The sequence below is a fragment of the Panthera onca genome, chromosome A3, assembly GCF_046562875.1.
Source record: "Panthera onca isolate mPanOnc1 chromosome A3, mPanOnc1 haplotype 2, whole genome shotgun sequence".
NCBI classification, from domain to species: Eukaryota; Metazoa; Chordata; class Mammalia; order Carnivora; family Felidae; genus Panthera; species Panthera onca.
This window is the reverse complement of record NC_138341.1, coordinates 71,683,110-71,755,198: the sequence shown is the minus strand read 5'-3', so window position 1 is coordinate 71,755,198 and position 72,089 is coordinate 71,683,110. Positions and strand designations below refer to the sequence as shown.

Here is a 72,089-nt window from a genome sequence, read left to right as displayed (position 1 = left end):
TTCTTTTTTGGACTTCCTCTCTGTCATCATGCTACATGACAGTATATATATTGTTTTTCTTTCCCACAACAGTGGACGCTCCAAGAAGGCAGAGACTTTGTTCTGTTCGCTGCTGTATCTTTGACACCTGGTGTAGTACATGGCACATGGTGGGTTGTCAACTAACTGTGGAAGGAAGCAAGCGAGCAAGCAAGCAGGAAGAGAGGAAATAAGTTAGGGATCACAAGCAGGATATAACTTTGTACCCAACTCAAAGCAATGAATCAAATTCCTCACAAAATCACGCGCGTACACACACGCGCACACACACACAATCAAGAAACCAAAAACAGCAACAAAAACCATGACTATGTAATCTTAAGAAAAAAAAAAAACAATCCAAGGAAGAAACTTTCTCAAAGCACATGATTATTGCTTATTATTATGTATACATTCATAACACCACATCTGGGTTAAAGTAAAAAAATATGAGATTTATAGTTATTTAATTTCATAAACCTAAGAAATTGTTGTCTGGGAATTGTTAATTTAATTGTCTTTTGAAATTGATTGTAATTCTACTCTAAGGTTGCATATATATGATGCTAGATGTTTACTTGGAAACCATAATACTTAATCACTATCCAGAGGTTTTCAAAGAAATGCCCCAAATGGTAGACAGTGTGTCTGAAAGATCCAGTTTGGGAAATTTCAGAATTTTTATTAAGCTAAAACTTCTATCCAATGCATAAAAACAAGTAAGAATGAATAGTATTCTGTTTTCATTTTTCCACCTGATCTTGCTTCTTTCTAGCTGGCACCACCCTAAATCAACCTTCTCATGTTCCATTTGTAATATTGTGATAAATATTCTCTCAACCATTCACACTATCATCTCTAATCAACTCTTCAAACTAGCTCCAAATGGAAGATACACTGTCTTTCTAAATCCTCAGACTTTCCATTGTGTACAGCATAAATTACAAATTATTTAAAATTATTTAAACCAACTTTAAAGGCTCTAAAAATTGGATATTACCATGCCTATAAAATGTTATCTCTCAGAATCTCCCCAAAGAAGAAGCAGATGTATTCATTGTTCCATATAACCTGAACTTAACTCTTAGGTTAGGTTAAAGTATGCTGCCCCCTAAACCTCAATATCTTATCATGGAGCAGCTGTGTCTATATTCCACCATATCTTTCTTCTGAAACCAAGGTTTCTAGAACTGTCCTAAACATTTCAGGGTGGGTCTGCATAGGTCACAGGGTCAAGCCTGCTGACAATAAGAAGTGGAAGTATCCCAGTGAGAGGCAGTGAATAATTTGAACAAGAATACAGTCTAGCATAAAGAGAAAGTCATTGTTACTTTTCTAAAGAGATAAAACAAATTACTCAAAAGACACATAAAATTCTCAGGTGTATTGTTCCTGAGACACAGCCCTTTTAAGACAAGAAACAAATTCCCATCTTCTTGGCGATTTCTATAGTTCCCTGACTTTTCTTCCTACCTACCCTGTAACACCTAACACTGTGTTTTCCACATAGCATGTACTGAAAACCTGTGTCTAAACTGGAGTGACTTTACCTATTAGCTTGTGGTAAGATACTGTGTTTGAAAAGTATATTCTTGGTGAGTTAATTTTTTCCTTCCTTCCTTCCTTCCTTCCTTCCTTCCTTCCTTCCCTTCCCTTCCCTTCCCTTCCTTCTTCCTTTCCTTTCCTTTCCACCGTATCATTTTTCCCCAAAATGAAAATTACCTTTAGAAGTCAATAAGAAAAAAAAAAGACACACATCATAAATGAAAACAAATGGCCACGGAGTTCACTGAAAATAAACACAGAATGCTAATAAACATGAAAATATGCTCAACTACTATTTTAAACAAATTCAAAACAAATTGGGAAAGTTTCTACCTTTAAAGTTATCAAAAATATAAAAATTTTATAAGGCCAGTATTAGGCAGGACACAGGTATGTGTGCACTATTGAAGGCAATATAAATTGCTGTAACCATTTTAGAAGTATCTTGGCAATATCTATCAAATATTTTAACAGATATATATTTAACTCAGGGCTCCATAGCTAGTAAGGTGACTGTGCAATGTGGTTGGCAAGTGATCCCAAAACAAATAAACATAATGTTTATGTTAGCACAGTTTATAGATATAAAAAACCAGGACTACCTAAATGTCCATAATGGGTAAAAATTAGAAACAACCTAAATGACCATCAATAGGGATATACCATACAATAACAAAGTGTGCATTTAAAAAATACCCATTACCTCCCTATGCACATGTATTTAAAGATTTCTAGGATACAATGAAGTGAAAAAACAATCCATACACAAACATAGACATATATAATGGAATATACATAAAATTATTTACTGGCTTTATATATATGAGAAGTTGTGACACCAGGGGTTACCTTTGGAGACAGGTGATGGTACAACATTTTTACATGTTATTTGTATATTTCTGTTGCTTAAACTTTTGATTTAAAATTTTTTTACTGTTTATTATTGAGAGACAGAGAAAGAGCATTAGCATGGGAGGGGCAGAGAGAAGGGGAGACAGAATCTGAAGCAGGCTTCAGGCTCTGAGCTGTCAGCACAGAACCCGATGCGGGGCTCGAACTCACAAACCACAAGATCATGATCTGTGCCGAACTCAGACGCTTAACTGACTGAGCCACCCAGGTGCTCCTGTTTAAACTTTTAAAGAACTAGTTTGATTTAAAAATATGTCACCAGACAGAAGGGAGGTGGATGAGGGGATAGGGATTAAGCACTGCACTTGTGATGAGCACTGGGTGTTGTATGTAAGTGATGAATCACAAAATTCTACACCTGAAATTAATATTACCCTTAACTAATGGGAATTTAAATAAAAACTTGGAAAAAATAAAAATAAATAAGTAAATATCAACAGATATTATTGGTGTGTAGAATTTATAGGCCATTATCACATCTTTTTTTACTGTTGTTAAGTCTTTAAAAAGTTAGTGTTATAAATATAGAAATAGATTTATTGTTTTGTTTGTTTGTAAATATATCCTTATAAAAATAAACCAGGCAACAGAGAAAAAAAAACAATGAAAAAGAAAATAAAACTAGCATAGAATCCCACTACCAGGATTACAGTCTTTTGAAAGTATAGAACATACAGAAGAAGAGTATCAATTACAGGTTAATCATGCAAGGTAGTAGTGACAGGAACTGATGACCAGTGTATCCCTGACTATACAATATATGCACCTGTACTTCTGGCTTACCTGATCCATGTGTGTGTGTGTGTATGTGTGTGTGTGTGTATGTATGTGTATATATATATATATATATATATACACATACATACAGTGTTGGGAGGTGATGGGAGAAAGTTTGCTCAATATTATCAGGTAGCCTTGCTTAAAATACCTAAATCTGAGGTTCAGATTTTATGTACTCTTGCCAATGGCTTATAAGAAAATCATAAAAGATTATACTTATGGATAGTACTCAGGGATGACAGTAAGTGTGGGCAGCCACCTCTTGAACTAACTGAAAATAAGCTAGGAAAGTCTGTTCTGCCCCAATGTTTCACCTAAGAACATTCAATCCAGCTGTTATCTGTCATTAGGACTATAAAATAGATTTGTTTATCATTTCTTTTCCAAAGAATCACTGAAGATCTATGAAAAGAAATGGTAAGCTAAGGGGAGGTTAATATAGGCATGTAAGATTTTTTGGTGCGCTTTTGGTGATGGTATTTCTGTTTCCATCCATTATTACAGAAAGCATTTGATTTCTTTCTGACAAATGAATTCACTTTATTGTAATTATGACTAATCCTTATTGCATATACCTTTTCATTTTCTCACTTTTATTGACGTTCCTTTGTCTGAAGTAGGAGAACTATGCAAATTTTAGGTTAAGCCCTGCAGTGTGCTGACAGTGAACTCATTGAGCCTAATGCTTTGCCAAATAAAAATGATGGAGAGAAATATACTGCATTCGGATTGGTGGGAGTACAGCCAGGCCCACCCACTGGGTAAATGTGACCACCACCTGAAATCCAGAGAATTCTGATGAATAAAGATAATTATGAGTAATTCTGCACACCTTGCCTAGTTTGGAGCATATGGCAGTGGTCGTGCATTGCCAAGAAAATACTGTTTCTGCCTGCATAAATTCTGATGTTTCACTCAGAAGCTTTACCTACATGTGACACAGAAACATAAGAAGGAGTTAGATGCACAAACCTGACAGAATCTCCTATAAGAGTTGTTATTCTAAATAAACTCATCAGGAGTTGCATGGAATTAAAATGTATTCTGATGCTGGAACTACAAAAGTAGTTCAAATATGTACACTATTTCTAAAGACTATGCTTTTGCGTACACAAATGTGAAACACTGATGACCAGCAGGAATCAATTGCTTGACTTTCTTCCATTAAATTATTGGAGAATTTTTTCGAAAGTTTATGTTTTTCTGACTAATTATTACTCATTTTTTCCCCTCAGTATAGGTTTCTTCCTGCTGTTAGGAAATACTCATTTTGGGGAGATAAATTAACTCTTTCATTTTACCTATACAGAACAATGAAGTAAATAAAATATACACTCACTTGCTCCCCTGTATTCTCTGCTCAAATCCTCCCTATGTGCACCTAATGCCCTCAAACTACTCCATACTCTACTAGCTTCAACTAGCAATAGTGCATTCTGGCAGTGCCTCATGAGCCCCAACTTTTCCAATCACTTGTGCCTTATCAAAACATTACTGTTTTCTGTCTCAATTCCTTAAGATTCCCCTTCATTAAAGAAATAGAGGGCTCATTTTATCCAGTAATGATAAAATTGTGAAAGATTTAACCTCTTATTCCTCTCTGTTAGGCTGTTACTGTTCCAGTAATGCTATATAACAAATTACTCCCTGAACTCATTGGCTTATAATAGTGAGCATTCATTTTTCTTACAAATCTGAGGATCAGCTGAGGTGTTTTGCTTCAGGGTAGACTGGACTTGGCTCTGCATTCTGGGAGGGTTTAGATCTGCTTCACCTAACTTACTCTGGGACTATAGCTTTCAGGGACATGCACTTCTCATGACAATCAGAGGACCACAAGATATGAAGTCAAAATTGTGCAAATACATTTAAGGCCTCTGCACACATCATGTCCACAAGTATTTCTTTAGCAAAAGAAGTTGTATTGCCAGTATGGCAGGGGTACTGAAATATGCTCCATGCATTAGAGGGCACTGCTAGGTCCCGGGGGAAAATAGTGAATTGACAATCTACATAGCTTCCAAGGAAACATATTTTCTCTTTACTGGGAATTTACTTGAGATAATACTGTACCTTAAGTGAAAGTAGAGCTTGTATTGATGCAACATGATATTATTGTAATTTAAGAGACAGTTGAAGAAATGTAATATCCTATGAATCACATCCAGTAGATGTTCTTCTATCGACTATATAATGGAATAAAATCTAACACGGTGCTAGGCAGTTTTAAGGGCTTTATCTCATTTAATTACTAAAATAACCTCATATATTAACAACTCTTCTAATTCCATTTGACAAGCTAGAGAACTGAGGCACAGAGGTTTACCAGTTTGCCTAAGGTCACATAATAGTAAGGTTTGTACTCTAGCTCTGGACACTATGCTTCTAACTGAGAGACGAAATCTGCAAATAGACAATGAGGCCATATATAAAAATAGAACTCTGACCCACAACTTGTAGCAAGCTGTCCAGGAAGCCAACCTATTATCTACAATAACCAGACTAGGAAGCTAGCTTGCTATAAAGGACATCTATAGGAAGTCACAGTACTATCTTGAGTAGCAATCCAGGAAGCCAAATAATAACCTCTGCAACAATTGACCCCAAAAGGCTATGATTTGACAGCTTTCCAAATATTTATTCCAACTGCAAGCTGAGAACCATCCAGAGAAGGCCAAGCATGTACATAACCAATCACATAGAATGCCCTGTTTCTAGTTAGTACACTCACAGCATCTCCAATTGCAACAACCTCCAATCAAGGCATACATGAAGCCTTCCTATTTTATCACCATAAAACTTTGCCATCTCTCTGCCTGCCTTTGAGTCTCTGCCAAAACATAAGTGATGGTGGCTGACTCCCTTGCTATGGCAAACTCTGAATTAACAACTTTGGCTTTTCTCATTTGTTTAGTTTTTATTTATTTCCACATAGCCAGAACAATATCCATTATAGCTAATGTAATTGAATTTGTGCATATCTAACATAGATTCTAAGACTGTAGCTAAAACTGCTGAAAAGCCAATAATCAACTCATTTCATCACTTCCTTTTCGTAATATGGCCCCACTAGTATTTGATATTTAGAGGATTTCATAGATCTATAGAAAGTCCAAGTTAATGATAATCACAATAATAGTAGTAACAAAGTATAAGTCAATGGTAAGAACAATAGTAATAATAAAAATAAATGTGTTATTAAGTACTTATAAACACCACACACATTATTAAAAACAGTATTTAGATTAGTTTGTTGCATGCTCAAATTAATCATATGAGCTGATTACTGACATATTTCATTTTACCAGGAAACAGAGAGAAGAAACTTGCCAAATATCCATGTTGTTTACATATTATACAAACATCATTTAATTTTGCCAGCTTACCTCCAAACTTTAATTGCATTTATATTTAGTTCAATACATGGCACACAGTGGGAATTCAACTTAATAGAGAATAGATTAATTAGATAATAACCAAGATTCAGTAAAACCTACACTAACCCTAAAGACCTATTCACCAAATTTTTTGGAACTTCCTTAGATTTTCCTCAGCAGCTTTTTTTTCTACGTGAAAAAATACATATGTATAAAATAACTACATTTCCCATTTAGATAAGAGTATCTTAAGAGCATACTATCATTTTTGCTTTTTCTCAAGGTTTTAAGTGTGTGCATGCTGTGAACACTCAGACAATGCTGGAGAGAAGCAGACACTGTGCTACCCACTTACCTATGTGCCTGGTGAATCTACTGTCAACTGTTGATAGCAGTAACTGGCCCCTAACATCACCACATCCAAAGGTCTATAATTTCCCTATTAAGCAGCCATCAGATACTAGCTGAGTACTATGTATGTGAAAAATTATGGTTAGGCAGTGACTTCCTGACAACCAGGTCTCATGAGAATACTCTCAGCAAAGAAATGTTGGAAATAACCTGTTTTTCAATTCTTTAGCGGGACAGTTAAGGGGGGTGTAAACTTGATGTACATATGAGTAGAAGGCCTAATCCATTTCCTTCAAAACATTTGAGATCCTTATAAAATGACAATGAAATACAATACAATGAATTACAACTTAAAATACATTTCACTGATAAATACCAAAGCATGACATAAAGAATGTATTCAAGTAAAAAATGTTTAAAGATAAAAAATATATATCTGCAAAAATTAAGATATTGGCAATTATGAAAAATGACTATGGTTTTAACTAAAGGCAAGGAAGAAGAGAACATTCCAGTTGTGGGGACTAGTGTGGCCAAAGACAGTAGTAGGAAAAAGAGACACGTGTAGACATGCATGAGTAGATCAGTCCACTAGGAAAAAAAGTGTTTATGTAAGGAAATAGTGGCCCTCATTTCTGTTATGCCTTTAATGTCCATGAAGAATGTCTGACCTTTAGTGGAACATTGAAGACTAACAGGAAATAACACAAGTGCTTATTTTGCAACCAGAAGTTCCCAATGGCAATTCTACAATTTACATTTTTAGAGAATGAGTTATCATGACTATATGCCATTTTTCTTCATATGTGGTATCTGTTCATGTGACAACACGACATTTTATAAATAACACATTGTACCATCCTGTACTCTTCCAAAGGAAATATGCCTGCTGTCCACCCCACTTCTTCCTTGATATCTCACTGTTTTACCCCTCAATAAATTATGCACTATTCCAAGGAATTATACTCACAGTTTTTTGTCTTTTCCTTAAAAAGGCCATGAAAAAGTGAAATCTGTCTAGTAGACCATTGAACTCCCAGGCCTCTATTCTGAAGTCTCATGGGTGAGCTCACAGTCCATATTATCATAGAACCTGGGAGGATTTTTTTCACTTATTTGTTAACACACTGAAATTATCCCTTTATTAGCCTCTTCCCATCCCCACCTTTTTTTTCTACTTGGGTTATGATATGTCTCACAGCAAGCATCACCCTATTATTATCTCCAGTTTTGTTGTCTGGATTTATTTTCAGTCCCTGGCAGGGTATATGAATATCCATGAGATGTTTCCATAGACCTGGCAGTGGACTACTCAAGTGCTTCCCTCTGGGAACAAACACTGGAGACGAAGGCTAGGAGTGTCCTCCTCCATTCATACAGCCTGTATGGCAGAATGGCCTGAGAGATAATTTGGGGGCCAGTTTATCATGGCCTGTAAAGAGTTTTACCCAGTAATTGTTTTTATCTGCCTTTTTTCACAAGACCTTGTGTTAGGTACTAGACAAAGATACTGTACTTGCCATCAAAACCTTAAAGTCTAACATAAAATCAGATCCTAATTGTATCAGAGTGTGATAGATTTTCTAAGAAAAGTACAGAGAAGGGGGCAATGGGAGTTCAAAGAAGAGGATTACTTCTTACTGGTGAAGGGTCAATCATGCTTTCTGGAAAAAAAATGCAGTAATTTATTTCTGTCCTAATAGTTAGGCAGGGAGCACATGACAATAAACCTCTACATCTAGGCACTTAGAGCTATAGAGAATTGGTCAGTATCATCATTCAAACTTTATTTTCTCCTTCCTAGGAGCCGTTCTGTTTAAGTTCACTGCACCTGATCCCAAGGAGCTCAAGCAATGTAAAATAGCCTGCTTGATTAAGTTAATTTCAAGGTTTCATTTCTGATATATTGCCTACAACCATTTTATTCATTGTGATAACTGCATAAAAATAACCTAAAAAAATAGTTGAGTAAGTAATAGTGCCAAAAGTTCCTTTCCACTACAACATTCTAGTTCTCTCATTTCATCATAAATCTTAAATTTGCCTTAAGACACTAACAGCACTTTAGTGAGCATGAAATGTGATTATAATTGTGAAAGTAACTGGAAAAGAAAACATCGGCTTGCTAGATACGTTATTCTAAAAAAGAAATGCATAGGGATGAGGGAATCTCCAATATGGAAATGAAAAGATTCTGAGGATATGAAATTCATTATCTAGTTGCTGAACTTTTTTTCTTTTGTTACTTCTGTGTTGCATTAAACTGTATGCCTCTATTATGAGATAGCCTGTACTTTTCCATTTCAAATTTTTTAATACATGCAAAGTAATTAACCTTATAATAGCTCTAATATTAGATGTCCAAACTGCCCTTTTTCTTATTAGTCATTTTAATTTGTTCAACATGTACTGGGAAACTGACAATAAGGAGTCCAAATTATTATTTAAATAGACTACCATCTGCGCAGAAGAGAGAACTGTCTTGATATGCAATAAAACACTGTAATTTTTTAAATGTATGTGTATTGCTGAGTGGTAGAATACCTGTAGTTCACCCATTATGATCATTTTTTTTAAAGTTTATTTATCTATTTTGAGAAAAGAGAGAGTGCGAGCAGTGGGGGCAGAGAGAGAGAGGGAGAGAGAGAAACCCAAACAGGCTCCATGCTGTTAGTGCAGAGCCCCACACAAGGCTCAAACCCATGAATTGTGAGATCATGACCTGGGCCAAAATCAAGAGTTGAGGTTTAACCAGTTGAGCCACCCAGGCGCCCCATCATGATCATGTTAAACAAAAGTGTACTATCATTATTTTTTACATTATAAAAAATATCACCCAATACACAAAATTTATTTTTTTCTTTTCTTCTAGCACTACAGAGATATAATTGACATATAACATTGTGTAAGTTAAGGTTTCCAATAGTTGATTTACTTATTTATTGCAAAATAATTACCACCATGGTATTAGCTAACACCTGCATCATGTGACATAATTACCATTTCTTTTTTTTGCAGTGAGAACATTTAAAATCCACTTAGCAACTTTCAAGTATATAATACAGTATTACTAACTGTAATCACCATGCTGTACATTAGATCCCCAGAACTTACTCAACTGTAAATGTATACTTTTTTTTTAATGTTTATTTACTTTTGAGACAGAGACAGAATGCGAGTGGGTTAGGGGCAGAGAGAGAGGTAGACACAGATCTGAAGCAGGTGAGGCACACGGGCACTTGTATCCCAATGTTTATAGCAGCACTTTCAACAATAGCCAAATAATGGAAAGAGCCTAATGTCCATCAAATGACGAATGGATAAAGAAATTGTGGTTTATATACACAATGGAATACTATGTGGCAATGAGAAAGAATGAAATATGGCCTTTCGTAGCAACGTGGATGGAACTGGACAGTGTTAATGCTAAGTGAAATAAGTCATAGAGAGAAAGACAGATACCATATGTTTTCACTCTTATGTGGATCCTGAGAAACTTAACAGAAGACCATGGGGAGGGGAAGGAAAAAAAAAAAAGGTTAGAGAGGGAGGGAGCCAAAACATAAGAGACTCTTAAAAACTGAGAACAAACTGCGGGTTGATGGGGGGGTGGGAGGGACGCGAGCGTGGGTGAGGGGTACTGAGGAGGGCACCTGTGGGAATGAACACTGGGTGTTGTATGGAAACCAATTTGACAATAAATTTCATATTTAAAAAAACCCAAACAGATCTGAAGCAGGATCCAGGCTCCAAGCTGTCCGCACAGAGCCCAATGCGGGGCTTGAACTCACGAGCTGTGAGATCATGACCTGAGCTGAAGTTGGCTGCTCAACTGACTGAGCCACCCAGGTGCCCCTTAATTTTTTTTTTTTTTTTTTTGAAATGCATACTCTTTGACCTATGTGTCCTTTTTCCCCCTCATCTGACAGCTCCTGGTGACTACTTGTCTCTGTTCCTCTGAGTTTTGCTTTTTTAGATTCCACATATAAGTGACATTATGCATATTTGCCTTTCTCTGTGTGACTTATTTCACTTAACATAATAACTTTAGGATCCATCCATATTGTCACAGCAGGATGTCCTTTCTCATAGCTCAATAATATTCCATTTACATATGGGAGTTCAGTTATCCCTTGAAGAATCTGTTTTCATTTCCTTTGAATATATACCCAGAAGTGGGATTGATGGATCATACAGTAATTCTGTTTTTAATATCTTGAGGAACCACCATACCATTTTCCATAGTGGCTGTACCAACTTACATTCCCACCAACAGTACTATATAAATATGCTCTTTCCTCCTCAAACCTCTAGTTATTAATTTTAGCATCCATTGATGATTGTTGCCTGAATCATCAGTTTTTACTATTTGAATCATCAGTATTTACTATGATGGTGGCCAAGTGGTGCATTTCTTCTCTATTTATCAATTGGCATTTTATTTAAAAAAGAGTTTTTTCATTTATCTATGTATAATTTTTTTAAAGAATCAGTTCTTTTTAAATATTTATTTTGAGGGAGGGAGAGAGAGAGAGAGAGAGAGAGAGAGAGAGAGAGAAAGCGTGAGCAAGCACACAAACAGGGGAGAGACAGAGAAAGAGGGAGAGATAGAGAGTCCCAAGCAGGCTCTGGGCTGTCAGCACAGATCCTGATGTGGAACTCGAACACATGAGCTGTGAGATCATGACCTCAGCCAAAATCAAGAGTTGCATGCTTAACTGACTGAGCCACCCAGGTGCCCCTATAAAATTTTTTCAGTTTGGATTCATGGACTCGTTTTAGTTAGGTAAGTTCTATTTTGTGTGATCACAGAAATGTACCATTCAGATCTTTAACAAGAATCTGTTCTGAGGATGTGGGTGTCTGACAGCTTCCAGTTGCTGCCCCTGAAGACCTGCCCACTGTATGTTCTGCCAAAGCCTTCCTTCCATAGGGCTGCTCCTGGTCAGTGCTGGGCATAGGTACTATAGTTGGGGCATTTATGCCCAATACTAAATTCTCGTAAGTATGCAGTCTTCTTCTGGGCTGGACATGAGCCTGGACAAGACTTTCTCAGAGCTGCACTGCAGTATGAGACTTTCCATCCACCTCCCTTCCATCTCCCCTTCACAGGAGTCAGTTTTTCACTGCATGTGGGGTTCTCCCTGCCTACTTCTGCTCTGTCTCTTCTTTAACCTTCCTAGGTACTTCCCCTAATAAACTATTGCACTTTTAATTCTGTATTACTGTTTCTCAGAAGACATATTCTTTTACTGTCATTATTTATTCTGGTGTTTGAATAATCCCAGATTTGGCCAGTAGGAGATATTTCAAGCTGGCTTCTACATTCTCTTTTCTTTATCTTTTTATTTAGAAAGAATTTCAGATTCACACAGAAGCTCAAAATATAATATAGAGAGTTCGTGCGCTAGAGCCTTCACTCAGCTTCCTTCAAGGATAACATATTCCATAACCATAATACAATTATCAAAATCATAATAGTGGTAATGGCATACTAAATATACTGCACCCCTTCTTCAGATTTTACTTGTTTTCCCACGCATTTATGTGTATGTGTGCGAGGGTGAAGGATTCTATGAAATATAGATTTGTTTAATCACTACCGCAATATGGATCCAGAACTGTCTGATCAGCTTAAAGAAACTCCCCTGGGCTATTCTTTTGCAGTTCTAGTATCCTTCCAACAACCCTGACCTCTGGAAACCATTGATATTTTCTCCATCACTGTAATGTTGCCATTTTGAAAATGTTACATAAATTGAATTACATAGTATGTAACCTTTTGAAATTTGATTTTTCTTTCATTCCTTTAATGCCAATGAGATCCATCTAAGTGGTTGCATATATCAACCGTTCTTTCCTCTTAATTGTTGAGTAGTATTCCATGGGATGGATATGCCACATTTTGTTTATCCATTCACCCATTGGAGGGCATTCATGCTGTTTCTGCTTTGGGACTATTTCAAATAAAGCTTCTAAGAACATTTACTTGCAGGTTTTTGGAATGTGATCTTACGTTTTCAGTGCTGAGTAAATACCAAGGAATTATATGGTAATATGACAAGCATATGTTTAACTTTATAAGGAAGTATAAATATATATTTCACCATCTTTCAATTTTTTTAGCCCTTTTCTCATTTATTTGGAAGAGCACTTCATATATTCTGTATTCCAGTCATTTGATAATTAGGTTTTGCAAATAGCTTCTTCTAACTGGTTACCTTTTTTTTTTTTTTAACTTGTTAAATGGTGTATTTGGGTGGGCTAAAATAATTAATCTACTTACACTCACCACTTTTTAATTATGTTTTATCTTTTCTGTGTCTTGGTGAAGAAATTCTTCTCACAAAGGTATTTCCTTAAGTTATATTCTAACATTCACATTTAGGTTATACAATCACTTTAAACTGATTCTTGTTATTATATGAACAAATTCTATTTTACCTGTATGTCTTATATTATTCTACAACAATTTTCAAAATCCTTTCTCCAATTAACTGTGATACCACTTATTTCATAGGTCAATTTTTCATATATGTGAGACTTATGTTTTTGGGCTTTCTATTCTATTTGTTTATTAATCTACTCTTCTATCAATGACCCCCCTCTTCATTAAAATGGGTTTATAATAAGATTTATTAAAAAACAAGTCCTCCTACTCTGTTCTTCTTCAGGAATGTCTTGTTATTCTTGAATTTTTTTCAGATTAATTCTAGAATCAGCTTGTTCAATTTCATTAAAATCCCTGTCAGGATTTCTTTGGATTTTTATTGAACATATAGATTACTTTAATGAGAATTGCTATTTCTATGATATTGAAACTATTTTTTTTTTTTATTTTTTTTTAAAATTTTTTTTTCAACGTTTTTTATTTATTTTTGGGACAGAGAGAGACAGAGCATGAACGGGGGAGGGTCAGAGAGAGAGGGAGACACAGAATCGGAAACAGGCTCCAGGCTCCGAGCCATCAGCCCAGAGCCTGACGCGGGGCTCGAACTCACGGACCGCGAGATCGTGACCTGGCTGAAGTCGGAGGCTTAACCGACTGCGCCACCCAGGCGCCCCTATGATATTGAAACTATTAATGGACATGATATTTCTTTTTTATGTAGGTCATCTTTAATGTCTTTCAATAAAGTTTTATGATTTTCTCCATAAAAATCATGAGCATCTTTATTTATACTTATTGTTATAATTCTTTTATATTTGGTGCTGCTAACAATGATAGATATGCTTCTAATGTTTAGATTATTATGATTTGCTGTAGGGTTTGTAAATACACTTTACTAGGAAAAGAAAATTTCTCTTGGTAGCTTCTTTAATTTTTTCTTTTCTACTCATGAATTGGTGTTAAATTCTATAGAATGCTTTTTTTTTTAGCAAATATTGAGATGATCATGTGTATTTTCTTTTAATCTGTTTATATGGTAAATTACATTAAAAGATCCTTAAAGCTAAATTCAACTCTTCATTCCCAGGATAAAACAAACATAGTTTTAAAATGTATTCCTGGATATAGGAGCTAATATTTTGTTTAGGAGTTTTGCTTCAATATTCATGAGTGATATTGGCCTAAATTTTCCTTTTTAGTAAGTTCTTTTCTGTTTTGGTTTCAATGTCATATTAGCCTCATATAAAATTAAATTCTCCTTCTTTCTATTCTCAGCCTGAGTCAGCCTCAGTGTGACTACACTTTACACAGGTTTATTCTTCAGTATTGGCCCCTGTCCTTCCTTTTTCTAAAGCAATTGCTTTAGAAAGGTACAACTGTAAATTCTTTCCCTACCCCTTTGAGCTGTAAATTCTCTGCAACCCAAAAATGTCTTTTTCAAGAACCAGAGAGCTATCTCTTTGAAAAAAAATAAATAATAAACTTATATCGATACTTCTTTAGTCATCAATTTTCAACATTTATAGTTAATCTATGCAAACTCCCCAGTACCATTTACTCATATCACTTTTCTGGTCTTCTCAAAAAATTGTATCAATTTTGGAGAGGTAAAATTTATGAAACTCTTGTTAATATGGCCAAACATCAAGTTATCTCCATATTCTGCTACTTCTCTCTCTCTCTCTTTTTTTCTTTTGGATCATATCTCTAGAGTCTTCCAACCTTGTGTTCCTTCTTGTCTGGTTGCTTTTTAGGTCTGATGCACAAGTGGTATCCTGGGTGGGTCTTCTCTTTCCCTTCATCTGGAGAATTCCGCTCCCCAATCCTCTGCATCAGGGACCCTGGTTCTTAGGACCTGTACTTTCTCTTCCTTGACTTGCAATAGCTCTGCCAAAGGCATAGTCACAACTTCAATTAGGAAAATTTTATTTTATCTTCCATAATTTCTCTAAGGAAATGTTCTTGAAACAAAGAGGAAACTAATTCCAATATTGCCTATTGATCTATGAAATAAGCTTAGGGGGAATTTCATTTGCATATCTTACTTAGGGGCTCTGCCACTATATATCAGCTCATTAGCCATCCATTGCTTCCCTCTGCCCAGGACATGTGTATTACAGACTGGGTTTAAATTGATCATTTCCTTCTTCAACTCACTCCAGTTCTAATATTAATCACAATTAGAACCATCATATTGTGAAATTATAAAAACAAAGTGAAGGGAGTCAATATTTAGTGAATATCCACTATGACCCACTCTACTAGGTACTTTACATCCACTATAAATGATTATATTATCAAACAATCCTACTAAGTAGGTATTATTTTAGGGGCACCTGGGTCACTCACTCAGTTGAACATCTGACTCTTGATTTTGCCTTAGGTTATGATCCAGGGTCATGGAATCAAGCCTCTCATTGGACTCCATACTGAGCGTGGAGCCTGCTTAAGATTCTTTCTCTTTCCCTCTCATCACCCCTCCCTTTACCCCTCCCCCACATACATGTGCATGCTCACTCTCTCTCTCTCTAAAAGTAGGATTACTCTAATTCTCTAATTTTTCTAACTAGAAACTATGGGCATAAGGAACAGGGTCTTACAGATAGCAAGTTGTGGTCCAAATATTACAATATGTTTCTATTACTTTAAAGCCCATGTTTTATCCTTTTCATAGCCTTGCATCAAGGTCAGCTTGAAGTAAAAGACTTTAATTTCCTGAGTAACCTCTTGAGGTCTGACTAATTTTACAATCTGCTCATGACTTCTTATGGGAGAACTCTGTACCCTATGAATGAAATGAACCTTAATTTCCTTGCCTGAGCAAATGGAAAAGTTATAATTCAGTTTGTAAAGACTACAAGAGAACTCAAGAAAAATCTCTGACAAATACACCCCCTCCACACACACACACCAACTTATCCCACAAAGTGATTTATTATAGTGGATTTGAATGGGATCTTCTTTCTGTTCTAAGGGCAGAAACAAAGCCACATGGTAGATTCTGGCTGTTGTAGATTAGACATGGTAGGTTAGACTTATGTTCTCTTCTTGTCTTATGTTACATCATGAAAAATATCAATAATCAGTCTTCAAGTTATTATAAAAATTTCAGTGAGTTAGGTAGGAGCCAAAAAAGAAAAATCCTAAAAGTATTAGTGCTGTCTATAAGTATTGTTAGATTAATATATACTAATGCTTATTTTCCCAAGGCTTTCATTGATAAGTAAATATATTAAAATATACATATATGTTTATTAGCAAGAATAATTATTTTTAAAGCATAAATGATTGTATTAGTGAACTTACTCCTCAGTTTCTGGAAAGGCCAAGAAACACATTACTAAATAAGCATTCTCTTTTCATTCAAATCTCTCCCCTAATGCCCTATACTTCTTTGGCAATGAAATTGCTGGTCCTTCAACAAGTTCAATAAGACAATTAACTGGGCCCACTTCTCCTACTAAATAATAATTTTATTTAAGTTTTTTAATGTTTCTTTTTGAGAGACAGAGAGAGACACAGTGTGAGCAGGGGAGGGGAATAGAGAGAGAGGGAGACACAAAATCCCAAGCAGGCTACAGGCTCCAAGCTGTTGGCACAGAGCCCCATGCAGGGCACGAACCCAGGAACCACAAGACCATGACCTGAGCCAAAGGTGGAGGCTTAACCAACTGAGCCACCCAGGCACCCCTAACTAATAATTTTCTCAGAGATGAGTGAATTAAAAATGAGAAACTAAGTTGACTACCCACATTTGGTTTTAGTTTTTGGTGGAGAAATAAGAAATATCTAAATGGCCTTTTGACCTACCTCCTCTTTATTTAGGTAACAAAATCAAATCGTCTAGGTTGTGACGCATCACCTAAAAAATGCACATCAAGTTCACGTTGTTTAACTATGAAGGAAAGGAAAACACACACACACACACAAATGCACAGATGTGCAGACACACACACACACCGAGGATTTAAGTCAACTGAAACTTGTAAAGTCAAAAATATATTTTAACAGAATTTTTCATAAGATGGAGATTATATTTACAGGAAGTACAGATGTTTACTCAATTTAGTAAGAACAATCATTCTATAGTTTTGCTACTATTGTCTTAAAATTTCATAATTTTTAAACATTCTATTAGTGTCCCTGTATTTGATAATCTAATCTCAATTTTTCTAAGAATAAAATGTTCTTTTTACTCAAAAGTGGAAGTAAATAGAGATATATATACCTCACATTCAATTTATCTTTATTAAAAGATATTAATTTTTAAGATATGACTATGACTTTGGCCACTAAGAAATGTTACATTTATGTCCTGCTTTAAATCTTCAATCAATCTCTCCCATCTGTCAAATTTTTATAGCTACTAAAAGATAAAGGCTCTGTTGCTAGGGTAATTATTCTATTACCTAGGTGACAGTGTTCCAATGATGTCATTGTTAGTGATCTAACTCATAAAACATTTTTTAGTTTTAGTATAGTTACACAAGGGGGAACATTACCAATGATACAAAATCAAGAGGGTCAGAAGAATGCTGCTCTTCTTAATAAACAGGGTGCTCACAAATGAAAATTAGAAGGTGAACGCTCAAATGAATTTCTCCAATTATCTCTGCTTTTAGTTGGGTCAATGCCCTCATCAGCATTTTACAAAGCTGAATGAAAAAGGAGAGTTTGTGTGTAGAGAAAGATAAAAAGAAAGCAAGGTGTTCTAGGGGAAGAATTGTGGAAATGGCATCCATTGAAAAAATGTATTTCCTTAACTCTTTTTAGTTGAATCTCAGGCTTGATCATTGGCAAGGGGAAAAAATGCTGTGTGCTTTCATTTTAGTGCCATAATCTACTCCTTAACCAGAGACCTGTGTACAAAGAAATGCAGAGAAAGATATAAAGGAGGAATTGGAAACAGGAAATTAGGTGGAGAAGATAGTAAAAAAGATCAGAAACTGAGTTGTCGGTCACTATTCAGATTATGACAAAAGAGGAATTAGGGGGGAAAAAGGTAGCAAGAAGGGTGGATAAGAGTTTGAAAAGTTTGTCCAACTTCAGTTGGACTTGTTAAGAGGTGACTTCCCTGTGCTGATGCTATCTCCTTCTTATTTAAAAGACTTTCAGATGTTGGCAAAGACATAAAGCATGCCACTCTCCAATATTACCTAACAGATGACAGGGAAAGTATCCTTTGAGTTCAGAGGATTCTATAGGCATCCATGCTCTAATGACTCCAGGTGAATTATTACCCATCAAAGAAAAATGAAACCAACATCTCCTTTATAAAGGTAGTAAAGCCAATTCTTGAAAATCCTTTTTTCTCTTTTCCTCTTATCATGTCTTCTACATATTTGTCTACCCTATTCTCTCATACTGTAAGACTTGAATTAAGCTTGAAGAGAATGAAGAAATCCTAGTAGTCTATTTTATAGGTAAGGCAAAGGTTCAGAGAGTTTCATTGACTGATGCAATGATAGAAACTCAGAGTTGGAAGAAAAGTGTATAGTATTTAGTGGACTCATACCAATTCAATTCCTGAATGCTTGCCAACATCCTCTAGACTCTTGTTTTGACACCTCAATGTAGAAGAATTCACTACAGCTGGAGGCAGTCCATTCCATTTTGGCCAAGTTGACATAATTCATTGAGGGCAAAATATTACATAAGCCTGTGAAAACTTCATCTGTTAGTCTCCCCTACTGCTAAAATTTTTTAGCAGGAGCATAAAGAGAGCAAAACTATTTCCAAACCTCATGTGGCAGAACTCCAGACATCATGGTATTTGGGCTGGTGTTGGGAGGATGGGTTTGGGGGAGAGCAAATGCTCCTGCAGACCCCACAAATCACACAACTATGGGTTACTGCCCTCCTTATTTATGTGTAAGGCCAGTTTAGGGTTTTCATTTCCCTTGGGATGTACACTCTGTGTACATATGCATTTTCTGGCAACAGTATGAATCAGGCAGAATAACCTAATGATAAACCACAAGCTCAACCAGGGAAGCAACAGCTGCTGAGACATCACCTCACTTTGTGAAAATTGGTAATGGACCTATTAATTGTGGTATTTTAGGCAACTCCCAGAACAAACATAAAGCCATTCCACAATTAATAATTTGTCTTTATTCAATTAACAGTTTCATGTGTCTTGTTCTTAGTATGTATTACAACTTGACATTGCACCTAGGAGAGAGTTTTTACAAGAAAATGTGGTATGTGAATAATATTACCCCGTTGGTTTTAGATTCTAACAGGTTTCTTTCTCTCCCCTAAGGGATGGGGAAGGAAATACCAAAGGCTGGAATGTAAATGTCTAAAACCCAAAATAACTTGTCAGATTAAACCACCAACATCATAAATCAAGCTCATTAACAGCAACTGATAAAGCTTATCTGCCTCACATCACCAGGGAGGCACTTGCTAGCAGGGCCTTTGCAGAGAGAATTTTCAGTAGATATCATCATTAGAGCTCAGTGAAATAGCCATCTACAGGAACAGCTTGCAGCACTAGCTTCCATATCATAATTACAGAAATGATTACAGTAGCAAATATTAAAAACTGTGCAGTTATGCATAATTTCTACAACATGCAATCTAATTTACCAGCAGTAAAAACAGTAATAAAAGCATTGCCCGGTGATGGGACAAAGCAATTTTCAGTCAAGATGCCTAAAAATAACATACGTTTTCTTGGAGCTGGATTCATTGTTAACATGGTATGCTTAGCATCCTGCTTGAGGGTGCTTAATCAAGACCAGGGCAGTAACCATGTTAACTAATGCATGATACTAATAGACTTTTCATACAAAATAGTAAGAATTCTGGCTTCCATGGATAGCTACAGTTTTGGTAAAGGCTATCCATAGAGGATAATAAAGTCTCAGAAGGAAGGGGCCCCTTCCTTTATCCACTTACATCAACATTCCTTATTCCTTTGAACCCCCATTTCCCTCCCTGGAGCTTCATGCTTCTTTTAGCATTCACCTGTCTCTCTTCTTATCCTACTTATTTGTATCCATATCAATACCCTTGTTAATTTAAGCTCTTAGATGGAAGAGACCATAACTGATTCATATTCTTAATCTTTTCCTCCCCAGGGAATCCATCCCTGTGCTAAGCACAAAGTAAATGATACACAAGTTTGTCAAATTAAATTGATGGACTTGAGGTGTCAAGTTGTACAATATAAATCCAACATCACTCAGAAACGTCACAGTAAAGAAAATATAATCTGCTATATCTGAGCCCTGGCAGGATTAAGTTTGCTCATTTAAAGCAATAATTTTCAACCCTGGCTGTAAGGCTTTAAGAAAAACCTAGTTGCTAGGTACTACTCCAGAACATTTTAAAATCAGAATTTCCAACAGTAGGATCTGGGCATAGGGATTTTTAAATATGCCCAAGAAGGAGCCAGGGTTGAGTCTCGCTGATTTAAAAGGTATGAGTAAACACACACTGAATGTAAACATGGAAAATATTTGATTCACTAAATGTAAAGAACTAGTTTCCTTTGCTGTGTGTCTTTGGGCATATGCTTCATACTCAGGGCTACATTTGGTTCCTCTATAAAATGAATGGAGTTAATGATACATAAAGTAATCCCTGAATTACTTTTCATAACCAAACTGCATAAGTAGAAAACAATGCCAACACCAGCACCACCAGGTCAGTGAGTCAGTTATGAGTCAACTCCCAATAGTGGAGAATGGAAGTTCATATACTTTAAAAATTCTCTAAGTCATAACTTCTCTTTGGACAAGGATGATAGGAGGATGACCTTTCTGGTTTGTTCTTAGAATACAAGATAAGCAATGGAAAACTGTTTTCAAAAAGCAGGGTCATCAAGATCTTGATTGTTAAATATCATTCTCCAACACAAGGAACCAGAACTCCTTGGAGAAATGACTAATTGTAGGGCAGGGGAAGAGATTATACAAGCTGAGCTTGGAACATCCTGTAGGGTCATACAGTAATGAAAGTGTTAAAAAAGCAAAATGATTTGGGCATGCTAAAGGGAACAGGAGCCCACTGAAAGAATTCCGAACGGCCAAACATGAAACAATTTGATGAACAAAATAAGACGGTATTAGATTAAAACCTGAAGTATAAGATAGATATCCATGAGTCCATATGGATATAAATGTTTGAATAAATAAATAAATGGGGGCAGAGAAACAAATCCTCCTTAGAGAAGAATTCCAAATAGTGTACACAGATATCTCCTACTCCAGGAGGTGAGGCATGTTCCTTACGTTGGATGTGAGCTATACTTAGCAACTTCTTCCAAAGAACAGAGTATGGAAAGGAAGAATAATCACTTTACAGTGGAAAATCATGGCAGATACTACCTTAAAAGTGATTATGGTTAACATCATCAGTGAGAGGTCATGTTGCTATCACAAATTCCCTGATAGGATACCACAATTCCACTTCACTTCTATGGTCTTTATTTCTCCCAAACCCATAACCCCAAAGTGATCATGAGAAAAACAGACAAACCCAAGCTGAAGAACATTGTATAGAATACCTGAACAATACTCCTCAAATGCTCAAGATCATGCAAACTGAGAATGACTGAGCAACTGTCAGAGTAGGGAAGGCATGATGATTAAATACAGTGGTATCTTGAATTGTACCCAAGAACAGAAAACAGACATTTGTGGAAAAACTAGTGAGTTTAGTTTAGTAAAGTCTGTAGTCAAGTTAATAGCAACATGCCAATGTTAATTTCTTACTTTTTACAAATATAAAATATAAAAATGAACATTAGGGAAACTGGATGATGGATACATGGGAACTCTCTGTGCTATCTTTGTATACCTAAAAATATTCTTAACTTTATTACAAATTGTACATAGAAAGCACATATAGGCATGAAAAGAAATATAATTATAAAAATTTCTTATCTTTTGATTAAACATATTTAAAATGTTCTCAGACATAAAAAACTTTGCTACTGTTTCCCTGTTTGGTCAATAATGAAAAATACATTTAATATATTATGTATTCAACTTTAGTAATTTGCATTTCTCATTAAATCAGTCTGGACTTAAAATCTCCAGACAGAATTAGCAAAATGTACATTGTACTTGACATGGTATCAGAATGCCTTCCTGCACTACTTACCAGGAAGCTTTAACGGAAAGCACATTTCCTCATGTGAAAAATAAACCATGTCAGGTACATCTAATCAAGGGCCCAGAGGAGTATCAACTTTTTTTTTCTTTAATTTTTTTAATGTTTATTTATTTTTGAGAGAAAGAGACAGAGTGAGAGTGGGGGAGGGACAGAGAGAGAGAGGGAGATACAGAATCTGAAGCAGGCTCCAGGCTCTGAGCTGTCAGCACAGAGCCTGATGCGGGCCTCGAACTCACAAACTGTAAGATCATGACCTGAGTTGAAGTTGAGTACTTACCCGAATGAGCCATTCAGGCTCCCCAAGGAGTGTCAGTTCTGAATGAACTCGCTGTATGGCTGCAATGTGATGTGAACACTTCATAATGACTCACACAGTGTATTTTTCTTGGGGCCTAAATTTTATTCAAGAGCAGAACAGCACTCATGCTTACTAGTGAATGTTTAGCATCCTTTTGCTGTTTAATTTACAAAGTTAAAATTTCTCCAAGCGATAAGGAAATCTGTTAGCCAAAGATGTGATGTTTAAATAAATACAAATTAGAAATTCCAGTTGCTGATTTTTGCTGGTTTTACTTACTAAATGTTTTTGGGATGTGGCCTTTCCACTCATTTTATTCGTTTAGTCTCAAGTCTTTTAATGGGTCTCTGTTTCTCTGCAGTATTCTGCTTCTTCCCCATCTCCAGTACATCCATTTCATTCTACCCAGAGTGGTCCATTCTAAGTTGCAAATATGACTTTACCACTTCCCTCAGTAAAACCCTCTCATAGTTACCTGATTATTATATGTTAAGTTCAAACTTCTCATCATGGCACACCAACTGTCCAGCGCATGGCCACAACTAAGCTTCTAGAAGCTGTGCAAAGGAAGGTGTATACTTTCCCATTAGAAGAAGTTATGCTCTAATATTACTGAAGTAGTTATTTTCTATGCACACCCTACAGCTATATGCTTTAGTGGCTTCCCTCTTGTGGTTCCTTTTTTCCCCTTCTTTAAATGGTAAATCTCTCATTATATTTCAGTAGTCATTGGAGGTGTCCTCTCCTCTATGAGGTTTTCCTTAATAATAATTTTCCAATTGTCTTCATTCCCCTGAAAACAAGCACTGTCTCAGTGTTCTGTTTCTATGTCACTTGATATACCACTATCCTAACAGCCACCCAACCCCCTTTGCCCTGCACTGTACAAGTGTCTTGCTTTCCACTAGCTGTAAGCATCCTTCTTACTCATCTTTGTGTCCTGGGGAAAAGCAAAGGGCTTGTATACAGAGGACACTAAAAATGTTACTGAGCAGCTATAAACAGAAATTCCTGCTCATTTAAATTAAAATAAATATCCCTCAAGGGACTAATTATGGAGTCACAGTATATCTGTAGGGCTAGATTTCTGCATTACCTCTCTTCACACACCCCCTCTCTGTAATCAACAAGGGTTCCAACCTGTATTACCTGCCAGCTTTTCCACTTAGTGTCAATCTCACATTTGTATTTCTACCCGGCTGAGAGGTGTCTTTAAAAAGATCCATTTTTATAATTCTTTTTCTGCTTCTTTCACCATGCTCTTGTAAATGAGATCTTCATTTGTCTATATGCTAGGTTCTATCTTGTGAGCTCAGCATACAAAATCAAGTAAGATAAATTCCTGACCTCAGGGAGCTTATAGTTTGATAATGAATTACATGGAGGGAGTTAAGCACCAGATGCCACTGGAGAAGAGGGACAGAAATCCTAAATCAAGGAAGGTTTTTTCAAGAAGATGGTGCTTAAGCCAGGATTTGAAGGATAAATGGAAGGTACTAGCTGAGGAAGGAGGTGAATGGCATCACAGGAGAAAAGAAAAACAGCTGGGAAGGGGCTCCAAGGGAAGGGGTGGTGGCCAGAGGTAGCTCAATATGTTTGCAGATCTTTTTTTATTTTTATTTTTATTTTTTACGTTTATTTTTGAGACAGAGAGAGACAGAGCATGAACGGGGGAGGGGCAGACAGAGAGGGAGACACAGAATCGGAAGCAGGCTCCAGGCTCTGAGCCATCAGCCCAGAGCCCGACGCGGGGCTCAAACTCACGGTCTGTGAGTTCATGACCTGAGCTGAAGCCGGACACTTAACTGACCGAGCCACCCAGGCGCCCCTGTTTGCAGATCTTAAACCAGTTGATATACATGGGATGAGGATGCATATGAGATGGTGCAAGGAGATTAGTGCAGAGGTAAACTCTGAAAGCCCTGTGACTAAGATTAGGTATTTGAATTTGAAGCTTGCAGAAACCAGAGAAAACTAAAGAACTGCAATCACATTTATGTATTATAAAGGTCTCTGCAGATCCTGAGTTGGGCGGGGGGAGGTGGAGAGGAGAGGAGTAGGCATAGAGAAGACAAGTTATATGGCAGCTACAGTTATTTAGTAAAGACACTAAAAGCATGAGTAAAAAAAAATGGTAAAGGGTGTAGAAAGTAGGGAAAAGGTGAAATTTAGAGCATGTGGTCACTAGGGGGTGAGCAAATGGGAGGTGTCCAAGATGACTCTCAGGTTTCAGATGTGGACAATGGGGTCAATTGGTGTTCTTATTTCCAAAGACAGGGAACAAAGGAGGAGGAACAGGTCTGAGGAAAAAGATAACATCAGGCTTTAAACATGTTTGTATTAAGTGTACATTTATCTTGATGAGCACTGAGTGATATATAGAACTGTTGAATCACTATATTATAAACCTGAAACTAACACTGTATGTTAACTACACTGGAAGTTAAAAAAAATGTTTGGATTAAGATCCATCTGGGCATTCAAGCAGAAAAAGCAGTTGGATACTTTCTAGGTTTAGTCAAGTGGTCCAATTAAAAATAACTCATTGAGAAGCTATGCATTTAGGTAAGACCACCCCCTACCCAACAGTGGAGAGGAAAAAACAAAAAAGGGAAGGAGAGCTAAGGATGTAGACCTGATGAACACCAAGATTTAAGGAAAGAGAACAGAGTGTGGTGAGAAGGCAAAAACAGAGAAAACCAGGACATAGTAAATTAGGATCCAAAATGTAAATATAAATAGCAGTTTTGAAAATGGAAGATGTGTAGCCAACAGTGTCAGAGATCACAGAAAAGTTAAATGAGTAAAGGCTAAAACTATTCTCCAGTGACATAATATTTTAACCATTTATTGGTTTGTATAAAAAAATAGTAAGCATTATTCAAATTTTGAGATTGGCTTTTATCTGATATGTATAATGGTGTTTATGACTAAAAAGGAATTAATGTCATTACTTTTCTCAACTCACTATAATCTAGACACCTAGCCATACCTTAGAGTTCCCAGTGTTGGTATGTGAGAAATCACTTAATTCCAAATCCCAGTTCCTATGTATTATGTATCAAAAAAAATGCCTTCCTAGAGAGACTGACAGAGGGGTTTATTACAGTTCAAATCATTCTAACCTTAAGATATCCCCCTCTTTTTTTATAACCACATTTCAGTCAGGAAATCTGTATTTTAGACCTAAAGATGTTACTAACTAATTGTGTGCACTAGGGAAATCACTTATACTCTGCACATTTTTATTCATAGGTAAATTTATAAGATTGGGGTCTTCAGTTATGGATAGATTGAGATAAATCATGGTCTGGGAGAGCTAACACATGCTTCTATACTGAACTTTCACTGGGTACATATATCCTTTCTTAGAGTTGCCTTTATACTTTTGGTATGAGTGGGCCTTTTGCCAACACAGTTTACAATGTCTGACTCCTAAATGCTGGTTTCATCTTTGCTTCACTCCTCCTACTCTATGTGTTAGTCAGAGTTCCTTCTTCCTCTGTACTTCCAAAACATATTTCATAAACCTCTATTATAGCATTTAACACATTTTACCCTAATTACAAGATGATGTGGTCCTTGGGACACAGAGTTTAATTATATTTAATGAACATCCCAAACATACAGACTGTGTCTGACACCAACTATTATTTGATAAATGTATAAGAATTCTTCAAGCAAAGGAACCAGATAGATCATGGTGTCTTCAGCTGGAAGAGAAGTGGCTAGCTTAGTTCATCCTGAACTCTGAATGAAACTGAAAGTCTACATATGTGTCACAGTGTACAGAATGGCAAGATCTCATGTGGCTCAGGACTCTACAAATGGCTTCCAGAGAAGCTTCATTGGGAAGTTCTATTTAATTAAATGGTGAGGCAGGATCACCAACAATGAAATCCTAGAGGACAGCCAGTCTATCCACTTTGAAGCAATACTTACTGAAGCATAACTCTTCTGGGTAGGGCAGATGGGGAGATGGATGATAACAGAATACCTAAACAACTGCTGGCTGACAGGCTCAAAGGCAGCAGGAAGGATGCTTTATTAAGTGCCTGCCACAGCACAATTACAAACAGGGCAGAACGACTGTGCATACAAAGAGCAATGACAGCAAGCTGGCTTACCTAGGGAAGGTCTGAAAGGCACTAAGAAAAAGCCCAAAATGAGATCTACCAGGCTAAACAAAGGCAGCCTTGACATGCACATGCTATTTTGAGATCATTCTTTTCTTGATCATTGCTACAAGACCCTAGGTGGTAGATGGATACCTCCTTGTATCAATGCATTGTGCATTGTTGTGTGTATTTCAGGCTGCTAATAAATGTTTATGCATGATGATATACTTATCTGTTTTATAACCCCCATATAAATAGATAATAAACTTTACAGTGTTATTTTCATATGAACAATGGCATACTGAATAGATATGCCATGTGAAATGTAAACTGTGAAACAGATTTAAGAAATATATTACAACCTTCCAATTCTTGATTATTTCATCAATTAGAATTTTATTTACCAATAAACTGAAATAATATGAACTCACTTCTCATAAATATTCTCATATATGTCAGGTATATTTTGGCTATAATTGGAAATCTAGTTACAAGGACTTAGTTCTTTAGATAATTATTTGTAATTAAATATCGCTCCCACTATAAAATGAATTCTGGTTAATCAAAATATTAGTCAATCTTCCTTTTATTTATTTTTTTAGCGTTCATTCATTCTTGAAAGACAGGGAGACAGAGCATGAGTGGGGGAGGGACAGAGAGAGAGACACACAGAGAATCCGAAGCAGGCTCCAGCCTCTTAGCCCTTAGGACAGAGCCTGACGCGGGGCTAGACCCACAAACCGTGAGATCATGACCTCAGCCAAAGTCAGACACCCAACCAACTGAGCCACCAAGGCATCCCTCAATCTTCCTTTTAGAGATAATTTATAATGATGATAATGGAAACATCTTTAAAATACTAATTATAATTATAACAATAAGATCAATACAGAAATAAACACAGTCAAATCACTTAATAGATCTTGAGCATCTGCCATAGCCAAAAGACTGCACAAATGCAGGAAAAATGTAAAAATATCAATACATGACCTCAATGTTTAGTAGGGAAGAAAAAGCTGGAGTTACAAATAACAGTGATACAAGGTAGAATGAGGTACACGTGATAAGAGCTATGACAGTTTGCTAAGTTAATAGTGTATCAAGTTACAGTGACTATGTGAAGTAGTATAATTAGGAATTAGGTAACCATTCCTAGTTAAGCATTTGTTTCCAAAGCAATACACAAGACTGTGGGATGAGACTTGAAAATATGAGACTTATTCTCATCCTTCAGAGACAAATTTATCTTGCAAGTCCCATTTTAATAAATAGAATCCCCAGGAAGTAGTCTTGATGCTCTAAAATTCTGGAAAATAGTAGACAGATGCTCTGCTTAGAATCTAAGCAATATTTATTGAATATTACTTAACCCAGGAATTATACTAATTTCCAGAGTATTAACTCTGAATCTCACCCCATATAAAGTAGTTTAGCAGAAAAAAAATGAATAAAATGCCATTTAACACAGGAAGTAACAAATTTGTAAAACTTGATACCCTGACTAGCTATGAAATGAAAATATTAATAAATATAAAAAGGGACTTGACCTAATATACTAGAGCAGAATACTGTACCAGCATATGGCAAAAGAATGAGATTTCGCTCAGGGATCACTGCTTATCATTATCTCCCCTTTCTTTGTATCTCAAACCACACTTTGTGAAGGAAAATACCACCCAGTGCTAATACACCTGCTCTTTGATTCTAAGGATCCAGGGAAGTTCAGCATTAAAAATCAAATAGGCAACATTTCCTTTTTGTTATTTTCAAAGAAAGGGTGACAATTCTACCTCTTCCTAAGAGCTACTCAGCTGCAGATAAAGACCGTTTCAGACCAGGGGATAATAATTACCACTTCTAATCTTTTGACAGCCCAGCCTGCAGCTAAAATGACTGGCAGAACTCACTTTTTGGCTGCAAGGTAGGAGGTTCTCATACCAGTCTATACTCAAGCTGTTCTACATGACAACCCAAGGTCTGGAAGCAACCTGGAAACTATATTCAATAAGGCAGATGTTTTTCTATCTGATCTGAAACACTCAAAATCTTCAAAATACTATGAAATTAACAAAGTTTTCCCCCATCTTCCCATGTCAGGATCATTTTGTAGACTTGCTGTAAATACTGGTTCCTAGGTTCCATCTGATTTCTACTAAATCAGGCATTCTAAAGGGGGAGACCAGGAAGCTGAAATTAATCTGCTTCATATGTATAAATTTGGGACTCACGCATCTAAGTTGGGGGATGTGCCATGGAAAGATCAAAAACATCCAGAAAATAATTGGAAAATTCAAATAGTGTTGTCAAGAATGTCAAAAATCATATTCCAATAGCAAGCAGTTATCATTTCTTGAGTATTACTATATGTACAACATTGTTCATATAGAAATGACCCTCTAATTACATTGCAGATAAACTAAATTGGAAAGGGCTCCTTAAGAGACTCATGCTTGTGAAATAGAAACACTGCCACAATGAAGGAACATAATAGATGGTTTCCACACATAAATATGGTTAATTACTGCATCAGAGCCTTGGAGCCTGTGAGGATGAAAAGAAAATCTAACAATAATCCAGGATTTCACACAAGCTGCCTTCTGACACAACCAGAGCTCACCTGCCAGGCCCCATCTCTGTCTCCTCAAGATATTACTTTTATATCTATTCTGAAATCATCACCTTCTACAAGTGGCATCTGACTATTGCCTGCTGGGATTTTGTGGCCGATTCATAAAGAGTATATGGAGAACTGTATTGTAAAACTTATAGGGTTTATAAGCTACTTTTGAAAAGTAAGAAATTCAGACTATTTCAAACTATCCAGGAATAAATTTCCCTTACGATACTCTGAGAAACAGGGAATGGAAACAAGTGAACATCTCATCACATCTCAGCAAAGCTCCACAAGGTAAATGCTTTCTGTACAACACCATTGTGAGAAGACCCTGTGCACATGAACTTGTCCTTAAATTTAGGATCTGAAAAGGGGTAAATGATATACTTAGGTAGGACTAGCTATAAAAATGAGACAGAATAGGGGCGCGTGGGTGGCTCAGTCGGTTAAGCATCCGACTTCAGCTCAGGTCATGATCTCATGGTCCATGAGTTCGAGCCCCGTGTCGGGCTCTGTGCTGACATCTCAGAGCCTGCAGCCTGTTTCAGATTCTGTGTCTCCCTCTTTCTCTCTCCTTCCCCACTCATGCTCTGTCTCTCTCTTCTCAAAAATAAATAAACGTTAAAAAAAGAATTAAAAAAATGAGACAGAATACATTCACCCTGAAATTTCAAATAAACACTGCATACATATATTTTTGTTCTTCATAAGGAATAAAGAGAAAAAGGAAAACAGCAACATGGAAAATGTAAAATATTTTATAATAAAAAATGAAGGAAGTTGTATAGGATAAGCATACTGGAGAACATGATCTACAAGAAACCAAAGACAATTTTATATATGCTTTGCATTCTTAATGAAATTTAGGAAAAAATTCAGTCTAGTAAATAATACACAAAATCTTACATTAAGATGTTTTCAGAATTAAGAAAATAATGCAGGAAAGCCAAAAGCACCAAAGGAGACTTAAAACTCTGTATTGTGTATATTACAAAGAAATTTCTTTATTAGAGAAACTTAAATCAATAAGGAAAAATTTAATCTTTCAATAGTGAAAGAAAACTTGAGAAATGTACTGTTGTGGGTCACCTCAGTCTTTGAGAGATCAATTATGCCAAAGATAAATAAGAAAAAGATAAGTACAAGGTATAATGAGAAGCTTTACCTTGCTGCATTATCATGATATGCTGTAGACTAGGAGTCAGAAAAATAAGTCCAAATCGGGTTTGACACCTATTTTTATAAATAAGGTTTTATTAAAACAGAGGTTCACTTATTCATTTAACTGTTATCTATGGCTGCATGTATAATACACTAGCAGAGCTGAGTAGTTGTGATACAGACCATATGGACCACAAAGCCTAAAATATTTACTATCTAGGGGCACCTGGGTGGCTCAGTCGGTTAAGCGCGGACTTCAGCTCAGGTTATGACCTCACGGCTCATGAGTTGGAGCCCTGCTTCAGGCTCCGTGCTGACAGCTCAGATCCTGGAGCCCGCTTCAGATTCTCTCTCTCTGTCTCTCTGTCTCTGTCTCTCTCTCCCTTCCTCCCTCCCTCTTCGGCTCATGCTCTGTTTTGCTCTCTCAGAAATAAACATTAAAAAGAATTAAAATATTTACTATTTCTTCACAGAAAATGCTTGCTGACCCCTCCCCTATACCACTGGATAAATAGAAATGTTAGTGAAGTAGCAGATCCTGAGTTTTCCTAACTTTTAGATGTCACTCTGTCATATACGTGTCTTACAAAAGCATTGAAGGTGTTTATTACCCACTGCCACCAAATCTAATCAGCATATCACCAATATGGTGGTGAGAAAAATGTCCTTCTGGATATTAACAAAGATCCTGTTGAAATTGACCATCACATAGAGTGGGAGAGTTGGCATAGTTCTGAGGTAAAAAAATAAATAAATAAAGATAAATTGCTGTTTATGCCAGTTAAAAGACTGTTTCAGGTAGGTTTTTTTTCTAATTGGTATAGAGGATATGTGCATTTGACAGATGAAAAAGGCAGCTTCAATTGGTGACACTTTTAAATTAAGTTTATGATAACCTATTGTGACTCTTCTATACTAGTCAAATGGGCATATTCAATGAAGCTGTTTGAGGAATCACTGCCATCTGCATCGTATTTGATGAAAATTCTTCCTGGGATATAAATAGTTCTGATGTAAAAAGAGATTATTGTGATGGATTACTTCCAGAGGATGATGTCAGCAAGATGGTGATGAAGAAAGCCCCAGACCCTCCTTCCATCCACAGAAATACAGACTTAACAATACATGGACTAATTCCCTGGAGAAATGGAGAAAACATGTTAAGAAGCTCCTGTAACCCAGGTGAGCATGAAACCGGAGACATCAAAGCATGGTGATCTGCAAGAAAATTCCCAGTACCTGGTTCTACCCTGAAGATGGAAAGAGAAGACTAAAACATGTACCCAATATTTTGACCTGTGTGGAGGCAGGGAGGGGGCTACCCAAAGTACTGGCTTCTGTATTGCCTGAATCTAAGCACTGACAGGACAGAAAGTCATGTTGGGGGCTACTAAGAATAAAGTTGATGGTTTGGATTAGCACTCATTTACTAGCCATAATCTTAGCGTAGAATGAAAAGAAGAAAACTCCTGCTTCTTCCTGGGAAATGAAGGGCTTGAAACATGAGTCCAACATTCTATCTTTACAAGGAGCTTGCCAAGAGACTGGTTTCTGTCATGACTGTTTCAGAGCACTAAGGGGACCCTACATACTCTAGATGCCTGGGAGCCACTGAGAAAGAAATCTGGGAGAATTGATGCTGCTCAAATGTTCCTAAATCAACAAACTTGAAAACACCAACAAGGCATATTCTAAAAAGGTAATTGACAAGGTAATCCCATTACAATAGCATCAAAAATAATAAAATACCTAGGAGTGAACTTATGAAGGAGATGAGAGACTTATACACTGAAAACTATAAAATGTTGCTCAAATTGAAGAAGACACAAATAAATAGAAATACATCCTGTGTTCATGGATTCGAAGACTAAATATTGCTAAAAATATCCATAGTACTCAGACTGATATATAGGTTCAATGTAAGCTCTATCAAATCCCAATGGCATTTTTGAAGAAATAGAAAAAATGATCCTAAAGTTCATATAGAAACACAAAACACCTTGAATATCCAAAACAATACTGGAAAAGAAAAAAAGCTGGAAGCCTCATGCTTCTTGACTGAAAAACATATTACAGAGTTGCAATAATCAAAACCATATTGTACTGATATAAAATGGACACATAAACTGATGGAAAAGAATAGTGATCCCCAAAACAACCCCACTCATATATAGTCAAATGCTGTTTAACAGGACAGAACACTGGGGAAATAATAGTATCTTCAATAAATGGTGCTGGAAAAATTAAGTATCTACATGCAAGAGCACAAAATTGGGGCCTAACCTTACAACATACATAAAATTCAACTCAATATAAATTAAAGAGTTAACATAAGACCTGAAACTATAAAACTACTACGAGAAAACATAGAAAAAAAGCTTCATAATATTGGTTTGGCAAGATTTCTTCAATAGGACACCAAAAGCACAGGTAACAAAAATAAAAATAGACAAATGGGACTACATCGAACCAAAAAAGCTTTTGTACAGCAAAGGAAATAATCAAAAGAGTGAATGGCAACCTGTGGAATGGGAGAAAATATCCACAATACATATATCTGATAATGGGTTAATATTCAAAATATCTAAGGAACTCCCACAAGTCAATAGCAAAATAATAGTTTTCTTTACTTAAAAATAGGCAAAGGACTTGAATAGACATTTCTCTAAAGAAAACAAACAAAAAAGAACAACAGCTATATAAAAAGATGCTGAATATCACTAATCATCAGGGAAGTGCAAATCGAAACTACAAAGAGATATTATCTCAATGAGATATTATTAAAAAAAAACAGAAAATAACAAACATTAGTAAGGATGTGGAGAAATCAGAACTCTTGAGTACTGTTGGTAGGAATTTATAATGGTGTAGCCACTATGGAAAATAGTCTGGAAATTCCTCCAATAATTCAAAACAGAGAGGTACTATATGATCCAGCAATTGCATTTGTTGGCATTTGTCCAAACAAACTGAAATCAAGATCTTGAAGAGATATTTGCACTCCCATATTAATTGCAGCATTATTCACAATAGCAAAGGGGTGGAAACACCTAAATGTCCATCAAAATAAAAGAATAAACAGATTACACACACACACACACACACACACACACACACACACACACACAAATGGGTTATTATTGTGTCTTGTAAAAGAAGGAAATCCTGTCATAAGCTACAACATGGGGAAACCATGAGGACATTATACTAAGTGAAGTCAGTCACAGGAGGACATACTATGCATAATTGTACTTATACAAATATCTAAAATAATCAAACTCATAGGAGCAGAAAGTAGAATGGTGGTTGCCAGGGACTGGAGGTGGAGGGGAAACAGAATTGCTCTTCAGTGGATATAAAGTGTTAGTCATGCAAAATGAAAAAGTTCTAGGGGGTAGGGGGACTGGGTGTCTTAGTTGCTTAAGCATCTGACTCTTGATCTTGGCTCAGGTCTTGATCTCAAGCCCCGTGAGTGTGGAGCCTACTTAAAAAAAATGTTCTGGAGTTTTGCTTTATAACAATGTGCATACAGTTAGCAATGCTATAATGTGCACTTAAAATTTTGTTGAGAAGAGAATTCATGTTACGTGTTTTTTACCACAATTTTTTTTTAAGTGGATCTCACAGTTCCCAGTTCTGCTGAATATTGTCACTGGTTACCTATGGGGAGCTGCATGGTGTGATATGAGGGGGGAATCAAGACTATAGTGAAAGGTATTTTTATTTTTACTCTCTATATAATGTTTTCTTAAATATGCAAAAATAATCATGTATCTGTTCATGTATTATTTTGTAATGTGTAAATAAAAGAACATGGATCTCAGTTTAAAGAAAAAGAGAGGTGTATTACTTCCAGAGTATTTTACTTGCCCCTTCTAGGATAGTAGACTTTATTCTTTGGGTGAGTGAGATAATGTAAGGATCCTCCTCATGGATGAGTATGTTTTGGATGTATCCAGAAATTGAGGAAATGACCCTTAGGTGCTTTTGCACACTCACTGGGTCCACTGTATAATGGTTTTAGGCCAAAATTTTGCTTATCTCACTTCCATAAATGTCCTCTCTGTGGGTAGGCCAGAAAATATTTCACTTTTCCAAGGTTTATCTCAGTTCGAAATTACCATCTATCCTGGAAAAGTCTGTTTCCCTCTTTCTGGGATATAGTCAGTGTGATGAATAATTGCAGATGAATAATTAGCAGAAGAATAGAAAGAAAATTACTGGCTATACCTATGGAAACAAGATCAGGCTGCCTCTTTGGGTACAACATTCCAGGTATACAAATTGGCTCAGGTTTGAAAATTGGATGAGAGGCTATGAAAGCAAAACTATAGAACAAAACTGTTCTCTTTCCACCAGAGTTATATTTTTTGTTTATATGAATCATGCAGGATTACATTTGTTAATTTTCTAGTGTTAAACCAGTTTTCATTACTAGAATAAACTCAACTTGGTCATACATTATTAGACTTCTCATATCTTAGAACTATTTTCTTCTATGTTCACAAGTGAAATTGGTATGTCATTTTTTTGTTGCTGCTGTTCACAAAATGTTCTTCTTAGGTTTGGTACCAAGGTAATACCAGCTTCATTATATGAATAGAGTAATTTCCTCTTTTCTTCCAGGAGAGATTGCATAGATTTTTTTTTCTTTAAATATTTTGACAGAACTCTGGGGAATTTACCTCTGGCTTAACTTTTCTGTGCACAAATATTTTTGACTAATTCAATTTTTCTAATATCTATAGGTCTATGAAGCTTTCTATTTTTTGAATTACTATCAGTGATATTAATTTTTATAAGAATTTGGTCCATTGCATTTGAGTTTGAAATTTACTGGAATGACATTTTTCATAACATGCTCTTATTACTGCTTCATATGTGCAACATCTGTTGTCTAAATATTAACTTCTGATTTTTGGTCTTGTCTTCTGTGTTTTAATTCAATTTTACCAGAGGTTTGTCATTATTATAAGTCATTTATAAGAAACAATTTTGACTTATGTATTTAATATATGTCTCTTATTGTTTTTATTATTTCCTTTGTTCTACTTTCTCTGTATTTATTTTGGATGTCTGAACAGTTATTGGGAAAGATATAAATACCTCTATTTTTAACTATTCTATTGCTAACATTTACAAATTTGTGTAATACAGATGGTACCCAGAAGAGCAATGCTAAAAGAAAAAAAAATACCAAGCAATCCAAAATGTGTGGCTGTCTTTTTGTGATTGTTGGAAATCAGCAAGGGGAGGCAAGCTGCAGGGTAGCAGACCTTTGTTATACAGACAAATGTTTCATTACACTGCTGCTTAAGATACTTTGAAAAGCAGACTTGAAAAATTATAGACCTGCAAGTTATAGAGCTTATAACTGTAGAATTGACGTGAAAACCTCAGAATATAGGTCTGTTAGTTTCTTTTTGTTGATTTTTTTAAAGTTCTACCAGTGACAGTACAACGTAGGCTAGTTAGAACAGGTTTCTCTGAAAAGGTAGAGTTTGTAGCAGATAAGACTGTAGCCTCACGTTTTGCCAAGCAGTTCCTACCAAGAGTTTTCAGCCAGACAATGAAAACGAGCTCAGGGGCAAAACTGAGATTCAGATGTGGAGCGCTGAGTCCATTCAAGTTTGAGAGAAAAGAAAGCCAGTAAATTAAAGACCAGTATGTTTAAGTATAAAAAATATCTTTTTATGACATTTTTACTTATGATTACCTGCAGACAGAATTGACTAGAAGCCTACTAAAAATTGTATTTCCAAAGAAACAAACCACCTACAGAAGCTTATTATTTTCCTAACCTTAAAGCAAAACCCTATCTCGAACCTGCAATCATGATGTGGACTAAACTAGCTTCTAAAAAAATACTTTTCAATATTTTCATTATGAAGGGTAAGGACAAGGAAAGTGTCATAAAGGACTAAACCAAGGACCATAATCACAAATATCCAGAGGGCATTATAATGAGCTACTTGGGTTATCCAAGGAATTTAATTCAGTACAAGACAGATTTTTCTCCACTTTTGCCCAGTGAGATTTGATGGTTGTGATCATTCAGTAACTGCTATGAATTTCCCATGCTTTCTTTAAAAAAAAAAAACAACAGTTTTAATCAGTTTTAAATTCTTGTTTCACCATTTTATATTGGCATAGAGGAGAGAAAAAGACATTTCCTCTATGTTTTAATATCCTAAGCATGATGAGCCACATCAAGAAGAATGGTCTCCTTTGGGATATTCACTCCCCCTAAAAGGGAAACAATTCCAAAGTTGCATCCAGGTCAAAGTCCATCTCTGGGTAGGTAATATTTGGCCCTCTCCATCAGGTCTTGATGTGGCTCCTTGTGTTGTGGTTTGATGTGTAGGAAGAAAGGAATTGAACCTATAGGGGAGAGACAAGTGGTGGGCAACTTGGTTTTTTTGGGGGGTTTTGTTGTTGCTGTTGGTGTGTGTGTGTGTGTGTGTGTGTGTGTGTGTGTGTGTGTGTGTGTGTGTTTAGGGGAGAGACAAGATTGAGAGCAGATCATCACATACCCATTCTACCCTTCTTCTATAGAACTTGAGTGAGGCATATGGCCGCACAGCTATAAAGACAATTTCTAGTCTCCCCTGCATCAAATGTGCCTGTGTCCTCACCAATGGATTACAAGTTGAGGTAATCAGAACTTCTTTTAAAAGAAGCATCATGCCTGCCCCTTTCCCTTTTCCATTACCTTTTCCTTCTGGTTGGCTGAATGTAAATGGCTTAGCAAGAGCTGAAGAGAAGTTATGTAATATTGGCAGATATATAATGACCTAAATAAAGGGTCTTGGTCTTTGCTACAATGAAACCACCATATAAGCCCTAGGCCATTTATTTTTTGGATTACTATGTAAGAGATATACAAACTTTTACTTGGGCCTATATTACCAGAAATGAATTTATTCAGTGACTAGTATAATGCTAATGGCAGTAATTATGATGTCTGTGTTTATGTGACTAAAATGTTTACCATTCTTTCTTGCACACATTTAGCATCTTTTTGTTTAAATTTAGAACAGCACTGGAAGCTGGTGATGAAGAGGAGCCCTTCTCCCTTTTGATGTGAAACAGATACAATGTCAAAAAAAAAAAAAAAAAGACACCACACAAACAAACAAAAAAAACAAACCAAAAACCAAGATTACTCCTTATAGAAACTGATCTGTCCACTGCATTTCTTTCCCTGGCATTAATAGTTCACCAATATTATTTGAGGCTATGTTTCAGTGGTTATTGTAGTTATTGTTTTCTCCCTTATCTCCCTGAATTTAGTAAAATCTTTGCTCTACATGGTACTGATATGATAAATCACATTATACTCAAGCTCTCTGGAAATGAAACGGCTTGCCTTTAAGATATCAAATTCTACAGCAAAGCCCTTCCCCCATCTACCACTAACCTTTTGGCTTTCCTCAGTCTTTGACTAGTTGGAAATAATATTTCTCTGGTGCTGACACTGCAGAGGATACAGAAATTCAAACTGCATGAAGGTTGATAAAAATGAATTTTATCAGGAAAGTGAGAAAGTGTTCATATAAATGAACTTTAGATAGCTATAGAGAGATAATCTGGATATTTAGCTGAGAGATGAATACTTAGATTACTATACTAGAGCAGAAGAAAATTCATTTTTTCTTCTTGGATTTTGTATTACATGTAGAATTTCAAAACTCTTGACCTCCAAAGAACTTCCAAATGCATCTTAATACCTCATGATTTTATTTGGCTTATTTTCTACTTCCAAGAACATTTGTACTCTTTAGGAAGATAAAAAACTGAGTTACAAGGCATGTACAAGGTCATATTTTGAGCCACTAGTGGAACTTGGACTGAATTTTTGAACACTTTCTCAAACCAGTTGAACTCAATTTTCACTGCATTGTACATGCCAAAAATTTTTCGATACTGTATAGGAAAAATTATTTTTCTTATCTTGTTTTTAGTTGGTGTGTTTCCCCCCACCCCTACACAGTCTAACCTTTGGCATCCCATTTCTTGCCCTTAGGTTGTATGTGTGCACTACACAGCTTATCACATTTAAGGTACATGCACATGGTGAGTTCAAATCACTGAAGCTTACTGAGCATGTCAGTGTGAAATGCTGCAAAAGAGGAAAGACAGCAAGAGATTATTCCTGATGCTGGTGAGCCCAGATGTGTCCTCTAGATGTCCTACAGATGTTACCTAATAACTTTAAGAGGCTATTTGTAGTGATAACTGTGATAAATTAAATGTGATCAATTAATATTTTGATCAATTCTATTTAAATGAAATGAAAACTCATTTTATAGCCAATCATCCTGGTACAGATCAGATGGTATTAAGGCATTAATTCTCTTTTTTTGAGCAGTTAGCAACACACCTTCCATTTCCTTGCTATCATACTTTTCCAGCATTTGGCTACTCTTAACAAAAAGCATAAAAGGCTTCTCTATTCTTTCCCCAAATTAAACCTTCCTTCTTCATACGTCAAAGAAAAGAGAGTTCAAATTCTTTTCCAGCTCTTTTTTATTAATGCTTGAGCAAAGATATATGCTTTCACAAGCACCAGTTAAACCAGAAAGAGAAGAATTTCCCAGTGATTCAGTGGATCCATCAATCAATGCTGTAAACTTTTTCAAATTTATGGTATGTTAAATTACAATTATAATTATTATTAAAGAAGGCTCTCTGAGACCAAATTTTTGCTTTATTCATTATCTATCCTTGTCTCTCCCACAACCATTCACCCACTATTTAGAAGACCTACTTCTATGCTCCTCTGCTCTATTTGTAACTAATAATAATTAATTATAAAATATTTTGCTACTAATGAGCTAAATCAAACTCATCACTTCCTCTTTCCTGAATCTAGCTTGCTTGTATTTAAATTACTCTCTTGCTGCCTTTCAAATCACTTGAGGCTGGAAAACTTTTCAATGTTCTATATGCATTTATAATATATATGTGTACAAATGACTAATACATGTAATACATATGTATGATACATATGTAATACAGATGTAATATATATAGGTATGCTTCTATCCCTCCCCTCCCCCTCCCTACTCTTTGTTCTGGTATTATACTAATTTTATGAAATTCTTTATCTTCCTTGTTTGTTGAGGTACCTTAATTTGGTGGGGGGGGGGGCTTTGTTATGCTGACACTGTGCAAAGCTATAGTTAAAAATATGTAAACATCCTGCATGATTGAAATACACAAGGTTCAACTCCTTGTTTTTCCTCCTCTTACAAAGATAACTATTGATAAGGCCCTGTAAATCCTTAATTTAATTCCTTTCCCCGTTGGAACTTCCATACCCTTACTTCCATCCCTATTGGGATTTCCTTTGTTTTTTTTTTTTTTTTTTTTTCCTGTTGGGACTTCCAAATTATTTTGCTCACCTCTGATTTCTCCCCTACTCTAGTCCATCATCCAAGTCCTTAAAAGTGATTTCTAAATATAGATTTGATCATGTTACTACCCTACTCAAACCCAGCCTTACCGTGTTATTCAAAGTCCATGATGATTTGATGGCAGCCTACCTTATCAGCCTCATCCTTGCCACTTTCATCTATTAGGTTTGCATTGTGCAAACTTCTCCATTTGTAGGGCACTTTTCTTCAAAAAGAAAATCTGTTTGGGAGCCTATTGAACTAATGAGGAACCAATAGGAACAAAACCCAATAAGTTTTTATTCTAAAACTAATAAATTGATGCCTCTGGTTTCTCTTCAAATCGCATAAATCTTTCGCCTTTTACTAAAACTAATAAATTGACACTTTCCTCCTCTTATCAGTGCCTATTTAAAAAATAAAATAAATATGAGAAGTATGCTGAATTTTAGGATATCTCCAGTACTATAAACTTGACTTGGACAGGATTTTCTAGATCAACTATTTAAAATACTATAGATATACATAAAGATAATTATTTCCATCTTGAAAATTGTGTTCAACAATGTGTTGGTTTTTAATTCTATTTTAAAATTATAAGAAAATTGCCCATGTTAGATGCTATTATTCAAGGAACCATACATGTGTGCATGCACGTGCACAAACACACACACACACATACACACACACACATTTATCAATGCTTTGTTTCCCCAATTACTTCCAAAGTTATTCAACTGTGACTACATTAGATTAGACAATTAACTTGCAAATACCTCATTTGGCACAAATGCTTTAAGAATATTATTATTCAGAGCTATTTTTGTTTCTCTATTTCTCTAGAGTTTGGAATTACCCATAGCTTTAAAATTACTAGGTTTTTGGATACATTTTGAACTTAAAAGCCACCTGTAATATTGCGTTAGTCCCCTTTATTTCCCAGTGTCACGTAGAAAAAGGTGCTCAAATGACACTTCTGGAAGGCAAGTGAATTCACTGTAATGCAGACATATACCAACAAATCAGCTTTCCATTAAATGACTGTTTACTGTATTTAAGGCAATAAGAATGGTAGAAAGAACAATGTTGCCAACCAGGTACCAAATCCATGTTGTCTAGAGAAAAGTAGACTCATACATATGTAAAGAACAGATAGCACATGCCATGTAAATGACAAAATTACTTACACATGAACACTACGATAATAATGGTAATAAAAATGATGATTAATATTTATTGAGCATTTACTATATGCTAGGATCTGTGCTAAACTCTTCCAGACATTTTATCATTGAATCTTCACAAAAATTCTATAAGGCATGAACTAGTACTATACATTTTACAGAATGAGAAGGATTTAAAGAGTTTTATATACACTTAGTTTTACCCAAATGGTAAGGGGTAGAAGTAGAACAGGTTTTTCTGAGTTTATAACTTTCTAATACTCTAAAATGGACAGTTTACCCTGTTAGGGGCATCACTAAGATGGTAGAATTAAATGATGAATAAAATCCAATATATTCCCTAAAAAATAGAATTTAAAAATATTTTCTATGTTACAGCACAATGAAGACAAAATTCTGTAATTGAGCTCATAGGAAGACATAGATTTCCCCAGGAATTAGAGTTCACCTCTGGATAGAATTAGCAGCAGCCAAGCATATTTCTACAATGTTTTGAAGCTTTGATATATTGAGCTATCTACAGCATAAACATTGGTAAATTTAGTGTGGCATATGCTGGATATTTCAAGTTTTAAAATTCCAGCCTAGATGATTTAACAGGATTAAAAAAACCACTGTTCTCTAATATTGCAGAAGTTACCATGGTATATTTCAAGTCACAGTTTCAAAACAGCATCAGCATACATGATCATATTACTAATTGAGTCCATAGCAAATATGGAAACAGGTGCACACATAAAGATCTACTTTGATAATTGAAATTTATTTTGAATAAGCAGTAAACAATATATCTTAAGTTGTCATTACTAAGACATTCAAATGAAAGGAGATTCATGAATGATTATGCAAATTTCAAAGCCACATTCAAAATGCAGCTTAACAGCAATGTGCAAAACAAAAAGATTCTGTTTCTTGTTTTGTTAGCTGACTTAATCTACTTGTATTTCAGAAATCTGATATTTAAAGAGGAAGAAATTGTCAATTTAGTTGTCATTGGCACAGATATAGCTATGGGAAATTCCTATAAATATTTTTAGTCAATTAGGATTGGCCAGGAAGTTTGAAAATTCATTATACAAACAGAACAATTCATAGGGGGAAAAAAAAACAAAGAAAATGGATTTTCAAACAATGAAACAGTATATAAATTAAAGTGATAAAACAAAGGAAGATGAGATTCATTCATTCATTAACCATTCACTCAATAGGTTTTTATTAAGAATTTACTGTGCAATTTGCGGCACCTGGGTGGCTCAGTTGGTTAAGCACCGGACTTTTACCCAGGTCATGATCTCATGGTTCATGAGTTTCAGCCTCGCTTCTCAGCACAGAGCCTGCTTCAGATCCTCTGTCCACTACCCCCTCTGGCCCTCCCCTGCTCTCTCTCCCCCCTCCTTTTTCTCTCTCTCAAAAATAGACATTTTATAAAAGAAAATGTTACTGTGCAAGATATATCAATAGACAATGACCTCTGCCCTCATGGCACTTTCTAATGAGAAGTACAGAAATGATAAGACTAATAGTCCAATTCATTTTTAACTATAGCTATGATAAATGCTCAAAGGGGACATTAGCATGAACTCCAAGCGTAATAAAAGAGCTTGAATTAGTGAAGGACAGAAGAAAAGGGAGATGTGGCAGGCACACCAAGATAAATTCATTAATGAAGCAGCATTTGGGGCTGAGATCTGAACTAACTAGGTCAACCAACTAGCAAAGGAAATAAAAAAAAAATCAGATAATTTTGTGTTGTGATTGTTCAGCATTTATGTGAATTTCTCTATCAAAACTTTTCATAGTATAGTAAGGTAGTTCTTGCAGAACTGAGTGTGATTTATGTTAGAGTAATGTTCAAGAAATATGCTTTATTTGGAAGCGAAAGTACATGATGGTTAAGTTTACTCTAGAATCACACAGCCACAATTTGACTCCTTGCTCCACACTTCCTTCTACTCTTTGTGAAATTGGGCAAGTTTCTTCAGCTTTCCAAGTAATAAATAGCTAAAAAATTGGGATAACATTGCCTTTATTATAGTCTTGATATGGGGTTTTCCTGAGATGATAAACATCCACCATATCCCTGGTACAAAGTAATTATTCAATATATCCTGGCTATTATTATAAGCAGAAAAAAGATTGAAAATAAATGTCAAAGAGGACTTATAAGATTACAGGCGTTATTCCATAAGTAACAGGAAGCCATTGAAGTTTTCTGAAAAATTACTTAAGCATACACATTAAATTGTTAGTGACAATCTATAGCTTATATAGTGTTTCCAAACTCATTATTTAATTTAATCCTCATTAATCTTGAAGTGATGATATTTTGATTGACATTTTACAGTTTAACAAACTAGAACTCAAAGCACTTAAATGACTTGCCCGAAAGCTCATAAGGACTTAATAGCTATGATTGACGACTTCAAGCCAAGAATAGTGTAAGTTTTACCATGACACAGCTGGCAGATGATTTTAAAAGACACTGTAAACAGGTTACACAGAAAAACCAAGGGACACCATTATTTTGGTTATTCTGAACTGGACGTGGAAAACTTTTATTTTTTGGAATGTTGTTGGGAAGAACATAGATATCTGATAAATGTTTAAGAATCTGAAAACTTTGATGTTGGCCCCATCTTTGTCACTTCACTTTGCAACAAGTCACAAATCATTTAACCTCTGTTGTTGTAGGGTCCCTCATTTAAGAAAAGAAAAAAAAATCATCCCATTTCTTGGGATTTCCTAATGGCTCAAATGAGACACACTCCTCCCCCCAAATGCCCCAACAAACAAAACAGAAAAATCAAAAGAAAAACATACATGTATTGCCACTTTAATAACAAAGGTCTCTATTCTTACCTTGAACTTAAAGTCTCAGAGGAAAAGTAAAGTCAGAGTCACTGAAATGCAAAGAGATAGTGGCCACTCTGGTTGTTTTCCATTTCCTTACACTGCCCACCAGAAATTTTTGGGTGCTCTGTCTCTTCCAGTTTCAACTGTGAACATGCAGACTTGTTGTAGTTTGCTATATATGTCATATGTACTGAGGGACATTTTTCCAAGTCTACCTCTCTAGCCAGATGTTAACGAATTGTTGCCTTTATGGCTTTGCTTTCTTTGTCCCATCGTGCTTCAAGACATATAATTTTTTAATTTTTATTTATTTTTGAGACAGAGAGAGAGACAGAGCATGAGTGGGGGAGAGGCAGAAAGAGGGAGACACAGAATCCGAAGCAGGCTCTGGGCTCTGAGCTGTCAGCACAGAGCCTGACGTGGGGCTCGAACTCACGAACCGTGAGATCATGACCTGAGCTGAAGTCAGATGCTTAACCGACTGAGCCACCCAGGTGCCCCGTGGCATATAATCTTCTTTTATAAAGAAGGAAGAGTAAAAGTCAAAGATCCTGATGTAGTCTTCTCATCTTCTTTTATTGTTCTCAAGGTCTCTGAGGCAGTTTTTTACGGAGGCAAAGGGGTTGGAACTTCCTACTCATTCTCTTCTTTTTCTATTCTGACTTTATAGTCTCTTCCTCTTCTAATTATCCCCAACTGAATTTTATACCTTATTACATCTTATAGAAAATTTGAAGATTTCTGAAAATGTCCTTAGATATAATTCCATGCATACTAGAAATTTCCTTAGTGAAACTCATGTTTTTGGAGAGTTTAATATGGTAACATATTGTAAAACTTTATAAAACTACCACTTAAAAAATTGGACTCTCACCTACAGAACTTTTGTAAAAGCTAGTATCTGAAATAATCTAATTGCTTGAAAGAATAACTTCCATTAAGAATTCCCCCTTTCCTAGAGTAGATACTCGGATATAGTCCTACACATGGTTGTAAGAAACTAATGTAAAGATTTTTCATGTAACAAGAGGTTTGCAGAGTGGTGAGGTGACAGACTGAAATATGTTATAGCTTGGTTTTGTTGGAGGGTCAGAGACAACATTGTGTTTTATATACTTCAGAGACAATTTGGGCCATAAGATAATATCTGTATTATAGAAAAGCAGTCAGCATATAAAAGAATTTTACTAGTCTACAAAGGTAGCTTTGATTTATAACAATTAATGTTCTTTGCCACAACAGCTTAGAAACTTAGACTACTAGAATAAGCATTTGAACTACCCAGTCCAATATCCTTATTTTACACAGGAGAATGCTGAGCCCAGAAGAGAGGTGAAATGGTTAATTAAGGTCATACTGTTAGTTAGAGGCTCCAACTACAACCACAACATACTGATCCTGGTGAGGTACACTATGTTACACTTCATTTTTTTTTCTGTGTGCTCCATGTTTTGTTCACCTCAAAAGAGAAAGACTCTGCCTGAGATTGACTTGTCAGGTATAGGCAAGAACAAAGCAAGAATCCAGCCTACTTCTCAACACATAAGTCAATTTCAAGAAAATTGATATATGCTGACAAACAATACTATTAAGGAAGAGGTGTTTTCTGGACCAAAGAAATGACCTTCACACAGGTGGAAGTAGAAGCAGTGTTGAATGCCCTGTATGATGGAGAAGCAAATGAATTATATATAAAGATAGTTCAAATTGATTACGGCAGCAAGAGACTAGTCAAGGACATTCATAGGCAACTTTACTAAAACATTTCTCCATCCGTCCTCAAGAACATATTCCAAATCCTTGGCCTGGAAGAAAACAGCATCTGGACTGAGAACTCCTAAACCATCGTACTTTGTCAGAGAACAATTCCACTGCTACTAAAAGCCCCCAAAATTTAAAGACTTAAAAACTAGGTAAATATGCTAAATAGAGTTCATGTGACATTACTATGAAATACAGGCAGTGCAGATGATGAATGCAGGGCGAGATTACAGTTTGCAAATCTGAATAATGAATGATTCTTCACATTAACCTAAGCAAAGAAGAGAGAAAGCCAATGACCAACTGAGGAAGGCTTCCCAGGAGAATGTAGGAGAGAAATATGCTGGGTGTAATTGCCAAGTTTTACCTCAGAAGCTGAAGGGCACTGGGCAGTGACTGTGAATAAAGAGTGAGATGCTATTTTAGAATTTGCTCCTGGGAGAGAATACTAGCTGTAATGTGGAGGGCTGTATTCACAAATATAAAAAACATGGAATGTGTTAAGTTATACTGATGTGAAACCCTAAGAATAAACTCCAAAGATGACCTGGAATGATTACCCTGAATGCTTATATTTTCTTTCACTGTATACAGACATCCCTAAAGCAAATGAAAAGTAATCACCATAAAGCTTATGAAGTAATGTGGTATGATCAAAAGTCACTCTGCTGCCTCACCGTACTCACATAAATGTTCTCACTGAAGTGAAATTTCTTACAAGTTGTTGTGTTTTTTTTTTTTTTTTTTTTTTTTGAGAAGAGGGAGGGACAGAGGGAGAGAGAGAATTTTAAGCAGGTTCCATACCCAGCACAGAACCTGACACGGGGCTTGATCTAACAACTGTGAGATCATGACCTGAGCCGAAATCAAGAGTCAGATGCTTAACCGATTGAAGGGTAAGCCAAGGTTCTCCAAAGCAAAGTTTTTCATCCCCCTCATCAGATGGCCATCCATGCTCTCTGAGGCCAATTTTATGTTTATATTATCACAAGTAAAATGACTCCATAAATAATGGAGGGAGAAGAAACAGGTGAAGAGTAAAGACCACGTGTGATGATAGATGAGCAAATAAATTACCAAGGCAACTGAGAAAAGACACATGTGTAAGTCCTAAAAGAAGCCAAGAATGCAAGGGCTTTACTTTTCCCCAAAGAAGTGCACAGTTTCTATCTATCACCAAACCTTCTGTGGAGTTTTCACTGTTTGGGAAATGGCAGTAACTATACTCTGGTAAAACCACCTTTCTGATCATGGTGTCTCCATGAGCAAACAAGACAGGAGAACCTGCATTTAAAAACACATTTAAGAAGCTAGCAATCCAGAAACCATCATGTAGATATAAGGAAACAAGTTATATGAGATTAAGATGAATGTATTAGTTGATTTGGTGAAACACAAGGTCTTTTCCATAAAAGATAAACAGGCTATGGGATTATTTAAGGCACCCCATGGCCATGGGTGGGAGGCTAACATTATTTAGGTTAGGCTACTCACTCTATGAAAATTTATTCAAAAGTCTGACTGTAACCTTAGGAAATGGTTTTGCATGACTGGAATATGCTTATGAGACTCACCAATGACTATTTTATTTGGCCAAGAAATGTGGACACAAAGATGAATAATGACTGCCCTCTCTATAAGGTGCTCAGAATATTTATGCCCTTGTTTCTTCATAATCATTCATTAATAATCCCCTTACCCTTTGTCACATAATGAAATGAATCTCCTACTTCCTTCAATTAAACATATGCAAGTATTCAGAATATTTCTGAGAATTTTGACAGATGTTTATTATTATTTTTTTGTAGAAGCACAAGATTAATGTTGGAGCAGCTAACCAGAGGCTTCAGGCAGACTCGGTTTTATAGAGAATATACAAGTAAATTTTTCAGTGTTACATTTGCAAATGATCACGTATCCCTTGTAGGAGGGGGAATCCAGATGACAAAGTTTGTCTTAAGGCCAACAAGCCAGGTTAAACTGAGAGAAAGATACAGAGTCCATTCTCTTAAGACATGGGTTTAGAGAAGAGGCTGAAAAAAAGTAGAGAAACCAAAGAAAACTACTTTACTATGAGCTCTACAGAATAACGGTTTCAGTTTCATGAAGAAAGGTCTATGAATTGCATCTTTTCCCTCTTTCCAGAATTCAAACCCAAATGAAGATGATGCAAGGGGGAGACAGAGACTTAAAAACAAACAATTAATAAAAAAAAAAAACTTTATTATGGACTAGACCTGGAATGGAAGACCAGATATCTAGGTGTAGCCAAAGGGCCTTACTGACGCTTTTTTCATTAATTAGGCAGACTGACCCAACCAACTTCTGGATCCATGGGACCACAGCATGATACCTTTTCAGGGTTAGTCCACTTGCTGCATCTCAGAGACCAGAAAGCAGCCTCAGAGATAATTTTTCAGGGACTGTGCCACACAATCCCACTTCCTTCTGCCAAACTCACTTATCAGATAATTTACTTCTCTTCTCCAAAGGAGAGAAAATGCATTGAGAGCAGGGAGGGTGGAGCTGGGTGTGCTATGCTTTCCTTCCCAAGAAAAAGTGGTAAGTTTGGAACACATGGTTTTCCCAACAATACAGAGAATATAAGGAATCAGCAGCTGAGTAGCTAGAAATGAGGGAGATGATGGAGATAATGCTCTTAGCAGACTTTATCCTCCCTGCATTTGGTATAAATAACCATGGTACATATTTTTTTTTATCCCCAGACATGGCCTGGAAGTATTCACCTAAGGCCCACAGCATCCTGGAGTACATGCTTGATATTAATAAAATGTAAAGGTGGGACACCTGGGTGGCTCAGTAGTTGAGCTTCTGATTCTTGGTTTCAGCTCAGGTCGTGGTCTTGAGGTTCGTGAGTTAAAGCCCTGCATTGGGCTCTGTGCTGGCAGTGTGGAACCTACTTGGGATTCTCTCTCTCTCCTCTCCTTCTGCCCCTCCCCCACTCATATGCACTCTCTCTTTCTCTTTCTCTCAAAAATAAATAAAAACTTTAAAAATAAATAAAATGTAAAGCTATGTTTCAAATATTTTTATTCCTGTATGTAGATAATTGTATGCAATTGGACAAACATTATAATCAATTTTATGGTATATAGATTACTAGGTTAATTAGAATATCAATTATCCTGAATGTATCCCCACCCCATGTCCACCATTTGAATCAATGAGAGGTATTTGACTAAATGAATATTTCTTTGTAAAGATCCACTGTGTTCAAGGCATGTCTTGATAACAGACATAAAGAAATGAATTAGACACATTCCTTGCCCTGAAAAGTTCTTATCACATAGAAGTTACAGTCATGTAGCTAATTAGGTGCAGCACAACAATAATGCATTGTTAGAGGCAGTGCAGAAGGAACTAAAAAGCATATGCAGATCTGCCTAGTCCTCAGTGAAGGCTGGGATTTGAACAAGGCTTCTGAAAAATAAGAGCTAAATCACCAGGTACTGAAATTACAGAGGGCATTCTAGTTAGCAAAGGAGCAGTTCTGACAATAATAGAACCTTTTGTGGAATTACAGATAATGCCATTATTGAAGAGTGGAATTCAACTGTAGGGTTGATAAGTTAAAGGTCAAGATGTAGGTTGAGGCAAGCTCTTAAAAGTTATTTTGTGCTGTATTTGTGTTGTTATTGTGTTTTTATTGCTTTGGTTTGTTTTTATTCTCTTCTTTTGAAACAGATATAGCCATTTTTGCTAAAAAATAAATGGGGATTAGATGTCATCTTAGAATCACTGACATTTGCTAAGCTTCAAAGGGTAAACAAATGGGAAAAGTCTTAGTACTTCTGGGAGAAAAGGGTGGTTTTACTCTGAAAGGGGTTTATCACTGGGGTTGGTGATTGTTCTTCTGTGATGTGGTAGACAATGTACTCAGTTTTTACAGCATCTGTTAGGTTGATAGAGTTAATGTACATGACAAATAAATACATTTGTAGATCTATAGTACTTTCTTGAGGGTCTATAATTGACCCCATTGTTGGAAAGTAATTGTTCCCCCCATTACTGTTACAAAGGAGCTTGACTCCTTCACTGGTGATACCTCAGGAGAGAAAGAACTTTGCTCCACTACTGAATTTTGGACCAAAATTATAAGGGCAGCCTTACCTACTGGGGGAGTGTCTCGCTGTTAAATATTCCAAAACTTTTACAAAAGAAACTAGTTTCCCTTCCTGTTCTACCAGAAAGACTCACCATTCCTCAACTATTTTGGTGCAGGAGCACTTGTTTACAATAACTGATTATCTCTGCCACGTCATCTCCCTGAGGCCAAGAAGATCAAATGAGTTTAAATCAAATGTCTCAAGCTAGGTTGGCTGGCAACTATCCATGAAGCAAATTACTGGAGAGTAAGTATCCTTCTCCATAATATTTGTTATTATAGATGATCACACTGTTTTAGTATAGGTAACTGCTATGCAAAATGGGATTCAGTCCATTTCTTTGCTTGGACACAAATTGTCAAGCTAGTGAAGGGTAGCAGAATATGCCATCCCCAAATATGCTCCTTCAGCATACTGATTATTTTCAGTTGTAGTCACTTTAAAAACAGCTAATACAGGAAGAGGCTTTCTCTGAATTCCTCCTATCTGCCTAAAGATAGATCTTCCAAAACAAACTCAACTGTCCTAAACTTCTTCCCAGAGGGATTTTGTTAACCAGGGAGGACTGACTCTTACCACAGGAGGGGAGTCTACACCGAGGCAAACTTTGTCATGAACTGTCATACCTCCCATCTATTCTTCTAAGAGCCTATTTATTTTTTCCTAAGAATCATTTACTCTCCCCAAAGAGTCCTAAAAACCCCCTACCCTTCCCCTGTTGAAACTGTATTTAAGCCTGAATTCTAAGCCACCTCAGGAAATTACTCAGTTTCCCCAGGAGGTATACATGTTAATAACCTGTTTTTTTCTTGCTCATCTGTCTTTTATTATAGAAGTTTCATCTAAGAACTCAGAAGAAACACAATTATTTTTCCTCCTCTACATTAGTTTGTATTAAGCCTCTGTCGTTCATTCACCACATAATGTGTAATGACATTGGACTGATCCCATGGTGCTTTCCTCCATCACTTGATGTGTGTATAAGAACCCCTAGGCTTCAAGCAGGAGGGAAAAGAATATCCTTAGAAGAAGGTAAAGTGGACTTTGGATGTCTTGCTATTACCTGTTTGGGGAGAGAAGTCAAGGATTTTGCATTTTGGGGACAGACTAGAACAAGTTTTGAACTCTTTCAATCTGTAGAACTTCACCCTGGTTTTATGAAAGTGCTAGAGAAAGAAAAAGTCTGTGGTTATAATCAAGGGAGACAGACATGATCAAATATGTAGCAGTCCACACTGGTAATGGTATGGGATGCTGGAGCTACCTGACTAGCAAGGAAGTTACAGCAAATATTCAAGCCCAGACTAAGAAATGCAAAGATAGCACTGGTGAAGAGAAAGGACAAAACCAAGGTTTCCTCACAGAGGAGAATACATACATCCACACACTACTAATCTATCTTTCATTTTTAGGGCATTATTTCTCAGGAAACATTCATTCTAATACAAGTACCACAGGTTGGCTCATGTTCAATGTATTATTTATGTGAAGGAAATGGATTAGGCCATGTCTAACCGTTAATGACGATTTGAGGCCTTGATCTCTGGGGGATATCAGCTACTTTCCTGCTCTTGGCTTTATTACTTGTATGTAAAAATGAATCCTCCACCTGTGTGAAGTTGTCCTCCTCCTACTGTCCTCTTCCTGTGTGAACAGTGTGTTTTCACCTTAAAAGAAGTATCAGGTGCTGGTTTTGTGTAGAGTAAATTGCTGCAAAGCTAAAGAAGCTGCCCAGAAGCAATAATTGAAGGGGCTGACAAGAATGGTGTTAAGTGTGCAAATGGTGTTCTTATGAAATACTCAGGAGTAACTGGCAGTTAGAAAAAGTTAGGGTTGAAGGCAAAACCTAAAGTGTAGTCTTGAGTTTCACACTCTGATTACACATATATTTCCCTGAGCCTTTAGTAGCCAATATATTTTGTGGCAAAATATTTTTCTGAGGTATATACTTGTAAAACAAAGACATGGAATTATTTATTTAAAAGTATAACCCTTGGGACACCTGGGTGGCTCAGTCGGTTAAGCGTCTGACTTTGGCTCAGGTCATGATCTCATAATTCGTGAGTTCAGGTCCCACATCAGGCTCTGTACTGACAGCCCAGAGCCTGGGGCCTGCTTCAGATTCTGTGTTACCTCCCTCACTGCCCCTCCCCTGCTCACACTCTGTGTGTGTGTCTCTCTCTCAAAAATAAATAAAACATTAAACATTTTTTAAACAAAATAAAAAAAATAAAAGTATAATCCTTTATTTTAAAGATGAGGTATTTTGCACCATTCACTGGAGTGAGCATAGAGTGAACAAATGGCTAAGGAAGTACAGTTTGAAGTTACCCTGTAACCACATCATAGCATTTTCACTGTTTCTGAAGCTATACATTTTAGGAAAGAACACCACTGTAATCCACTACTGTCATAGATACAAAGCAAACAGAAAAGAACAAAACAAACAGAAAATACGACCAACAAAAACTCTAAAATGTATCTCATTTTCAAAGGGATGAATAAAGGCCTAATAACCCCACAAAAACTTCCAAATAAAGTTTCAAGTAGATATTAGGCTGACATTTCCTTAGCAGAGACTTCAATTAGAAATCTTCTGTAGGCGAAGGGTGGGAAGGCATGAGTAGATGAAATTTAACTTACTTCTCCAGCACATGCTGTGAGCCCTACATTCTCACCTCCACAAACTAGCAAATCAAAGGTTTTGAGGATTCAAGCATTTTTCTTCCAGCAGTGGGTGGTCCAAGTGCCTCAACCCAGCTGTCTTTTCATATTAGAAAGAAACTGAGATCATTGTCACTCATACAACATCCCGTTTGTTCTGCTGCTCTTGCTGAATTTTCTGAATTTTATATGGAGTCTCTCTCCCACTAAGAGGATGAACCCGTGCTGCAACTTCTCTGTTTAAACTGTGGGATAATTCCTTCTTTCAGAAAAAGAAAGAGTAGGAACATTCATTTTTACAAAGAAGTCAGGCATTAAGGGACGGTCTGCAATACAGAAATAAACTGCAGATCCTTCAATTGTCACATTTCAGAGATTTGCACGGCAAACCTTAAAATAGTTTCTCTTGTTTTTTAAAAAAAAGATTTATCAAGAGTGATTACTAAATCATATGATTTCAAGGGACTTTCTCCAGAATGGCCAACCATTCAGCAATAAATTCCAATGACATATTCCATATGAGGGCAAGTGTTCCTTCTTCATGGGAAATATGCCTTCTGTGAAGTGTTGTTTGCAGTTCCTTAACTCTGTACCTGGGGGTTGGGGAAAGGCAGTGGAGGAAATGGAGGAGAGATAAATGGAAATCATCTCACTCAGAATTATGGGAAATTATTTTGAAAAGTATTTTTGAAATCAATAATAATGCAGAATTATTTAATTACTATATTGCACACCTGAAACTAATGTAACACTGTATGTTAACTGGAATTAAAATAAAAAGTTAAAATAAAGTAAAATAAAATAAAATAAAATAAAAGACACAAGTTGTCCTCCTAGGAATTCTAGGACTGTGCTGGGTGGGGCTAGAAAGAGGAACAAAAATAAATTTAAGAAGGCATTTTTCTACCATGAAACTGTTTCAGGAAAGGGATTTAGATACAATTAGAAAGCAGTATACAATAAGCTAGGGAAAAAAGGAAAAGACAGTCCGTGAAGGCTTCCAACTTTACCTTCCTCCCCCCTCCATCTTGGTATTTTAACTAATGCCTTTATAGGATCTCATTACACTACACATATTAATTAAAAGTCTCCCATTCAGACAAAAGGCTAGATTAAGCAAAAAGAAAAAAGGACTCTAAAAATAAAATAGCATATGATGGAGTATAAAGACCAACTAGAGTTGGGTCTTATGCAGGCCCAGGACAACTAGAAGCCTTTCTGTGTCTGCCTCTCCTTTGTTCTTACAAAGATCTAGACTATCCCATGCATCCTAAGTTTCCATACTCAGTGCCAGTGACACTGAGAAATGAAGGACCTGTTCTTGCTCAATCCCAATTCTCAATTTCTGGGAAATAGAATTAGATTGTCACAGCTTGGGTAATCAGCTATGGCTAGGGGATTCAGAATCACAACTTAAATGTAATCATGGTTGGTGAAGAACCAAACCATGGCTCAGAGTTCAGTTACTGGAGAAAAACAGATAGCTCTTGAACTGAAAAGGTACCCCCAAAGAGAGTTTATTGTACTCATTTGTATAATGTACTAGAGTTTCAAAAATGCCATGTTTTATCAGGAGCCACATATACTTCATATCATATTTCTCTCTTACATTTCCAGGAGAAATAAGCATGTCACTCTGCAACTCAATAGATACACGGTTTCTATTTTTCAGTTAGTGTGTGCATGTGTAAGACCAAATAATTTGACTTCCTTTTATAAAAGAAAAATGGAAGGGCAATGAGCCCAAAATCATCTTCTCATTCTTGACTCTACCACTGTATCTAGAAAATTCTTCTGCCATATGCTCTCTTCAATGTTTAGGCAGATCTCTACCATGGGGAAGCCATATGTTGACTTTGCAAAAGCATATCTTCTATTTAGCAGAAATGAGCCCACCATATTGTGGATGCAGGCATTAGGAACCTCAATACCTTTCATCTGAATGCAAAGAGGGCATTAAACATGTCTCTAAATGGTGCAGCTAGAGGTATGATTGCTTGATTCGAATAAATGAATGTGGATTTGTGACAGGTGATCTTTACCATGTTTAGAATCCCATAAAGATATTTTAGAATCCAAACCCAAAACAGAGGTTCTTCACCACACTTTGATCTCCACTTAAAGGTTCTTGCTGTTTTCCTCATGGTTTACAACTTGAAGATGTTTTGGAACTGACTTTCAAAAGGACAATTTCCCAGCATTCTTGGAAGAAAAAAGTAAAGGACAGCTTAACAAATTACATTTGAAAAACTTAAAGATGTCATTTGGAAATTATGATGGATTTTCAACTAAACCTATTGCCAGAGATAAAGCTTTAATTAAAATAAAACTAATAATTGCTATCCTTGTGTTAATAACCTATATGCTCCATGTATTCTCATACATTTAACTTTATTTTTTTTATGTTTATTTATTTTTGAAAGAGAGACAGAGTGAGAGGCGGAGGGGCAGAGAGAGGAGTCACAGAATCCGAAGCAGGCTCCAGGCTCCGAGCTGTCAGCACAGAACCGGACATGGGGCTTGAACTCACGGAGTATAAGATCATGACCTGAGCTGAAGTCGGACACCTAACCGACTGAGCCACCCAGGCACCCCCATACATTTAACTTTAGTAGTAGATGTTTCTTTTAAAAGAAATAAATTATTCTGTTTTGGTTGGGTGCCTAAAATGAGATCATTCTTTTCTACCCTAAAGGGTGTATATCATGAACTAGTGTGGAACAGTGAACATTCTATGTTTTTGAAGCAAAAGAAGGTAATTCACAGAGATTTTTTTAAAAGGTCTTTTTTAAGGTTTTTAGAGAACTTGTTAAAAAACACCCACAACCATATTTCAAGTCATATTCCCTCTCCTGTCTCTTCTCCCCACAAAATGCTCACAGACTGCCAATTTAAAGAAAAAACAGAGTCGAGCCAGATAAAAAGCATCCAAATGAAGAGAAGGTTAATCGTGGAAGGAGATGGAGGTGGTCTGGACAATCTGTCGATTTCTTCGCAATAACCGTATTTAGCCATCTCTTCCCCAGCCCCCCTGAGGATGAAAGGTGGCGTTCATTAGCCCCCAGACTCTAGGTTATAACAGTGTTCATCCCCAGTCATGTATCTTGCACCTTCATCATCAACCTTCTGACCTAAGAGTCTTGGGAGGGGAGCCTGGGAAGGACGCCTTGGGAACTCAAGTTAAGAAAATAAACAGGAATGTGAATAAGAGTGTGAACACTTAGAAATGGTAAGCAGTAAGCTAGGTCTTTTGTCTTTTCATCTAACCCAAATAAAACCAGGTAAGGATATGACCGCCAAAGGCATTTTCAGCCTCATTTTTGGCTCCTGGCATGACAGCCCAGTGAGTAGTAATGACAGACATAAATGAGAATATGAATTTTAAACCTGTTTAACTGTTGCCTTTTAGTCCTCTAATCCCCTTTATGATAGTAGAAATTAGGCTCTCATACTGAGTTATGACCATCTCTTACTAAGGTTTTAATCTTGGTAGCTACTTACAGTTATTGTAATGCACAAACTGCCAGTGTCCTTATCTGTAAAATGGGAATGATAATACTACCTATTTCTTGGAATTATTCTAAGGACAGAATGAGACACTGGATAGATAATAGTCTAGGGTCTGGTCTATAGTAAGAGATAAAAGAACATTAAGTACCTTCATGCTTATAACTTTTGTTAGAAATGTTAATTATATACCCATAATGTACATTTATAAACACAATTATATTGTTATGAATCAGAAGATTTGGGTTTTATTTCTGGCTGTGTCACTAAGAAGCTAAGATCCTTAAGTCAGATACTTAGCACCTCTTATCTCAGCTTATAAAATTAGAAGTTTGGATTAGATGACTATTAAGGTCACTTTTGGCTCTATTATTCTACGTTTGATTTTCCCATAGCAACTGTTTTCTTCAATGAGACTGGCTGGCTAGAGATCTGCTCTCTACAATGTAGTTCTCTTTTTAGAAATGTACAGATCAGAATTAAGCTTTTCTTCCAGGAATCCATATGATGGTCAGCACTGAGTGTCACTTTCTTGGGATTCCTGAGCCCATACCCTGGGGAAAATGCTCATTTCCTTACCAGTGAATATTTTTCTAAATATATATGTACAATGAAAAATAGTCCTGGATAAACAGTGGGATCTGATGGAAATATTTATGTATCAGATTCCAGGGCATGGGGAACAGCAAAATGGTCGCCAAAATGGAGGGCTGAATTGGAGAAGACCTCCGTAGTAATCCAACAATAGCATTCCTTCCATGCTGTCCAGGCACCAAATCCAAGTTGATATGTGGTTGTGGCAATGGAAGGGTATAGGATCCCAAAAGGATACTGACAAGGGACAGCGATGGCAATGTTGGCTAGAAAGTAGACGGGCAGTGGCTTTCATTCAAGAGGTTTACCCACAGGGAGCTGATAAACAGACATGAATGTGTTTCAGGGCCAAGGTAACTCAAAGCAAAAGCCCAATCCTGGAAACTGGGGCAACATGGACAGGAAGGATGACAAGTTACAGTGGCAAATTCCTAGACTCCACTGATCTTCATTGTGACAACTGAATGTGCAATTGCAAAAAGAAGAGAAAACAATTTGGAGTCACTCCTTGTTTCAAGAAGACAGTAAGAATCCTAACAAAAAGCTCTATACAGCAGATAGTGGTCCAGAGCCATTGAAATATGGGGTGTGGGGAAAATAAATGTACAGAAAGATAGTATGCAGTTTTTCTCTGGGTTGTTTAAAGGATAAACACCATAAAGCATTGAAAACATTGATCTGTATCTGATCTGTGCCACAACTTTTCATTTTGTTCTGAAGCCAGCAGAAAGAAGACCAAGTAACATCTCTAATAGGCTCTTTCTATTATGAATCAAGATTTCAGATGGCACTAGACTTAAAACAGTCATAGTGGTCCCATAACCATTATCTGCAATGTGGAGGTCAGTAGGATGTTTGGTATAAAGTTAAAAATAGCTAACTTCTAGGGAAGGCAAAAGCCCAGGGATGGTTGATGATCCTAAGAGAAAAGCAAAGCATAGTTGGAATTACCTCTAAACAGAAATGTGGCAGGACGAGGGAGAAAAAAGAAAAGCAGAGGGATCAAGTGGGAAATATGCTAATGCTCCATTTCCAAAATAGACTTTTTACTATATTAGTATGCCTCTCTCTACACTTCCACTTATAGCCCCCAAAGAGAAACCTGTTCCTCAGTAGACCTAGCTTCTTACATGGAGCCCATAGTAAGTTCACTGATTTAGAAGAAAGGAATGTAGGAGGAATGGACAAACCAAATGAGAGATAACCAGAGCTATTTACCTATGTCAATCAACATGGTTCTTTATCCTAAACATTAACAGACAACCAATGAAACCTGACGCTTGATAAAAAAAAAAAAAAAAAATTAAACCAACAAAACAAATAGGACAAAGAGCCAAGATGAACAAGTGGAGCAATTAACCACAGGGATAAAAACATTGAATTCATGGAAAATAATTTTCATTTAAAAAATTCTGATTAGCATCCACAGAGAAATTTTAAGCAAGTTGTATCCAAGTAAATAAGAACAAGCTGCCATCTTATATCTAATCAAGCAATAGGAAAAAAGTTCTTGAAAATGAAAAATATACTTAAGGACAAAACAAACAAGCAAAACAAGTATTCTAGCAATGATGAAGGAAATATTCCAAGATAAACAAGAAAAACACACAGCCAGGGGAAAAAAAAAAAAAAAAAAAGGTATGGAGAATGAATCCTGAAACAACCGTATCTATTTAATAGGAGGTCCAGGAATGAAAAGCTATGGAAACAAATGGGAAAAAATTATCAAAGAAAAACAAAACAAAACAGAAAAAGCTTAGGAAAGGCACAGAAAATGTTCACTTTAAAAGGATCTGCTTAGCGCTGAACAAAATGAAATAGTATCCAGTATTTACTGCATTCTTCAAATGTGTTGTTTTAATCTTTGCAACAATTGTACAGTATATTTGATTGTTGAGTGTTCACTTTACCTTAAGGGTTAAACATGCTTACTTTATGACTGAGTAAAAGGAAGTGTGATTCAATCTTTAACTTACACAAATGCCTACAATTAGGGGCACATCCAGCTTTAGAATCAAATCTTGCCTGAGAGACTTTCCCCTTAGTCACAAATTGAACGTGTAGACAAAAAAAAGACCTACGCCTAGATAGTGTTACGATGATAACAACTATCAACAAATTGTGCCCAACCCAAATATCAATAAATTTAAGACAAAAAAGATATTTTTAAGTCTCTAAAAGCTAGGAAAGTTTATTTCCTATGTACCTGTTTCTTAAAAACAAAAAGAAAAATTAAGAAGCTACTGTAGCAAAATGAAAGAAAAATCAAACAAAGGTAGAGGGTTTAACAAACAGTAGAAGTAACCAAGAGTTTCAATGGCCCACAGGATCATCGTTGTTCAGAAAAACCAGAAATCATTGGTTTACATTAGAATAAGGAGTGTCCTCAAGAATAAAACTGATTCTTATCACCAGAAAGTGCAAGATGTTAGTATCTTTTACCAAAATAGGGAAAAAGGCAATTAAAAACTTGGCAAAAGTGGCAACATGGTGAAATCATGGTTTTTGCATGAAGCAAACTGTGGTATTTAACAGTTATTTTCAGGAGTTTGGAGCACTGAGTTACAGAATCCATTGGATCTTGATGCTTGGAACATTCTTCATGTGGTACAGATTTAGTGACCTAAGATATTTCCTTTCTTCACAGATCCAGTCATACCATTTGGTTGTATAATTAGTAATCCTTACACAATCATGTCATATAGTCTAATAAGTGGTATTTAAGGTCTAGAATAAAACTAAAACCAAACAGAAGACCTTGATGTATTTACACAAGGAAATATAAATGTTATAAAACTTGATAATATAAGATAATGACACAGCTAATAAAGTCAGGAGATAAGAAAGGAGAGGTATAGAAATGTGGATGTGTTTGTTTTTCTTATCTTACAATGTGGGAATCCAACTGATAGTAAAGGGAGTGGACCCGAAAATACAGGATTAAGAATATTATTGAACATTATAAATGTAAACATGAGAAAAATTAAAAGATAAGTTGGAGAAAGAAGTGTAGAGAGAGGGTGGTAGGGTAAATGTGCTCAATTCATCATATATTAGGGATGAGAATCAATACACAGAATCAAGAAGCACTAATAAAATAATTAAAAGCAATAGTTAAAAGTGCAGAATGAGGAAGAATGGAAGTCAAAAATGGAAAACTTGACTTTTCTTTTGATCTTCTTCTGTGAGTATATGTTTTATCCCTTTTCTGTGACTGCATATATTACACTTCCAAGTAAATATTTTAAAAGGCATGTTACAATGTGGTGCAAGAATCGGTGACTTCACAGAGGACAACATATTACTCAGCTCATTCCTCTTAAAGTAGAAATGTTGACCATCACCCCTTTGATATTTAATTCTCGAGATCTGCTGTTACCATTGAGTTTCACATATTTTAACTAACAATTTAATACTCGTGCCATGGAGAAAATACAGTGATTGTAAATGTAAAGAAAAAAAATCTGGCCTATCAGGAATCAATGATAATATTTTATATCAAGTCCAGGCTGCTCTCTCTACCATTTCCACTGGTTCTCTCTCAATCTGGATTGAATTCGCTCTTCTGGCTTTCAGTCAAAATCACCCTAGAAAATTGAGATGATTCTGACTCATGACCATTATATAGGTTTTAGTCGATCTACATAGAACTTAATTCTGTACCACAGATAATTTTTTTTTAAATCTATGCAAAGAGTTTATTACTGTTCATATGGATTTTTTTATTTTTTGTTTTCAAAATAATCCGTTATCTAAGATTATTTGCCTCAGGTCTATAGATTGAACATAAATATTAAATTTAGTATTTGAAGTATTTTTTAAAGGTAAAGGTTTATTTTCGGTAGTCTTGAAAAGAACATGAAATCTATGCCACACTATATGCAGTGACAACTATGGATGAATGTTTGCTCAATAGAGACTTATTTCTGTTTTTAAAGAAATGGTTCAGTAGTTAGGAGACCCAGAACCCAAAGCAAGCTCCAGGCTCCGAGCTGTTAACTTTTATCACTTATGTTCCATCCATGTTTATATGATGATATTATACCATTAATTGTTCTAACAAACAAAAAATTGAGTAGTCACAAGTCTGAATTCTTTGTACTTCAATAAGATAAATTATTTTCTAGGGACAAAAAGCTATACTGCTTATTAAGAAGCAAAAGATCATGTTTTCAATGATTGCTATAGAGTGATACAGAGAAAATTATCTCAATACAGAAAAAAGATCAACAGTGGTGTGTATTGCCAATCTTACCAAAAACGTTCCTGGTTTTTTAGCTTGCTGACTGAATGACTATTTCACTCCATAGACAATGAGGCTAGAGAGCCACTGAGAAGGGATCTGTAAGTTTTGCTGGGTGATGACCATGCCAGAAACAAAGAAACCTGTTAACAGAAAGAGTTTCCAATAGATTTCCATCCTCTGGTAGAAATTTTCTGAGAAACCCACTGGGAAGTTATGGCCCTTTTCTAAAGATTATAAAGCATGGAAATAAATATCTCAAGGTCCAAGTTCTACAACATTTGCATCCCACCAAGTCCTCCCAAATGCCTTACCCTCTGTCTGATGTTTCTGGCATGTGAACTATTCTGACAATTACTTATTTCCTATTTCTTCCTCAACAAGTGGGATAAATGGAAAAGTAATAGGGGTAGAGAAGAAGAAATGGAATCAGTCAACTCGTTGTTCATGGCAGTTCACCATAGAGCTGGCAATGTCACAGAAAATATGCATTTTAAAATGTATATTAAAAACTATTACCAGAAGATTTTCAGGTATGTAGTAAAGAGATAGACTAGGTTCTAGAGACAGGGAATTCTCATAGCCTCTAAATTAACAGGGCTAGAAAGATACTGAGCTTTTTCAAAAAGGCACTGGTACAGGGGGAATTTTAATTTTTAAAATTTAATTTTAATTTTGAGAGAATTTTAATGCATTTGCATGCAGTGAGTTAATGTAACAGAAAATCTAGTGTCATTTGGGTCAATAATTCAGGCACTCTTGTTTAAAAATGACATTATTAGAACATTAGAGCTTGAGTCTTTTGAAAATGTTGAATGTAATGATAAATACAGTGATGAACCCAGCATTTGCTTATCATTAGTCAAGTAGAAATATGTTAAAAATAATTTTATCCTTAATTTAAGATCAGATATATCTTTATTTCCAATAAGTATAGATGGTGGCCTAAAGGAAAACTCTGGGAACCTCCAAAAATTCTCTCATCACCCTACTCCACAATTCAAAAATAGCTCATCAAGTAGCCTCTGGATTATAGAAAATAAATACAAATGTTCTTGGGAGATGTGGCACATATAGTCTGTGAATATCGCTGTTGGCTGAGGCAGCCGCCTGTTGGAAGAGATCAAACTGGCAACTGTTGGAAAGAGCAGCTGCTCTGGTATGAAGTTAGGAACAGAGAAAAGAAACTCCATTATGGGGAGTGGGAGGGGCAGGTCTCAGGGGGCCCTGAGAGCTTGTAAAAAAAAAATAGAACTAGGGTGAATGGAACTGCAAAGGAAGGCAGGTAAATGGATGTCTGACAAATTTTCCTGCATATGATATTAAGTAAAATAAATACACTTAAGTATACTAAACATATGTAGGAACATATATTCAGAAGCACTGATTCTTAATTCTTACAGTACAAGTCTATGCCTCAAAAACATGCCTTCTTTGTTTAAATGAATGCATACCAGTTTCTGAAATCCCTTATGGCCTTTGTTAATGTCTTCTTTTTTTCTGAAGATGAAAATGATAATATTAATGTATTATATTCTCAGTCCTTTGACCTATTGACAAAACCTGTGCTTTGTTTCTATTCTCAACTGCTACTATAGCTCCAAGCCCCAAATCAAAGCTATCTATCACAGTCCAGAGTAGATCCCAATCAATGCCAATAAATTTTAAAAGGCAGCAGCTATGGTACAAGATTATTAATTTTTAAACAGAAAAATAATACAGTACAAAACTGCAGCCCCTAGGGCCACTGTTAATGGTATTCACATTATGGTGCTTTGTTTAAGAAGAAATCATTATATTCCCTTAAACATGAGTTTGTTTTCATTAGAAATAAATAATACTGTTTTTTCCATCAATCACAAATATTTATTGAATACCAGGTGTGCATAAGATGAAGAACTAAGCATATAGTGGGTACCAGAAGATACAAAAGACAGAACACAAAAGAATGCAATTTTTTTTTTTTGCAAAGAGAAAACCTGGGGATAAAAAAAGTTAACTGAATAAAAGAAATGATACCATTACTGAATGACATGTACAGACAATGAGCACTATAGTATCTGCAAAAGGGAAAGATTGATAATGGGTCAGGGTGGTCAGAGAAGGATTCAGGATTCACCTGAACTTGGTGTTGGAATATGGTCAGATTTGGATCAGTGAAGATACCAAAGGATGGAGTTAGAAACAAAGATACTGGCAAGAACAAAAACACAAAGGCGGGGAGGTACAAGGAAAGATCAACACACAGTAAGTGATAAGACCACCAGTCTGACTGGAGTGGAAGATTCACAAATAGGAAGAAATAGATATAACCTGACCAATGTAATTTTAGAAGGGATGGTGGTAAGTCTCCAACTTCAGACGATCTATTGGGAGATCCTGCCTGGATTTGTGTTCAGTCTCATGAGGAATCATGGTTATGAATATCTTAACCTTTGTATTTCATCTGGCTTTTACCATCTGTCTATCCTTTTTAGTCTAGTGATATAACAGCTGCGTCCACTATATACATTTTTAAAAAAACAAGTAAATAAATTATTCGTTCTGGATAAACCATCAACCATATGGTCCAAGTACCTTGGTTTTGAGAGTATGTATTTGATTAAATGCTTAAAAATGACGTCTGGACAAAGTGGCAGAACCTTGCAGAAGAGTGGCAGGGGACAGTCGCAATGGGGACGGCTGAGTCCAGCTGTTTTGAGCATTTAAAAAGGAGATTATTGGGGCGCCTGGGTGGCTCAGTCGGTTAAGCGGCCGACTTCGGCTCAGGTCATGATCTCGCAGTCCGTGAGTTCGAGCCCCGCGTCGGGCTCTGTGCTGACAGCTCAGAGCCTGGAGCCTGTTTCCGATTCTGTGTCTCCTTCTCTCTGACCCTCCCCTGTTCATGCTCTGTCTCTCCCTGTCTCAAAAATACATAAAACGTTAAAAAAAATTAAAAAAAAGGAGATTATTAAGTGTACTCTGCCAACAACTTAATTCTTCTAAATTTTCTCTGATTATTCCAAAGTTCTAGGCTATTATGCTTAATGCCCAGAGTCCAGCCTATTTTCCTTCTGTAGGATCCAGGGAATATTCAGAATTTAATCCTAAAAAGATCTCTCCTCATATTAATTATAGTACAACCTTAACTCAATAACCACAAACTCAACACTTAGATTTTTTTTTTAGTATACTTTTGAGAAAAAAAGGTAAATCATATGAAAATGAACATATGCTATTTATTTGTTTTATCACCACAACCTCCTGTATCTTGGACTAAATACATACTAAACTCATTTTCCTCTTCCTGCTTTATCTAGAGCACTGATGACTGAAATAGATATTCAGATTGGTGACTCCAAGAACTTTTACTACTATTTACCATCAATGAACTCTTCAAATCCTCATGGAACAAATGACGTTTCAGAGAATTGGAGTGGCTTCAACAACTGCTTCTTTCAGAACACTGACCTTCCATGGTTTCAACCCTTTCCCCTTCTTTACTTACATCCTGGACCTGGCTTCATTTCCAATTCCACATTTCTACCTGCCTACTCCCATCCCCAAGCTTCCCTTTCATCACAGTGAAGGAAGCAGACCAACTTTTTGCCTTCATACAGTTCTTGTGTTGGTTGAGAAACAGATATTATATACATAAACAAATAGGTTTACAACATCATATAATGATTAATGCTAAGGGAAGTACTAATTTAGATAGGGTTATCTGAGGAGACTTCTTAGATAAAGTATCAAAATATAAATATAATGAGAAAGAAAAGCATGCAAATGTCTAGGAGAGAAATTTTCCAAGGAAACAAGATGCCCAGAGGCCCTGAGGTAGGATATACTTTCAAAGTTTTATCATTTTCCTTAAACTACTCTGTCCTCATACTTTTATGCAACCAATCCTAACTCCTACACATTCTTCATGAAGATTTCTCCAGTTATTGCCATACATGCTGAATGATTCTTTTTCTGAACTTCTGCAGAAATAATGGCCTTCAGAACACATTCTTTAATACAGTGAACACTCTCCACATACACCCATTTTCTCTACTCACACTGTGACTTCCTTAATACAAAACACATTTATTGTACTCTATTAATTTAGAGAAATAAGATTCAGGGAACACTATTACTGATAACACATAACATATGGGATACTTTATAATATTACTATAATAATGTAGAAGAATTTTACCTTTACTTAAAAAGAAATGTGATTCATTACATTTACATTACATTACGCTCCCTGTCTTTATGAAAAACATCAAATTGGTAGGGATTTAATAATGTTAAAATTGCTTTGAAAAGAGAAATTTGGAAGAGTTACGTTTCCATTATATGTATACATGTGTTGGGAAACATCATCAAAAAGATGTGACCACCAATTGACCAGTAAATTGGACTTGGGCATTTGGAGTCTCCTCCCTCCCTCCCCTGTCCTTGGAATGTGGTTCCACTTGCCTTTCCTGCTCCCAGATGCTGCTCTAAAAACAGAGCCTTGAGATGGTGGTGTGGTTTTGAAAATACTTCTGTGGTATACATGACTAAGCCCAGTTAGGGCCTCTTTATAAACTTAAGACCTGGTGGACAGGTGCAGGGATCCATTCATCTTGGTGCTGCTCAATACTCAGTATGTAAATTCCCTTTGCTATTATAAAAATTTCCACCTACAAATATAGTGATATGACTTTCTTTGGTCTCTCCCTGCCCTCTGGAGTACAGGGGCCAGTTTCAGATTATACCTGGGAAGCTGCCAGGAAGGTTAAAAGCCAACAATATGCTATACATACTTATTTATAATCATATATAACAAATATACAAACACTTTTATATAATTTTGATATTTATTTTAATATTTTCCAAATGAGGCAATATCTAACATTTACTAAGCATTTGATAGCTTTCAAAAAACATTCACATATGTTATCAAATAAGAGTCTCAAGGCAACCAGTGAATTATTAAGCAGGGTATTATTTTGTTATCAGATGAGTTAAGTGACTTGTCAGAGATCCTGTACCTGGTAAGTGACAGAAAATATGGTCCCTAAGCCATTGTTCTTTCTACTATAAACCAGAAATTACCTAATGATCTGTTTCCTCTGATTACTTTATCATTCTGCCTTTTCTATTGAGAGACAAAGAGAATGAGAGAAGGAGCGATAGTTAAATATTGAGGCTTATTTTAGATAATACTTACAGTGTCTGTAGTGGATCAGGTGTACAATTCTTACTCAGTTCTTGAACTGAGTATGGAAAATCCAGTTGCTGGCAACTCATAGGTTCTTAATAACTATTTGCTGATGAATGAAAGTGTTGTCATATTTTTCTAACTTGAGTGTTTTTTTAAGATACTCTCTCATGTTAATGAAAGAGATTTCACTTTTTTTCACCTTTGATGGACTAAAACCTAAAGGCTTCACAAAAAACTATTAGAATAAGTGAATTCAGTAAAGCTACAGAATACAAAATTTAAATACAAAAATCAGTCACATTTATATACACTAATAATGAAGTAACAAATATAAATTAAGACAACTGTCTCATTTACAAATGCATCAAAAAGAATAAAATACCTAGGAATGAATTTCACCAAGGAGGTGAAAGATGTGTACTTTGAAAACTATAAGACACTGATGAAAGGAATTGAAAATGACACAAAAAGAAAGATACACCATGCTCATGGATTGGAAGACTTAATATTCTTTTTAATTTTTTTAATATTTATTTATTTTTGAGAGAGAGAGAGAAAGAATGTGAGTGGGGGAGGAACAGAGAGAGAGGGAGACACAGAATCTGAAGCAGGCTCCAGGCTCTAAGCTATCAGCACAGAGCCCGACACAGGGCTTGAACTCATGAACCATGAGATCATGACCTGAGCCAAAGTCGGACACTTAACCAACTGAGACGCCCAGGCACCCCTCAGACTTAATATTCTTATAATGTCCATACTACCCAAAGCAATCTACAAGTTCAGTAAAATCCCAATAAAATACCAATAGCATTTTTTTTTTTACAAAACTAGAATAAATAATCCTAAAATTTGTGTGAAACCACAAAAGACCTAGAATAGCCAAAGCAATCCTGAGAAAGAAGAACAAAGCCAGTGGTATTACAGTCCCAAATTTCAAGATAAACTACAAGTCTATGATAATGAAAACAACATGGTAGAGGCACAAAAATAAACACATAGATAACAGAACAGGATAGAGAGCCCAGAAATAAATCCACGATTATATGGACAATTAATCTATGACAAAGCAGACAAGAATATACTACGGTGAACAGACAGTCCCTTAAATGCATGGTGCTGGGAAAACTGGACACCAACATGCAAAAGAATGAAACTAGGATATTTCTTTATATCATACATGAAGATAAACTCAAAATGAATTAGAGGAGTACCTGGTGGCTCAGTCAGTTGAGCGTCTAACTCTTGATTTCGGCTTAGGTCATGATCTCACAGTTAGTGGGATTGAGCCACATATGGGCTCCACGCTGACAGGGTAGAAACTGCTTGGGATTCTCTCCCTCTCTCTCTGCCCCTTCCCCTATTGTGTTCTCTCTCTCAAAATAAACAAACATTATAAAAATGAATTAAAGACCTAAATGTGAGATCAGAAACCATAAAATGGTTTAAAATTTTAAAAAAGACATAGGTTGTAATCTCTAGAGACATCAGCCTTAACTGATTATGAGTATTTGTGGATACGGTTCCTCAGGCAAGGGAAACAAAAGTAAAAGTAAACTGTTCGAACTTTACCAAAATAACATGTCAAGGCAACTCACTGAATGGAAGGGACTATTTGCAAATGATAATATCCAATAAGGAGTTTATATCCAAATTATATAAAGAACCTATACAATCTAATACCAAATAAATAGTCCAATTAAACAATGAGCAGAGGATCTGAATAGACATTTTTCCAAAGAAGACATACAGGTGGCCAATAGATACATGAAAAAATCTTCAACATCACTAATCATCAAGAAAATGCAAATCAAAACCACAATGAGATATCACATCACAACAGTTAGAATGGATAATATCAAAAAGACAAGAAATAACAGCACTGCCAAGGACATGGAGAAAGGTGAATCCTTATGCACTTGGTGGGAATGTAAACTGGTACAACCACTGTAGAGACAGTATGGAGATTGCTCAGAAAATTAAAAATAGAAAAATCGTATGATCCAGCAATCACACTGCTGAGCATTTACCCAAAGAAAATGAAAACACTAATTCAAAAAGATATATATATCCCTATGTTTATTGTAGCATTGTAGCCAAGATATGGAAGCAATCCAAGTATCCACTGATAGATGAATGGGTAAAAAAGTTTGTTGTGTGTGTGTATTTACACACACACACACACACACACACACACACACACACACATACAATGGAATGCTACTCAGACATAAAAAAATAGTGTTGCCATTTGTGACAATATGAATGGACATAAAAGGTACTATGCTAAGGGAAATAAGACTGAGAAAGACAAATACCATACAATTTCACTTAAATTTGAAATCTAAAAATGAAAGTGAACAAAGAAATAAAAACAGACTCCTAAATGGGCAGAATAAACTGGTAGTGCTGGGGGTTGGTTGCAAAACAGGTGAAGGGGATTAAGAAGTACAATGTTCTAATTATAAAGTAAATCACAGAGATGAAAACAGCAGAGGGAATACAATCATCAATATTTTAATAACATTGTATGGTAACAGATTGTGACTACAATGTCACTATAGAATTGTTGAATCACTATGCTGTACACTTGAAAGTAATATACCATTGTATGTCAACTATACCTCAATAATAGATTAAAAATATATTTAAAAAACAACCACGTGTAAGTTAAAAAGGAGACCCTCATATTCACTGAGGTTTTATGAGAAAGCTCAGAAAATATGCTTTTGATTACTGCCTGACTGCATCATGTCAAACATTGTGGTTACATTCTAGAAATTAGCAATGTCAGTGTGGAATTGCAAGATGCAGCAAGATGCAGCCAGTGTCAAATTAAAATAGCTAAGCATGATGGATGATAATAAAGGGGAGACTTTGGGGGAAGCTGTTTATAGGTTGTTCTCAGAACTGACTGCCTAAATAGAAAAGAATACTCTTATACTGTCATATATTACACACGAAATGCAGTCACCAATATTTGATAATTACATGAATATATCAACAAACTTAAAGTTGTAAAAACTTCTCCCATCCTCGGGGATGCTAGCCTCTTCTACAACATTCAAGAATCTTTCCAGTGAATCATTCGATATAGACTTATGGTAAATAAGTTGAGACACAAGACTAGTGTTTACTAATTTCCCTCCTTTCCCAATATACATAATTTCATCATTAGAACCCAGCATAATGTTGATATAACATTAATATTTTTTATAGCTAGCTGAAAAGTTCATTAAAGAAACTCTTATCTGCTACTTATTTGACCTACATTCTGCATCACTGTCAGTCCTGCACAGCCACATCCGTTATTTTGTGTGGCTTTTTACCCTTTCACTCTGTAGCACAAAAGCAGGTAATTACTTTTTTACTTTACTTTTCCATATGTCTACAGATTCTAAAAACAATAATGACTTTCAGGTTAGACCCTACTGGCAGTTAATAACCCTTTTAAAAGGTCTGAGGTTGTATTTCAAGGCCTCTGCCAATCGGGCAGGCCATTACATTCTTGAAAATAGTATTTCCATTGGTCATTATGGCCTCTCTGGAGAATGTGAACTATTGGTACACCTTCCATCAAATGCTTAAGTGTAACTTCTGAGCTTGTATCTTGGTCAATAACTTGGGATAGATCCACATTTGATAGCACAACGTTCAAAAATTTTCAAAGTCACTAAAGCTCTTCTCTGAGCCTTTAATGAAATATACATCTACTGACTCTTCCATCGATCTACTTATATATCAATTTATTCATCTCTCTATTGTCTCTAATTTCTTCTCCAGCTGAAACCAAACTGGGCTGCAGTTTGTATAAAGAATTATTGGAGGTAGAGGATATGTTTTTACAATCCTTGTTTCATTCTGCTCAGGCTGTCAGAACAAAATACCATAGACTGGTTCCTTAAACAACAGAAATGTATTTCTTCTTAGTTCTGAAAGTTGGAAGTCTTGAGACCAGGATACCAGCGTAGTCAGATTCTGGTGAGAACTAGTTCCCTTTCTGGAGAGCTCTTTTGTTGTTTCTTATCAGAATAGTAATTCTATTGGATCAGTGCCCCCACCTTTATATCATTTAACCTTAATTAGTTCCCTTTAGGCCTTGTCTCCAAGTTCAATCACATTTGGGATTAGGATTTCTTTTGTTTTTTTAAAATTTTTTTTTAACGTTTATTTATTTTTGAGACAGAGAGAGACAGAGCATGAATAGGGGAGGGTCAGAGAGAGGGAGACACAGAATCTGAAACAGGCTCCAGGCTCTGAGCTGTCAGCACAGAGCCCGACGCGGGGCTCGAACTCATGGACCGCGAGATCATGACCTGAGCTGAAGTCGGACGCCCAACCGACTGAGCCACCCAGGAGCCCCTGGGATTAGGATTTCAATGTATGGTTGGGATGGGGTGTGAGGGGACAGAATGTAGTCCATACCAGTCCCATATAGTTTTGTACCTTAAAATGTTAGTTCATAACTATGAGAAAAATTATCCAAACAACATTCTGAAGAAAATTAAATTTTCTTCTCACAACTGAGATGAAGAGCAGAAGACAGCTCACTTTTATGTTTATGACGATTGCACTTTTGTTTGCTACACTATACAAAATGCAATTATTTTTTCCCCACAATCATGTAATTGTTCTATTGGTAAATTTGCTTTGAAATATTACTTCTGGCTTTTTTTCTTTTAAACCTACCATCTATCAATTTTAAATGCACAAATGGATTCAGGGAGACTTTCAAGATGCAGATTACATATAAAGTTACATTAAATGTATACATCAAGGGATTAACACTTCGTTTAAATTTAATATGCACGACTGTCTACCTACCCATCTATATCCAGAACACTTGTATGAAGATAATATATGTCAAAATGTGCCCCAGAGCTCCTCAATTATAGCATCGTGCAGAATTTAGTATAAATATATCAAATTTTAAACAAAATTATTGTAATAAATTCCAAGTTTAAAAAATTATAAGTTATGTAATGAACACTTATGTTGATAAAACATGGCACAATTTTTCAAACTGTGTTCTCTACTGTACCTTAAAAATGACACTTGAATAATTTTTAAAAAGCTAATCGATTTAAAAATAAGAGTTAAGAGACATATCTATAGCTGACAGTTATGGGTGCCTTGTACTCTCTCCTGGCATTTATTAGATGTCATCTAAAAAATAATGACAGTGTCATGGAGTCAAAAGAATTGCAAAGACCTGGATATGAATTCTGGATCTACCAGTTGATTTGCCATGTGCTCCTAGGCTTCTCTAAGCCTCCATTTATTTATACATGAAATGGTAGTTATTAAAAAAAAAAGAAAAAAGAAGTCAGGGAGCTGTTGGGTGGGTCAATCTTTTTAAAATCTGTTTACAGGGGCGCCTGGGTGGCTCAGTCGGTTAGCATCCGACTTCGGCTCAGGTCATGATCTCTCAGTCTGTGAGTTCGAGCCCCGCGTCGGGCTCTGGGCTGACAGCTCAGAGCCTGGAGCCTGTTTCGGATTCTGTGTCTCCCTCTCTCTGACCCTCCCCAGTTCATGCTCTGTCTCTGTCTCAAAAACAAATAAACGTTAAAAAAAATTTTTTTTAATAAAATCTGTTTACAGTACCTAACACGGTGCTTTGCAATAGCAAGTACTAGACATATGTTAGTTCTCTTCCTTTCTTCCCTCTGTTACTATAGTTCTGACTTTAACAATAAGCCATGAGGTATTTCACAGCTTTTAGATCATCAACAGTGCTCACATATATAAGCTGAGACCACCTGAGTCTGTGGTCATAAAAATAGGTACAGTTATCCAGAAGGTGTGGGTCCAGAACACCTGTTCCGGCCTGGATAGGATGAGCTCACTACCAACCTCAGCTCTTCCCAAATAGGCATCATGTCTAAATGTCA

The 72,089-nt window shown here is 36.1% G+C and overlaps 2 long non-coding RNA genes across 3 annotated transcripts; both read left to right on the top strand.

Moving 5' to 3' along the window:
• Positions 1-34,306: 34,306 nt before the first annotated feature.
• On the top strand, positions 34,307-38,495 carry LOC132687833 (uncharacterized). The gene is made up of 3 exons (XR_009614281.3): positions 34,307-34,408; positions 37,250-37,348; positions 37,730-38,495. It is a non-coding gene; the product is annotated as an uncharacterized LOC132687833 (long non-coding RNA).
• A 10,799-nt stretch (positions 38,496-49,294) lies between these two features.
• Positions 49,295-56,011, top strand: LOC132661606 (uncharacterized). Of its 2 annotated transcripts, none has more exons than XR_009602311.2 (4): positions 49,295-49,357; positions 50,133-50,263; positions 50,851-51,049; positions 55,105-56,011. It is a non-coding gene; the product is annotated as an uncharacterized LOC132661606 (long non-coding RNA). The 2 variants fall into 2 exon arrangements; XR_009602310.2 differs by having other exon boundaries at positions 49,313-49,357; positions 50,099-50,263.
• The last annotated feature ends 16,078 nt before the right edge of the window (positions 56,012-72,089 follow it).